The sequence below is a fragment of the Portunus trituberculatus genome, chromosome 38, assembly GCF_017591435.1.
Source record: "Portunus trituberculatus isolate SZX2019 chromosome 38, ASM1759143v1, whole genome shotgun sequence".
NCBI lineage: Eukaryota > Metazoa > Arthropoda > Malacostraca > Decapoda > Portunidae > Portunus > Portunus trituberculatus.
In genome coordinates, this window is record NC_059292.1 from 21,847,486 (window position 1) to 21,904,985 (window position 57,500).

Consider the following 57,500-nt stretch of genomic DNA (forward strand, 5'->3'; position numbering starts at 1 on the left):
AGTAGAAAGCAGAGTGCCACAGGGGTCAGTATTGGTGCCAATACTTTTTCTCATTTATATAAATGACATGCCAGAAGGAGTGAAGAGCTACATAAATCTGTTTGCAGATGATGCGAAACTGTGCAGAGTTATAAAGCAAGAAGAGGATTGTGAAATACTGCAAGAAGACCTAATTAAGATCTGGGAATGGAGTAAAAAGTGGGAGATGGAATTCAATGTGGACAAAAGCCATGTCATGGAAATGGGAAAGAGTGAAAGATGACCAGTGGGAATCTATATGATGGGAGATGGAGTAGAACTGGAAAAAGTTAAAAAGGAAAAGGATTTGGGAGTGACGATGGAAGAAAATAATCAACTGGTAAGCCATATTGATAGAATTTTCAGAGAGACATACAATTTGCTAAGGAATATTGGAATAGCATTTCACTACATGGACAAAGAAATGATGAAGAAACTGATAAGTACTATAATAAGACCCAGATTGGAATATGCAGGAGTAGTGTGGACCCCTCACAAAAAGAAACACATAAGGAAGCTGGAGAGACTACAAAAAATGGCTACAAGAATGGTCCCAGAACTTGAAGGGATTACATATGAGGAGAGACTAAAGGCTTTGGATCTTCCAACATTGGAGCAGAGAAGGGAGAGAGGGGATCTCATACAAGTTTATAAATTGATAAACGGAATGGACCAAGTGGATAATGAGTATCTGATCCTGAGAGAAGAATATGCCAGTCGAAGCACAAGATCGCATAGTAAGAAGCTGAGGAGGGGAAGATGTGTAAGAGATATTAAAAAGAATAGTTTCCCGCAAAGATGTGTTGAGACGTGGAACAGTTTGTATGAAGAAGTAGTGTCTGCAACGAGTGTGCATAGTTTTAAAGTAAGATTGGATAAGCATAGATATGGAGATGGGGCCACACGAGCATAAAGCCCAGGCCCTGTAAAACTACAACTATGTAAATACAACTAGGTAAACACACACACACACACACACAGGCTTACAGTCTGCTCTGGTAGAAATAAATGACTATCTTAGGATAGAGAGGCCTGACGTGATGGGAATAACTGAAACTAAACTTACTGAATTCATTAAAGAGAATAAAATAGGTGAAGGTGAATACAACATATGGGTAAGAAATAAGAAATAGAGCAGAAAAGTAGGGAGGTGGTGTGATGTTATTGGTGAAAAAAGATCTTGTTGCCTATGAACTGAAGAATGACTATGGGTAAGCTGAGGTGGTGTGAGGAGGAGGTGTTAAATGAGACTTTGTTATGGTATATGTGTAATATAAAGTGAATTGTCAATTTATTAAGTTCATGTTAAGTTCATGTATCTCGCTGAGCTCGAGCTTTGCTTCACAGTCCTCTTTAGCAGGTGATAAGTTTGCCTGCCTTGCACTCACTGGTCAGTCGGCCTCCTGCTCTCTCTCCTCGAGCACTGTCAAGATTTAGTCGAATAAAGCCTAAGCTTGAAGGCTCTTCCTTGTCTTCTTACAGACATATAGAACAATTTATTCGACTACATCTTCTACTGGGACGAGCTACGATGGAGAAGTTCCTTCGGCCTGAGAGGCCTGAGCTCACCCCGACACCAGCCCTCTACAGTGGCAGCATTGGTTCAGCACATTCACCAACTTCCTGCAATCCATCGAGCAACTGTCTGATATTACTAAGTTCCGGCTCCTCATCAACTATGTGTCTCCCTCAGTGTACTCCTACATCGCGGATTGCAAGACCTACGACGAAGCTATCAAGACTCTACAAGCTGTATTTGTAAAACCTACTAGTGAAGTGTTTGCTCGTCATCAGTTGGCCACCAGGAAACAACAGGGTAGTGAATCCGTAGACCAGTATGTGCTAGCACTCAAGCTAATGGCCAAAGACTGTGCGTTTAAGGCCGTTACTGCCGAAAAGTATGCTGAAGAGGCAGTGCGTGACTCATTTATCTCTGGTCTCTCCTCTTCTGTCATTCATCTGCGGCTGTTAGAAAAGCTGTCCCTCACCCTTGAAGAAGCCGTTCCACAAGCTCGCAGCTTGGAACTGGCACAACACAACGCTGATAAGTATGCCTCTCTCTCTTCCTCCGACTGTCATTCCACGGCTGTAGCTGTTACCGACCCTCGAGTGTTTAATGATAGTGAGGAAGTTACGGCTTCAGCTAAAACCACTGCTGCTACGAAAAATTGTTTCTATTGTGGGCGCTCCCTACATCTTCGCTACACTTGTTCTGCTCGCAACGCTACTTGCCACAAGTGTGGGAGGAAAGGCCACTATGCTAGTGTTTGCCAGGCTGGAGCGGGGCGGAACAGGCCTGGTACTTCCACGGCGCTTGTGTCGTCCATGACTACGAGTGCTGCTTCGACTTCACCCCTTCGCTGTGCGACGACACCTGCTGACATCAATGAGGTACGAGTTGAAGCACTGGTTGATAGTGGTAGTACTTCGAGCTTCATTAATCCTAAAGTTGCTTCACGCTTAAGCCTCACCACTACCTCTTCCAAGGACACTATTTCCATGGCCTCTTCTCCCCTCGCTGCTGTCACTGAAGGTCATTGTTTTGTGAATATCAAAGTAATGGAAAAAGAATACAAGTTGTTTAAACTCTCTTTGCTTCCTGATCTTTGCGCTGATGTTGTTTTAGGGCAAGATTTCATGAAACTGCACAAGTCTGTGGAATTTACTCTTCTGGGATCACGGCCTAAACTTACGATCTGTGGGATCACAAAAATGAACCTCCGTGCTCCTAGTCTTTTTCCTAATCTAACCTGTGATTGCAGACCCGTCGCCACTCCAACACGTAGCCATTCCAGCACTGACTCTACCTTCAGCCGGAAAGAGGTCGATGCACTTCTACGTGAGGGCACCATTGAGAAAAGCCAGTCTCCTTGGCGAGCACAGGTATTGGTGACCAGCGATGAACGACATAAAAAGCGTATGGTGGTAGATTATTCCAGGACCATTAATCGTTACACCCTTTTGGATGCTTACCCCATACCTAGAATTGATGAACTTGTCCATAAGCTAGCGAAATACCATGTTTTTAGCAAGCTGGATATGAAAAGTGCTTACCACCAAGTTCCCTTGAAGGAAAATGAGAAGCTCTATACTGCTTTTGAAGCTGATGGTCAACTATTCTAATTTACCAGAATACCCTTTGGTCTGACGAATGCCGTGTCTGCTTATCAGCGCACCATCAACATGTTGATATCTGATAATCGGCTGACTGACACCTTTGCTTACATCGACGACCTCATTTTAAGAGGAATGAACCAAGAGGACCATGACGAGAACCTGAGGCGCTTCGAAGTAGTTGCAGAGAAATACAATTTAACCCTCAACAAAGATAAGTGTGAGTACCGCTTGCCAGAAATAAAGTACAGGCAACCCCCGTTTAACGAAGGTTCACACAACGAAATTTCGCTATAACGAAGGTTTCATTTTACTACCATCTGCTCGTTTAACGAACACCAAACTCGCTTTAACGAAGTTTTATCCAGGTAATTTTTTTTCCAAATTTGAAAGCCCCACTGTATTATGCAAGCTGACAGGCTTTTGAATACATCAGGAGCTGCTGATACTAAGGCCTACCTCAGGAGAAATACTGAGACACCTGTAGAATAAAGATCAAGATCAAGCCTCTCAGGCTCTGCCGATACAAAGGCCTGACTCAGAAGAAATTCTGTGTCACCTGTAGCATCAAGATCAAGATTAAGATCACACGCACCACTCACTGCCCAGTCAAAACATAACAGCATCACCAGCAGCTCATCTTCCTTAGTTCAACTTACCACCAAAACACCCTGCAATGTGGCCTAACGTTCCTAAGAAGACCAGGAAATGTCTTACTCTCGAAGTGAAGCTGGGTATTATTCACAGACAAGAGAAAGGCCAGAAAACTAATAACATTGCTTCCCACCATGGCTTGACTCCATCTACTGTCTACTATTTTCAAGTCAAGAGACTCTATAAAGAAGGCTAGTGAGACCTCATCTTCCTTGCAAGCTAAAAGAACCACCAGAACTCGTGACTCTACAATGGATAAAATGGAAAGCCTTGTGGAAATGTGGTACATAAGTTTTGTATGCAGTACCATGATGCGCACTTTGTTTACATTCCACAGGTTGCCGGTTAGTGTATTTCCCGTTTCACTCTCCCTCCCTTCATAAAGTTAAGATCATCAACATTATAAAATTACGTACATACATACATTAGTGTACATTATAATGGCTTAAATTAAACTACCTAAATGTTTAACTTCATAATTTTTACTTTCATTAAACCTTTTACTGTACTATGATGCACTCTCACTTTGCTTACTCTCAATGGAAGTTCAAATCAGGGATTAAACTTGTTATAATCGGTTCGCTTAACAAAGTTTCGCTTAACGAAGTGTTTTTTAGGAACGTAACCCCTTCGTTAAACGGGGGTTGCCTGTACTTAGGATATTTAATATCTAACGATACTCTAAGACCTGACCCAGAACGCTTGCAACCCTTAAGAGATTTACCAGTGCCTACGGATTCCTCCTCTCTTAGAAGAACTCTTGGACTCCTTTCTTACTATTCTCAGTGGATCCCTAACTACTCTAACAGAATTACTCCTCTTCTCATCGTTAAGACTTTTCCTCTCGACAGTGTTGCCTGCCAGTGTTTGCATGACCTCTAGGAAGATGTCTGCTGTGCTTCGGTCGCTGCTCTGGATGAAAACGTCCCTATGGAGATAGAAAGTGATGCCTCGGCCACCTCGTTAGCTGCCACACTATCCCAGCAAGGTAGGCCTGTTGCCTTCTTTTCAAGAAAACTTTCACCTTCTGAACAAAGACAGCCTACTGTGGAAAGGGAAGCAGCGGCCATCATAGAAGCCATCCGGAAGTTTTGACTTTTTTTTTATAGGAAGGGAATTCAAGATAATAACTGACCGGCAAGCTGTTTCTTATATGTTCCACTCTCACCACTCCTTAAAAATAAAGAACGAAAAAAATACTACGGTGGTGTCTAGAGCTTGCTGGCTACAAATATGACATCCAGTATCGCCCTGGTAAAGACAACCTTCCTGCTGATGCCCTGTCTCGCTCGTGTTCTGCTACTGCTGAGTCCCTGTCTGATTTAGAGAAAGTTCATGATGCTCTTTGCCATCCTGGAATCACTCGTCTGTATCATTTTGTAAAATCTAAGAATTTGCCTTATTCCCTGGAAGATGTTAAGAAGGTAACCCTCACGTGTCGCTCTTGTTGTGAATTAAAGCCTCAGTTCTTCAAACCACCTACATCCCGCTTAATTCATGCCTTGCGCCCCTTTGACAGGATATCCGTTGATTTCATTGGGCCTAAGCCTTCTTCCTCTCGTAACAAATATCTTTTGGTCATGATTGACGAGTATTCCAGGTTCCCTTTTGCTTACCCTTGCTCTAACATGTCTGCTCAAACTGTTATTAACTGCCTTCTTGACCTATTTTCAGTGTTCGGTTGTCCATCCTCTATTCATTCTGACCGAGGTCCTCAGTTTATGTCCCGAGAAGTATCGGAATTCTTGTCCAAGCACGGAGTTGTCATGACTCATTCCACCCCTTACCACCATCAAGGGAATGGCCAGTGCGAGAAGGAAAACGGAGTCATCTGGAAGGCGATAAGACTGGCTCTTCATTCTCGTAACCTACCTGAGGGACAGTGGGAATTGGTACTTAATAACGCCCTTCACGCTATTAGGTCTCTCCTCTGCACAGCTACCAACCAAACCCCTCACGAGAGACTCTTCTCCTTCCCAAGGAAATCATATAACGGTTGTTCCTTCCCTTCGTGGCTATCTCGAAAATTTGTTTGTACTTCTAAATCTGACTCTCTTGTTGAACCAGTTAGTCTGATCAATGCTACTCCCCACTACGCCCGGGTACAGTATGAGGACGGCCGAGAAGCAACTGTCTCGACAAAGGACCTCGCGCCTTCCCACGAGGAGCTTCTGACCACGCCAGTCAATAACCAGCACCTGAGCAACTACCAGACACCTCCACAAGACACTTCAACCAGACCACCAATAAGCTCGGGCCAGAGTGACCAACGCTCCCCGAGACAGAAGTCCACCACTTTCAACAAGTGGCTCATAACCACTCGCTGACCTCGCCCCTCCCAACCTCGAGTTCTGGCAACTCTAAGCTAAGCGGCCCTCCTGCTTCACTTCCTTCAGGGACGACATCGAAACAAGAACCGCTGAGGCGCTCTACTCGTATCAAGAAACCTATAGATAGGCTTGGGTATTAAAATTAACATTGCTTAATTATTAAGAATAATTAGAATGTCTGTTTTTTTATTAGCACGGGAGAATGTAATATAAAGTGAATTGTCAATCTATTAAGTTCATGTTAAGTTCATGTATCTCGCTGAGCTCGAGCTTTGCTTCACAGTCCTCTTTAGCAGGTGATAAGTTTGCCTGCCTTGCACTCACTGGTCAGTCGGCCTCCTGCTCTCTCTCCTCGAGCACTGTCAAGATTTAGTCGAATAAAGCCTAAGCTTGAAGGCTCTTCCTTGTCTTCTTACGGACATATAGAACAATATGCTCCCCCCAAAACCAATTCATGGAATAGAGAGGAATACAAAAGGAAGATGGAGGACACAAAAAGGTGGATAGAGTATATGATGGAAAATAAAGAGAAACTGGTAATGATGGGGAGATTTCAACAGCAAAGAGGTGAAATGGGAAGAGTGGACTGTGGATGGTAGCAAAGATTCATGGGGTGGAGAGCTGCTAAGAATGGCAATGGAAAACTCATTGACACAGTGGGTGGAGGAAAATACTAGATACAGAGATGAGGATGAACCGTCACGACTGGACTTGATTTTCACTAAAGAGGCGGAGTTGATAGAAAACATGAAAGGTGGGTGTCCAATAAGGAAGAGTGATCATGTGATGATTGAGTGTGTATTGAGGGAAGGAAGAATGGAGAGAAGAAATGAATATCACAGAACAGGAAGATTCATCTATGGTAAAGCAGATTACATCAAATTAAGGAATTACTTTTAGCAAGCGGACTGGAGTGTTTTTGAGGATGCATGTGGAATTGAGGATAAATGGAGAGAGTTTGTGAACATTTACGAGGAAGGGATCAATAAATATGTGCCAAGGGTGAAGAAGAAACAAAAGAGGATCCAAACATGGTTTAATAAACGCTGTGCGGAATCAAAGAGGAAGAGAGACACAGGTTGGAAAAGGTGGATGAAGAGAAAAGAATCTTTAGTGTGGGATGAGTATAAAAAGGCAAGGAATGAGTACACAAGAATAAGGAGAGAAGATGCCAGAAAGTATGAGAGGGACATTGTGGAAAAATGTAAGGATGAGCCAAGAGTATTCTATAGATTTGTTAATGGAAAATTAAAAAATAAGAAAGAAATAAGCAAGCTGAAAGTTGATGGAGAATTCATTGAAGAGGAAAAACTCATGGCTGAAGAGTTGAATAAGTGTTTCCAAAAAGTTTTTACCAATGAAAGAACCTTTAATGAACCAAAGATCAAACCGACAGAAGAAGAAGGCCTGGATGTAATTGAAGTGTTGGAGGATGAAGTGTGTGAAATGCTGGAAAGATTGGATGTAAGGAAAGCATAAGGGCTTGATGGAGTATCAAATTGGGTGTTGAGGGAATGTAAGGATCAACTGGCAAAAAAGATTTGTGGCCTCATATCGAAATCTCTGCAGCAGGGGCAGGTGCCAAAGGACTGGAAAAAAGTAAATAAAGTACCCATATTTAAGAGTGGAAACAAGTAAAATCCGTCAAACTACAGGCCGATGTCATTAACAAGTGTTGTGGTTAAACTGTGTGAGTCAGTAATAAAGAAAAGATGGAATGATTATGTAGAAAGAAAGAAAATATTGACTAATGGGCAGTTTGGATTTCGGAAAGGCAGATCATGTGCAACAAATTTATTGTGCTTCTACTCTCGGGTCATAGATGTGGTACAAGAAAGGGTGGGATGGGTGGATGGAATTTATCTAGACTTGAAGAAATCATTTGATAAAGTCCCTCATAAGAGATTGATCTGGAAAGTGAGAGAACATGGCGGGCTGAGGGGTAGGCTTTTGGAATGGATCAGTGATTTCCTGACTGGAAGAGATGAGAACAGTAATAAGAGATAGGAAATCAGCTTGGAGGGAAGTGACTAGTGGAGTACCTCAGGGGTCAGTTTTGGCACCGGTACTGTTTGCTGTTTACATAAGTGATATGACGAAAGGAGTGAATAGCTATATGAGTTTATTTGCGGATGATGCCAAATTAATGAGGAAAATAACTAAGAAAGAAGACTGTGAGGCATTGCAGAGGGACTTAGACAAGATCTGGGAGTGGAGCAGAGAGTGGCAAATGGAATTTAATATCAAGAAGTGTGGAGTGATGAATTTTGGTAAGACCAGTATGAGACCAGTGTACAGATATAAGATGGGGGATGAGGAATTGGAAATAAAGACGGAAGAGAGAGATCTGGGAATAACTGTGATGGGGGGGCTCTCGTCAGAGGTTCATGTAAGGAGGAAATCTGGTGAAGTGTACAATTTAGTAAGGAACATAAGAACTGCATTCTGCTACATGGATGAAGAGATGATCAAGAAGTTCATTGTTACAATGATTAGACCCAGGTTGGAGTATGCAGTGGTACTTTGGTCTCCAAAAATGGCAAGGGATAAGAGGAGGCTGGAATGCGTGCAGAGGGCTGCGACGAAGCTGCCCCAAACCTTGGTGAATCTGTCTTATGAGCAGAGACTGGAAAAATTGAGTCTGCCGACTCTAGAAAAAAGAAGGGAGAGAGGAGACCTTATCACTATGTATAGGATTCTGTCTGGCATTGAGAAGTTGGACCGTGATGAGAGATATGAAAAGTGGGAGGAAGCATGGGAGAAAAGTGAAGATGAGTGTGTGTACAAAGGACATAAAGAAATACAGTTTTCCACAAAGAATTGTGGGGATCTGGAATGCGCTGGAGAAAGAAGTGGTTGAAGCAAATACAATTCACGGATTTAAGGAAAAGTTAGATAAGAGTAGATATGGGGACGGGACAGCACGAGTTTGAACTTCTCCTCCCATAAACAACAACTAGGTAAATATAACTAGGTAAATACACACACACACACACACACACACACACACACACACACACACACACACACACACACACACACACACATTTTTCTTTTTTAAAGAAAAATTGGATAAGTGTAGATATGGAGATGGGACCACACGAGCATAAAGCCCAGGCCCTGTAAAACTACAACTAGGTAAACACACACACATTGCATGTGTGTGTGTGTGTGTGTGTGTGTGTGTGTGTGTGTGTGTGTGTGTGTGTGTGTGTGTGTGTGTGTGTGTGTGTGTGTGTGTGTGTGTGTGTGTGTGTGTGTGTGTGTGTGTGTGTGTGCTGCTACTACTACTACTACTACTACTACTACTACTACTACTACTACTCCAAGATAAGAAAGACAAGGAAAATTTTCAGGAAGTGTTTCAAGAACAGTTAAAAGAAAGAGATGAGAATATGGCAAACAAAATTATAGGAGTCCTTAAGAAAAAAGAAAATCTAGTAAGGGAAATTGCAGAAAAAAAAAGTGTAATCATTTTTGGCCTGAAAGAAAAAAATGTAAATTATAGACCAAGAAGGGAAAAAGAGGAAATGAAATCAGTCAAAGACCTATTAAAGAATCTAAATGACGAGGATAGACAGAACTTAGAAGAGGAGGTAGATGAAATCCACAGAATGGGACCATATCAAGAAGGAACAGTGAGACCAATTAAGATACTACTAAAATCACAAGCAGCAACAGAAATACTATATAGAACGACAAAACTCAGAGAAACAGAAGGTTGCAAGGATGTATATATAAAGAAAAATAGAAATGAGGAAGAAAGGAAGAGACACAATGAACTGGTGGCAGAAGCAAGGGAAAAAAATAATTAAAGGTCAGAGAAGGCATTTTTTTGGAGAATTCTAGGAGACAGGGTAAGGAAATAGTATATAAAAGAGAAAGAAGAGAAAACAATGGAGCAAGCTTAACTAAAAATGATAAGAACGAGAGATTTAAATTGATGTATACGAACATAGATGGGGTTTTATCAAGTAAATTAGAATTAAGAGATTACATAAAGAAAGAAGAACCGGATATTGTATGCCTGGTTTGAAACAAAATTAAATGAGGCAATAAAAATAGACATGGATAATAGGTATAATATGTGGAAGAGAGACAGAGTGGGTAAAGGAGGAGGAGGAGTCATGATGATGTTAAGGAAAGAGATGGTGGTAAACCAAGTGGAGTGTGGGGAAGGAAAAGCGGAAGTACTGTATATTAAGATACATATTAATAAAAAAGAGTTAACAATCACTGGAACATATGTGCCACCCAAAACAAATTCATGCACCAATCAAGAATATAAAGACATGATAGATAGCACAATAGGGAGTCTAACGAGAATCATTAAAGAAAGGAGAAAAGTTATATTTGTAGGAGATTTCAACTATAAGGAGGTGGACTGGGAAAATTATGAATGTGGTATGGGGGAAGAAACCTGGAGAGATACATTCCTGAATCTAATGATAGATAATATGATGGACCAAAGAGTAAAGGAAAATACAAGATTCAGAGGAAACAATGAGCTGGTGAGATTGGACCTGGTTTTTACAAGGGGTATACAAATGAATGATGATATAAGTGCCCATTGGGAAAGAGTGACCATGTAATATTAGAAATGGATATAGAAGAGGGAAAGGAAGATAGACGAAATACAAAGGAGACCGATTAAACTACAGAAAGCCTGATATTGAGAACCTCAAGAACTATTTTAAAAACGTTAACTGGGAGGAGATGGAAAACTCAGAGAGGGTGCAAGAGAAATATAACTTATTTTTGGAAATATACAAAACAGGAGTAAGGTAATATGTCCCGAAATATAGACCTAAAGAAGGAAAGAAAGATTGATTTAACGAAAGGTGTGCTAGGGCAAAGGAGAAAAGAGATGGAGCATGGAAAAGGTGGAGGAGAAATAGAAATCCAGAAAATAAGGAAAACTTCAAAGCAACGAGAAATGAATATGCTAAGGTGAGGAAGGAAGAGGAAAGGAACTATGATAAGGACATTGTCGAAAAATGTAAGGAGCAACCAAAATTGTTCTACAGATTCATAAATGAAAAAAAATAAGGCAAAAAGAAACAATAGAAAGGTTAAAAGGAGAGAACGGGATGGTGGAAGACCCAAGAAATATGGCAGAACTGTTAAATAGTAAATTTCAGGAGGTCTTTACTAAGGAATCTAAATTCGAAAGACCACAGGGTAATAGAGAGACCATCTATATGAAAGACATTAAAGTAACCAAGCTTGAAATAAAAGAGTTGATGACAGAATTAGATGAAGAGAAAGCAATGGGAACGGATGAAGTCTCAGGCAGAATATTAAAAGAATGTAGGGAAGAACTAGCAAGTCCTATATACAACATCATAAAATGCTTAATAGAAAATAGAACAGTACCAGTAGAATGGAAAAAAGCCGAGGTGGTTCCCATATATAAGAAAGGAAAGAAGGAAGAACCTTTAAATTACAGACCGGTATCACTAACTAGTGTAATATGCAAGATGTGTGAAAGAGTAATAAAGAAACAATGGATCGAGTTTCTTGAAGACAACAAATTATTATCAAATAGCCAATTTGGTTTTAGAAAAGGTTGGTCGTGTGTAACAAATTTATAGAATAGTTGATAGAGTACAAGAGAGAGAGGGATGGATTGACTGTATTTATTTGGATTTAAAAAAGGCGTTTGATAAAATGCCACGTGAAAGATTACTGTGGAAGTTAGAGGAGAAGGGTGGCTTAAAAGAAAGCACATTGAAATGGATGGAAAATTATTTGAGGGGGAGAAAAATAAGGACAGTAGTTAAAGATATGAAGTCCAAGTGGAGAGCAGTAGAAAGCTGAGTGCCACAGGGGTCAGTATTGGCCCCAATACTTTTTCTCATATATAAACGACATGCCAGAGGGAGTGAACAGCTACATAAATCTGTTTGTGGATGATGCAAAACTGTGCAGAGTTATAAAGCAAAAAGAGGATTGTGAAATACTGCAGGAAGACCTAAATAAGATATGGAAATGGAGTAAAAAGTGGGAGATGGAATTCATTGTGGACAAAAGCCATGTCATGGAAATGGGAGAGTGAAAGACGACCAGTGGGAATCTATAAGATGGGAGATGGAGTAGAACTAGAGAAAGTAAAAAAGGTAAAGGACTTGGGAGTGACAATGGAAGAAAACAATCAACCAGTAAGCCATATTGATAGAATTTTCAGAGAGACATATAATTTGCTAAGGAATATTGGAGTAGCATTTCACTACATGGACAAAGAAATGATTAAGAAATTGATAAGTAGTACAGGTTGAACCTCCTTAATCCGGTATTCTTTCATCCGGCAACACCTGTAATTCGGCAAGATTTTTGTTTGCCGGAATTTTTGAACTGGCCGGTGTAATTTGCCAGATCGCCGCTAGGACACAGTGGCGCTGTACTGTGTTTTGTAGCCCAGGCATTTTAGGTCAAATTTGGATCAGTACCATGCTGCAGCTCATTGCAAGCACCAACCCCCCAGGTGCATAAACATTTTTTTCTATAATATTTGCCCCTAAACATGGCTTCCAAGCAACCAGGAAGTGATAACGTTGTGTGTGAACCAAAGAAAAAGCGCAAACATATGACAATATCAATGCAACAGAAAGTGGACCTATTGAGGAAGCTAGATAGGGGCATTTCAGTGCAGACCCTATGCCAACAGTACAACATTGGCTCATCAACCGTCTATGATATAAAAAAGCAGAAGAATTAACTTCTCAAGTTTTACAGTGAGTGTGAGAGCAAGGAGAACACGGAGGTTCGTAGAACACTTAAGGAGGCTAAAAGCAGTGATTTAGACAGTGCTCTCATACAGTGGCTTAAGCTTTGGCGTGCTGGTAACGTCCCTCTGTCCGGCGAGATGATAATGGCGCAGACAAAAATTTTCCATGCTGAACTTAATTTACATGTTTTTCTATATACTTCTGCATGTATATTTTCATGTACAACTATCATATATCAAAACAATGTTACAGCTACACTTGTATAATGCAGGGTAAGTATATAGAGGGTGTTTTGGGGACCACCTATAGTTCGGAATTTTCCATGGTCCGGCAAGTCTAAGGTCCGGTGGTTGCCGGATTTGGAGGTTCAACCTGAACTATAATAAGACCCAGATTGGAATATGCAGGAGTTGTGTAGACCCCCCCATAAAAAGAAACACATAAGGAAGTTGAAGAGACTACAAAAAATATCTACAAGAATGGTTCCAGAATTTGAAGGGATGACATATGAGGACAGACTAAAGGCTACGGATCTACCAACCCTGGAACAGAGAAGGGAGAGAGGGGATCTGATACAAGTTTATAAATTGATTAACGGAATGGATCAAGTGGATTATGAGAAACTGATCCTGAGAGAAGAATATGACATTCGAAGCACAAGATTGCTTAGTAAAAAACTGAGGAAGGGAAGATGTCTGAGAGATGTTAAAAAATATAGTTTCCCGCAAAGATGTGTTAAGACTTGGAACAGTTTGAGTGAGGAAGTGGTGTCAGCAACGAGTGTGCATAGCTTTAAAGAAAAATTGGATAAGTGTAGATATGGAGACGGGGCCACACAAGCGTATAGCCCAGGCCCTGTAAAACTACAACTAGGTAAATACAACTAGGCAAATACACACACACACACACACACACACACAGTGATAAGAGATACAACATCAAGTTGGAGCACTGTCACCAGTGACAATCCACAGGGTTCTGTGTTGGTACCAATAATGTCCCAAATATATGTCAACGATATACAAGAGGGTCTGAGCAGCTAGATAAATTTGTTTGCAGATGATGCCAAGCTTTTGAGTTATAAAAAAACAAAATGACTGTATGGAATTACAGAAAAATATTGATAAGATCTGGAGATGGAGTCAGAAGTGGAAATTAGAATTTAATACTATGAAATGCCATGTAATGGAAATGGGCAAAAGTAATAGAAGACCTACATGGGAATATAAAATGGGAGAAGAGATCATAATAAAAAGAAGAGAAGAGAAAGACCTGGGAGTGATTATACAAGACACTCTGATTCCAGAAAGACATATAAATGGTTTATTTGCTTCAACATACAAGACACTAATGAACATCAGGGTAGCATTCAATTATATGGATAAAAGCATGATGAAAAAGATATTAACCACTATGATAAGACCTAGACTAGAATATGCAGCAGTGGTATGGTCATCATATAGGTAGAAAGATATCAAGAAACTAGAAAGGATACAAAGGGCTGCTACAAAGATGGTCCCTGAAATAAAAGATTTTTCCTATGAAGAAAGACTGAAAGAGATGGAGCTACCAACTTTGAAGGATAGACAGGAAAGAGGAGACCTAATAACGATGTATAAGTTAGTAAACCGTATGGAAGATAGACAAACAAGAGGACATTCCAAGAAAATCATGAGAAGTCAGAGTCATAGAAATATCAAGAAGTTCAGTTTTCCACATAGGACAGTAGACATTTGAAATAGATTAAGTGAAAAGATTGTGATAGCAGAAAGTGTGCACAAATTTAAGGAGAAGCTAGACAAATGTAGATATGGAGACAGGTCACTATGAGCCCCGCTCAAACCCTGTAACATACAACTAGGTAAATACACACATACATACACACACACACACACACACACACACACACACACACACACACACACACACACATGAGAAACTAATCCTGAGAGAAGAATATGACATTAGAAGCACAAGATTGCATAGTAAGAAACTGAGGAAGGGAAGATGTCTGAGAGATGTTAAAAAATTTAGTTTCCCGCAAAGATGTGTTGAGACTTGGAACAGTTTGAGTGAGGAAATGGTGTCAGCAAAGAGTGTACATAGTTTTAAAGAAAAATTGGATAAGTGTAGATATGGAGACGGGGCCACACGAGCATAAAGCCCAGGCCCTGTGAAACTACAACTAGGTAAATACACACACAAGAATGGTTCCAGAATTTGAAGGGATGACATATGAGGAGAGACTAAAGGCTATGGATCTACCAACCCTGGAACAAAGAAGGGAGAGAGGAGATCTGATACAAGTTTATAAATTGATCAACGGAATGGACCAAGTGGATAATGAGAAACTGATCCTGAGAGAATATAACATCCAAAGCACAAGATTGCATAGTAAAAAGCTGAGAAAAGGAAGATGTCTGAGAGATGTTAAAAAACATAGTTTCCCGCAAAGATGTATTGAGACGTGGAACAGTTTAAATGAAGAAGTAGTGTCTACAATGAGTGTGCATACTTTTAAAGTAAGATTGGATGAGTGTAGATATGGAGATGGGGCCACACGAGCATAAAGCCCAGGCCCTGTAAAACTACAACTAGATAAATACACTGTGCGTAGAAATTGCGCCGACCAGACACATCTGAGCAGCTCACATGAAAAAGCTACAACAGGAGCTGGAGACTGACCTAGACGAATGTAAAGAGGGGAAGGGGGCCATAGGTTCTCCTGTCTCCATATTAAATAAGTTTTGGATCGTATATACGGAAAGAAGGAAGAGAGAGAGATGGAACAGAGCAGTGCTGCCAGATGTATGACGAAATCAAAACATACGCCATCGTGTGAAAACCAACGGTACATTGAAACTGAGGAAACTAACTGACGATATCATGGACAAGGATTTTTCTGGATTCAGGGAAGAACGAGGTAGTATGAGAAGGTTAATCAATGTAGAAAGGGAATTAAGGTATATATGAAGGAAGTGATGTGAGTCTAATGGATAAACAGGACCGACTGACAACAGAAAACACAGAGCTGAAGTTGAGATTTGTAGAATGTGAAAAGATCAGTGCAATCAATCAGGGATTAAAAGATGAGATACAAGAAATAAATAACAAAATGACGTACTAAATGCCATATGCCAAGACTACAAAAGCTCCTTAAGGAGCTTACAGGTTAAAGCGCAGGATAGGATTATGGACAGGGCAGAAGGTGGATTGGGTGAAAACAAGCTGAAGAAACTACAAAATGAATGGAAGAAGGAACAGGAAGAGGAAAAAGTTAAATTTTCAGAGGTTGTAAAGAGACAAATTCAGGAAAACACGGAAGTTGCTGTAATTGAAGTAATTAAAGAAAAAGAAGACCTGGTGCGGGATACAGTGGATGAGAAAAAAAGCTTCGTGATTTTTGGGTTGAAGGAAAAGAAAAATCCAAATAAATTCATGAGAACATGGAGAGAGAATTGGCCAAAACTTTTATCAAACAAATACAAGACAGCACACAAGAACTAGACCAGGAGATGGAGGAAGTGATCAGGCTAGGAAGATACAGTGAAGGGGGTAGACCAATGAAAGTGAGACTGAGATCCCAAGTGGCAGTAGAGGAAATTATGGCTAGGAAAGGGAAGCTGGCCGATAATACTGAACACAAGGATATATGGATAATAAGAGATATGAACCTAAAAGAAAGGGAAAAGGGGAAAGTCCTAATAAGTGAAGCTAAAGAAAAAAAAAACGAGAAAAGGACAGAGATAGAGAAGAAGAATTTTTACTGGAGGATTCTGGATATGAGACTAAAGAAGTGGTACCTGCAGAAGAAAGAGGAGGTCGTGTAGGAGGCAAGAAATTAAGAGTGACTTATACTAATATAGATGGGTTGTTATCAAGCATGTTGGAAGTTAGGGATTATTTGAAAGAGAAAAAGCCGGATCTAATGTGCATCATTGAAACAAAACTAAGAGAGCAGATCCATGTCAACTTTAAAGAGAAGGGATATAATAGCTAGAGGAGAGAGAGGAATGATAAATGGGGAGGAGGAGTGCTAATAATGGTTCATGATAATATATGTGTGGAGGATGTGCAATATGGAGGGGACAAAGTGGAAGTAATGGGAGTAACAATCATAACAAAGGAATTGAAGAAGAGAAAAATTATAGTTACACATGTGCCACCTAAAACTAATACATGGGAACTGAAGAACATAAAGATATGCAAAGAGAGATGATTAAGTGCCTAGATAACATGCTAAGAAGAGATAGAATAATACTTCTAGTTGGAGACTTGAACTGCAAAAAAGTAAACTGGACAGAGATAGAAGTAATGGATAATGCTGGGCAGTGGAGCGAGGAAGTGTTAAAGTTGACTATGGTTAATGCAATGGATCAGTGGGTGGAGGAGTCAACAAGGTACAGGGGGAAGAAGAACCATCGTTGTTTGACCTAGTATTCACAACGAAATCAGAGTCCCCTCCAATCATATAATACCTTAGTCCAATGGGAAGAAGTGATCATGTGACATTAGAGGTGCAAATTCAGGAGGATGATGGGATAAGTTACAGAGATGACTACAAAGGAGAGATTAAATTATGCAAGAGCAGATTTTGAAAAATTAAGGATCTATTTTCCTGATATTTAGTGGAGAAATATTATGTACAGAAAGACAGTACAAGGGAAATATGACATATTCTTACAGAAATATAATGAAGGAGTAAAATTTTTTTTACCTGTTTATAGAGTTAAGAAAAAAATACATGCTTGGTATAATGCTAGATGCATACATGCTAAAAAGGCAAAAGATAAAGCATGGAAGAAACTCATAAAGCAGAGAAATAACTATAACAGACAGCAGTACAAGGATGCCAGAAATAAATATATTAGAGTAAGGAGAGAGGAAGAAAGAAACTTTGAGAAAGATGTGGCAAATAAAAGCAAAAATGAACCCAAACTTTTCTACAAGTCTATAAGTGGCAAAACAAAGAACAAGGAAAATATTGAAAAAAATAATTAAAGAAGGAAAGACATACCAAACAGAGAAGGAAATGTGTGAAATAATGAATGAGAGCTTCAAAATGATATTCACTGCAAAAGAAGATTTCACAGAACCTAATAGGACAATGCATTGCCATGGATTACAGGAGATCACAGTGCACAAAGAGGATATTGGAAGATTATTGGATAAGTTGGATGTCAGAAAAGCAATGGTGTATCAGGCTGGGTGTTAAAAGAATGTAAAGAGCAACTACTGGATCCAATTTGGGAAATAATTACAAATTCAATAAATGAAGGGAATGTTCCACTAGAATGGAAGAGGGCCAATGTAATTCCAATATTTAAAGGGGGAAAGGCAACTGAACCACTAAACTACAGACCAGTGTTACTTACATGAGTCTTGGGGAAGTTGTGTGAAATAATTATCAAAGAACCATGGGTTAAATTTCTAGAAGAGGAGCAAGTCATATCGAACAGACAATTTGGGTTCAGGACAGGGAGGTCATGTACATCAAACTTATTAAGCTTCTACTCGAGTTATTGCAGAACTTGAAAACAGAGATGGATGGGTGGACACAGTATACCTGGATATTAAAAAGGCTTTTGATAAAGTCCTTCATGGACCTTCTCTCAAAATGATATTCACTGCAAAAGAAGATTTCACAGAACCTAATAGGACAATGCATTGCCATGGATTACAGGAGATCACAGTGCACAAAGAGGATATTGGAAGATTATTGGATAAGTTGGATGTCAGAAAAGCAATGGTGTATCAGGCTGGGTGTTAAAAGAATGTAAAGAGCAACTACTGGATCCAATTTGGGAAATAATTACAAATTCAATAAATGAAGGGAATGTTCCACTAGAATGGAAGAGGGCCAATGTAATTCCAATATTTAAAGGGGGAAAGGCAACTGAACCACTAAACTACAGACCAGTGTTACTTACATGAGTCTTGGGGAAGTTGTGTGAAATAATTATCAAAGAACCATGGGTTAAATTTCTAGAAGAGGAGCAAGTCATATCGAACAGACAATTTGGGTTCAGGACAGGGAGGTCATGTACATCAAACTTATTAAGCTTCTACTCGAGTTATTGCAGAACTTGAAAACAGAGATGGATGGGTGGACACAGTATACCTGGATATTAAAAAGGCTTTTGATAAAGTCCTTCATGGACCTTCTCTCTGATTGCCAGTATGGTTTCCGTAAAGGCAGATCTACTGGTGATCTTCTTACTTTCCTAACTGAATCTTGGTCATCCTCTTTTAGGGACTTCGGTGAAACCTTTGCTGTCGGCCTTGACATATCGAAAGCCTTCGATAGAGTCTGGCACAAATCTTTAATTTCTAAACTACCCTCCCTGGATTCTATCCTTCTCTCTGTACCTTCATCTCCAGTTTCCTTTCCGATCGTTCTATTGCTGCTGTAGTAGACGGTCACTGTTCTTCCCTAAAACTATCAACAGTGGTGTTCCACAGGGTTCTGTCCTATCACCCACTCTCTTTCTATTATTCATCAATGATCTCCTAAATCTGACTCAATGCCCTATCCACTCCTATGCTGATGATACCACCCTGCATTATTCAACAGCGTTCAACAGACGCCCAACCCAACAACAATTAAATGACTCAAGGCGAGATGCTATAGGACGCCTAACTTCTGATCTTTCACTTGTTTCTGATTGGGGCAGAGAAAACCTGGTTTTGTTCAATGCCTCAAAAACTCAATTTCTACAACTATCTACTCGACATAACCTTCCAGACAACTATCCTCTCTTCTTCAATAACACTCAACTTCCCTCTCCTCTACATTAAACACACTCGGTCTATCCTTCACTAAAAATCTAAACTGGAAATTTCACATCTCTACTCTTGCTAAATCAGCTTCCAAGAAGTTAGGTGTCCTATGGCGTCTTCGTCCATTTTCTCTCCTCCCAGCTGCTTGCTCTGTACAAGGGCCTTATCCGCCCGTGTATGGAGTATGGCTCTCATGTCTGGGGGATCCACACACAGCTTTACTAAACAAGGTGGAATCTAAAGCTTTTAGTCTTATCAACTCTTCTCCTCTAACTGACTGTCTTGATTCTTTAAGTCACCGCAATGTTGCATCTTTATCTGTCTTCTACCGCTGTTTTCATGCTGTCTGCTCTTCTGAACTTGCTAACTGCATGCCTTCCCCCTCCTGCGGCCTCGCTGCACAAGACTCTCTACTTCTTCTCATCCCTATTCTGTCCATCTTCCTAATGCAAGAGTTAACCAGTATCTTCACTCCTTCATTCCCTACACTGGTAAACTCTGGAACTCTCTACCTGTGTCTGTATTTCCACCTGCCTATGACTTAAACTCTTTCAAAAGAGGAGTGTCAAGACACCTCTTACGTTAACTGGACCCTCCTTTTAGATTTTTTTGTTTTTTCTCTTTCTACTTTCCTCTTAACAGGGCCTGGCAACCAGCGGGATTTTTTTTTTTTCCAACACTTTGTTTGCCCTTGGCCAGTGCCCTTGTAATGTAAAAAAAAAAAAAAAAAAAAAAAAAAAAAAAAACTTTGGAAAGTAGAGAGCATAGGAGGACTGCGAGGAACTTTGCTAGAATGGACAAGGGATTATTTGCAGGATAGGGAGATGAGAACTGTGATCAGAGATACATACTCATCTTAGGGTAAAGTAACTAGCGGAGTGCCACAATGGTCAGTGTTAGCCCCCATTATGTTTCAGATTTATGTAAACAACATTCACTTTGGGTAAACAGTTATATAAATTTATTTGTTGATGATGCAAAACAGCTAAGAGTTATCAAAACTAGAGAGGACTGTCTGCTATTGCAGGAAGATATAAACGAGATCTATGAGTGGAGCAGGAAGTGGAAATTGGAGTTTAATGCCAAGAAATGTCACATAATGGAACTAGGAAAGAGTAAGAGAAGATTGGTATGAAACTATTCGATGGGAGAGGAACAAATAATGAAGACTAAAGAGGCAAAAGATTTAGGAATGATCATACAGGAAAATCTGAGCCCCGAAAACCACATAAGGAAGATATTTGGACTATCATATAAAATAATTACTAGTATTAGAGTGGCAATTCAATACATGGACAAAGATATGATGAAAAAAATCATAACAAGCATGATACGTCCAAGGCTGGAATATGCAGGGTAACAATGGCACAGGTAAAAATGGCACTGGTTGAAAAAAGAAAAGAAAATGACACAAGGAAAGAATATACTGAAAGAATGCAATGCCCACGTTATCTATTTAACAAATCATGTGCAAAATAAATACCAAACCAATGACTCTGTAATCAGATGACAGTTGACTCGTGGTTTAATTGTCATTGGTTCTGTTGTCTGTGGCTCAATTTAAGAATTCCGGTTCAGGTATAAGTGATTTATTTGTTCGGGAACTTTGAACAGAAATAGGTACCAAACCATAAACAAACTAATCAGTAGACAGCTGATTCCTGGATTCTGGTTCAACTGGTTCAGTTGTCTTGGGCCGGTCAAACACACCATCGTTAGTAGTGGCTCTATCACAACAGTATCATGGAAGTAACTACGACCAATAAAGGAAAAGATAAGATTTGCTTCCAAGGGTACATTCATACCAAACAGATTGCAAGATCAACTATTATTAGATGATGTGTGAAGAGAATATCTTTTTGTAAAGAAACCATGACCACCAGCCTTGATATGGCTGATCCTGTTCTCGCTAATGACCACAACCAAGCTCCTGATTGCTCAGCTATTTCATCCACAAAATGCATCAACAACATCAAGAGGAAAAGCAGCAGAAACAGAAAATAAACCTAGCCAGATACACAGCAATAACCTGGATAATGTACCAGCTGAGACAAAGGAGTTACTTCCAAGTGAGGATGTCATAAAAAGAACTTTGCGTAACTAAAGAGCAAAAACTCTATTCACAAGTTCCAGAAAGAATTAAAGACCTGCAACTTATTGGAAAATGGACAACTACTGTTAATTGCTCCCGGGCCCAAACTCTTCGACAATCGACCGAACCGCATTATAGCACTTAGTTCTGATGAAACACTGTGGTTACTTGCTTCTGGTGATACATGGCTGATGAATGAAAACCATACAATGGCTCAACTAAGATTTTTGCAGCTGTATGTAATACGCGCTTAATACAGTACTGTTTTTGCTTACCTGCAGAACAAAACACAATACACATTTGAAACGCTGTTACAAGAAGTTATGGATCGCCACCATGAGATTGACCTATATTCAGACCCAACAACCATATAACTATTGACTTTGAACAGGCGACCATTCAGACCATCAACAATATTTTAGGGCCGGAAATGCGAACACAAGGTTGATTCTACCACGAAGATGTTACAGCAGGAATACAGCTACTGAAGGATAGATTTACTGAAAAGGCAGCTCCCCTGTTAGAGTACTTTGACCAAACATATGTTTCTGGTACATATGTTCAAAGAAGACACCACCACCAGTGGCGTATTCCACCAAGATTTCCTCCTGAACTTTGGAACATACAAGAAGCTACCTTGAATGACTGTCCCAGGACCAACAACCTATGTGAAGGATGGAACAACAAATTTTACCATCTTGTTGGCTACCAGCACCCGTCTATTTGAAAACTTATACGGGTGATCCAATAGGAAGAGGCAGCTGTGAGTGCAGTTATTGCAAAGGACTCAGTTGGTGAACCACCCAAAAAGAAAACAAAAAAGATATATGTTGATCTACAACGTCTCAAAAATCTGTGCAAAGATTACATAAAAGGAAGAAAAAACCTTGATCAAGTGTTGCATGGACTTGGTCACAACATAAGATTCTAAGCTTTTATTTTTTAAGGTTTAACAACATAAGATTTTAAGCTTCATTGTTTAAAGGTTTGACGTAAAAAAAATTGTTCTTTGAACGTTCAATGTTTCTAAATGACCTTGAACGTTCAATGTTTCTAAATGACCTTTACCTCAATAAAACTTTTGTAGCTGTGCCATTTTTTCCTACTTTTTACATTGTGCCATTTTTACCTGTGTTATTTTTACCTGTGCCATTTTTATCGTGCCATTTTTACCTGTGCCATTTTTACCTAAATTCGTACAATACAACTAGGTAAATACACACACACAAACACACACACAGATGGCCCGGTAGCTCAGTGGTTAGAGCGCTGGCTTCACAAGCCAGAGGACCGGGGTTCGATTCCCGGCGGGTGGAGATATTTGGGTGTGTCTCCTTTCACGTGTAGCCCCTGTTCACCTAGCAGTGAGTAGTGCAGGATGTAAATCGAGTGAATTGTGACCTTGTTGTTCCGGTGTGTGTTGTGTGCCTGGTCTCAGACCTATCCCAAGATCGGAAATAATGAGCTCTGAGCTCGTGAGAGAGAGAGAGAGAGAGGCTGTCTCGTCAGAGAGAGAGAGAGAGAGAGAGAGAGAGAGAGAGAGAGAGAGAGAGAGAGAGAGAGAGAGAGAGAGAGAGAGAGAGAGAGAGAGAGAGAGAGAGAGAGAGAGAGAGAGAGAGAGAGAGAGAGAGAGAGAGCACGCCTTCTTCGCCAGTGTGCTGATGAGCTGGCTCACCCACTCTCTACGATATTCAATCAGTGCTTACGGACCAGCAGGTGGCCAAGTATCTGGAAAGTGGCTAGTGTTGTGCCAGTACACAAGAAAAACGAAAGAACAGTGGCAAAAAACTATCGTCCGGTGTCCCTGTTGCCTGTGCTCAGCAAGGTGCTAGAGTCCATAGTGGCCTCAAGAGTCACAGAGCACCTTGAGAAGCACCATCTACTGTGTAGTTGGCAGTTTGGGTTCAGGCCGGGCAGATCGGCTGCTGACCTTCACCTGCTGCTCACCTCGGAATGGAGTGCTGATCTGGACGCAGGCAAGGCCACTGCAGTTGTTGCCCTTGACATCGAAGGGGCTTTTGACAAGGTGTGGCCTGCAGGCCTCTTTGCAAAGCTCCGTGCTGCAGGTGTGGATGGGCCCCTCTTGTTGATGTTTGGAGATTACTTGAGAGAGAGGAATCTCAAAGTAGTCATTGATGGCCAAGAGTCTGAACAGCGTGCAGTAAAAGCAGGTGTTCCTCAGGGAAGCTGTCTCGGCCCCCTGCTCTGGAACATCTACATAAACGACCTCCTGCACTTAATCCCCAGTGTAAGAGCTTATGCTGATGACCTCACGCTGGCTCAGAGCTTCAGCTCAGGGGAGGAGACTGCCACGGCCGACCACATGAACGTTACCCTGAACCGCATTGTGTCGTGGGGCAGCAAGTGGCAAGTAAAATTTGCCCCAAACAAAACACAAATGACAATCATCTCAAGGTCGAGGATGCCCCTTCAGCTCAGCCTTGAGGGGAAAACTATACGGCAAGACGAGATGGATGTACTGGGGGTCACATATGACTTTGCGCTGACCTTCAGGCACCACATAGAGCGTCTAGCCAGGGAGGCCTCGGGTAAGCTGGCGTCACTCAGGAGGATGTCGTGGCTCCTTGACGACAAAGGCCTGGAGATATTGTACAAGGCTCAAGTTCGTTCCTCCCTGGAGTACTCGTGTCTTGCGTGGGGAGGAGCGGCGAGCAGGCATCTTTCCCTGTTGGACAGGGTACAGGCTCGGGCAGTGAGGCTCATAAAGGACAGTGGGGCCAGAAATGAGCCAAAGCTCCACTCCTTCAGCATCGCAGGGACGTAGTGGGCCTAGCTGTGATGTACAAAATACAGCAACAGCGAATCTCGCATCTCCAAGCTCTCCGCCAGCCCCTGCGGCGGGCACAAGTGACCAGGCTGTCACTTTAATGCCTGGTGAATTATTTCAGTGCTGATGCCGTACTTGGCACCATCAACGTCAGTACGTTCACCATTATAGTAAACTGTGGAACACTTTAATTGCTGCACAGATAGACTTCAGTGAAATGAATCTGCAGCAATTCAAGAAGTGTGTCAACATCTGGTTGCCATAAATACCATAGTAGCAATTGTTAAAAACATTTAGAGTTAGGCTTTTAGATAGGGAACACTAAAAATGTTCCCTTTAGCCTGTAAAGTGCTACATCATATGTAAAAATATTTTGTAACATACTTTTCAACTATGTATTGATTTGTGTAAATAAAAAAAAAATAAAAAAAGAGAGAGAGAGAGAGAGAGAGAGAGAGAGAGAGAGAGAGAGAGAGAATTTTGATTAATTTTTCCTCCTCCTTCTTTCTTTTTATTTTTTCTTCTTTTTTTCTTTTTCATCTCCTTCTTCTTAATGGAAAGAAACTAACTATATTGAAGAGTATTACTAAATATTAAGGAATCCCAGCATTCCTTACACTTGCACTTTGAAACACTGAACTGTAATGGATGGTAATGAAGTAAAAATCAATATTCATCAAAATAATAGATTATAGACATTACGAACATAGTAAGAACAAAGTCTGAATTGGAATAAAAGTACTATTGTATTGCCTGCATGTTCTAAAAGGCAGCTTCAAAGAGTCAGAGGACCAGGAAAATTCTTCTTTATTGCCTGCATATTTTTCTTTGTTCTAGAAGGCAACTTAAATAAGGGACAATAGCAGGAATTAGGATTCTCCCTACTAACAAAGTCTCCTATGCACTTTTAAATGGAATGCTAGTCTAGTGGAGATATATAACTTTGGTTTTCTTATATAGTATGTCATACAAGCCGGCAACTTAAAGAGAGTATAAGGACTTTTGTGTTCCTTACCACCAAACTTCTTTGCACCTCTGAATCGAATATCAATCTGGTACACAGACAGATGGAGTTAAGAGTATCAATGGTGTGTCTGGTGTCTGGTGCTTTGTCTGTGCCACCCCATGTGGGATGGCTGGTCTAGTACTGTATCTAGATTGATAGAAAAATACCTATAGATAGAAGAGTCAGGTACTTTAACAACTGAATATAATTTCTATTCACATGAATTTTCTTAACACATCAGCTATCCACTTCTTGAATTCCTGACTCACTTTTGAGTCAATCTTAAGAATCTGCAAAAACAAACAATGATCATCAGTTAACTTTTCTTTAAGTAATTTGCTGACTATGACTACTTTAGCTCTAGTTTAAGAATTTTATTTTCTGCCACTCCTCATCTGTCTTTTTCTATAATTCACTAAACTACTTTAAAGATTTACTTAGCATAAAGGTTCTTCAACATTCAACCTATGAAATTTTTCTTTTTACCACTGGAAAAGCAATCATAGCTTTATTTTCCTATTCTCTGCAACCCAGCAATATATTTAACTTATGGTATTTTTTGTGACGTGACATTAAATGTTTTGCAAAGAGCATAAACAACACAGATATTCCACAGAGTGACTTTTGCTATCCTGTCTGGGCCGTATCTGCCTGTCCTTCTTAATCTCTCATGACACCACAATGTTTCATCTCTTGCTATTTTCAACTGCTAATTTTGTGGTGACTGTGCTTCTTAGCATGCTATATCTGCCCAGTTATGCTATACTAGAGGGCCTTTTCAATGGACTCCTCTTTAGTCTTGCCAATGCAGGATTTAACCATGATCCTTATTTATTTTTTCCTTCTATGCTAATAACTTCCCTGCCAATATTCAACCTAAATATTATATTCTTACTGATTGCTTCTCTGTCTCTGCTTTGTGTACTTATAATAACTCTTTCCAGTAAACAGCACTAACTCAGAGAAGGTGCACTTAGAATTAATACATTAATTATGTCCTCAATAGCTCACCCTCAGTCTCCTTTTGTTATTATGTATATGAAAAAAATATATATCTTAAGATGACTTACATCAGCTATATATCTCACGACAAAAGTTTTACATACGTACCTTTTTCTTTTTCTCATACTGTGATATGATGTTAATGAGCTTCTGCTTGAACTCCCACACTTTCTGTTCAGCAGCAGTACAACGATGGGCCAGTACTGCCTCCAGCCAGGCCAAGGGCAGTGTCTGGAGGTTGCCAGCAGTGCCAAACAGACTGGCTTCCAGTGCCTCACAGATACTCATCCTGAAAGTCACTCAATCTAAGTTTCTCCAGGCATATCTATGAATGCTACAGAAAATTGTCAGTGACCAATGCCTTTAACATACTGCAACTACAATACAGGTGAAGAAAAACCTACATCTGAGTGAGGCATGAAAACTGTGGACTTGTGATGGTAGCAACCTGCTCCTGAGCCACACGAAGGCCAGTCAGCAGGCCATCCACTTGCTTCAGCAGCATCTCCTTGCTTCCTGTTTTAGCCCTGGGCTGGTCCTGTGGTGGCAAGAGGCAGGCCAGAGTGCGGAGGGGAAGAGGCAGCACTCCCGAGGCTTTGTCTTCCACACTCTTATTAAGCAGTGCCTCAAGCTGTACCTGCAGGGAGGAGCAGCAATGGTCATGGATGGAGGCTCACACACCGAACGGATGAAAATGAAAGAGCTTGTAACTGAGGTGAGGGAGAGGAATGACATAAGAACTGAGGAGGAAAAGACTAAATTTTTTTGGAGGATGAGAAATGGGAGGCTGAAGAAGTGGTGGATAAAACAGACGGAATAGACATTACACTGACAGAAACATCGAAGAAAGAGACTAGGAATGGAATTCAAATGACTTACACGAATATAGATGGATTTCTGTCTAAGAGGCTAGAATGTATGGATTACCTAAGAAACAATGAACCGGACATAATGTGTGTGGTGGAAACAAAGTTAAGGCCCGAAATAAAGTTAGATTGGTTTGATGTCAAACACTAGAGTATGGAGAAATGAAAGAAAAATAAAGGAGGTGGTGGTATAATGGTTCTTACTAAGGAAGATCTGATAGTGAAGGAGGTGAACTATAGTAAGGGAAATGAAGGAGTAATAAGTATGCTTATAACAGATGGTAAGAGAGACATTAATATTATAACAGTATACATACCACCCAGAACCAGTGCTTGGGAATATGAACAGTATCAAATGGTGATGAGAAATACTCTAGACAGAATGAAGCAGGAACTCACCAGAAAGGATAGAGTGATGATAGTCGGGGACTTTAATTGTAAGGAAATAGTGTGGGAGGACTACGAAGTGGTGAACGGTGGTGAGTGGGCAGAGGAATTGTTAAAGGTAGCAACAAATAACTTGATGACACAGTGGGTGAGATCACCAACAAGGTGCAGGGGACAAGATGTTGCAGCAAGGTTGGATTTGGTATTTACCAGGGGCATCTCCTTAAAAGAAGAAATCGAGCATGAATGTCCCTTGGGGAAAAGCAACCATGATGTCCTAAGCTTTGAGCTGGATACGGAAATAAGCACGGATAAGATTGTGGAACACAGGGAGGAAAAATTAAATTATACTAGAGCAAATTATAACCATATGAGGGAGTTCTTTAATGAAATTGACTGGACTGTGGTATACCAGGAAGGAGATATGCAATTGAAATACGATAAATTTATGGATTTATATAACTCTGCTGTGAAGAAGGTTTGTGCCATATCACAGAAAGAGGACTTTAAATAATAAACAGTGGTTTAATAGAAATTGTGAAGAAGCAAAAAAGAACAAAGAAAAGGCATGGAAGAAACTTAAGAAAAACAGTGATGTATTATCAAGAGAAGTTTACAAAACAGCAAGGAATAGATATGTTGAAGTAAGGAGAACAGCACAAAAGGAATATGAACAGAGAGTGGTGGAAAACTGTGATAGTGACCCCAAAATGTTTTACAAATTCATAAATGGAAAACTAAATAAAAGGGAGGCAATAGAAAAGGTAAAAAATGGGGAAAAAGTATATGAGGATGCTTGAGATATAGCTGAAATTTTGAATGACAACTTTTGCAAAGTATTTACAAAGGAGGAGTATTTTATAAGAGAAGGGCCAACGGAGATAAAGCGAATGCAGGACATCATGGTTACTAAAGAAGATGTAAGGAAAATTATAAGCAATTTGGATATTAATAAATCAATGGGGCCTGATGGCATATCTGGAAGGTTGCTAAAAGAATGTAAGGATCAATTGTTGAACCCCGTATTTGATATTGTGGAAACCTCCATACAAACAGGAATAGTCCCGAAAGAGTGGAAAAGAGCTGACATTGTGCCTATATATAAAAATGGTAGTAGAATGGAACCGTTCAATTACAGACCAGTATCGTTGACTAGTATATTGTGCAAGGTATGTGAAGAAGTAATTAAAGCTAAGTGGAGTGAGTATCTAGAAAGTGAAAACATTCTGAGTGAAAGGCAGTTTGGTTTCAGAAAAGGAAGATCGTGCGTATCCAATTTATTATGTTTTTATTCAAGAGTGACTGACATACTACAACATAGAGAGGGATGGGTGGATGCTATTTACCTGGACTTGAGAAAGGCCTTTGATAAAGTGCCACACAATAGACTGATGTGGAAACTAAAGAAAATTGGAGGAGTAAGTGATAAACTAGCAAAATGGATGGAAAATTACTTAGTGGGAAGAGAAATGAGAACAGTGGTGAAGGAAGGAAGTCCGAGTGGAAGAAGGTAACCAGTGGAGTTCCACAAGGGTCAGTGCTTGGTCCCATCATGTTTTTGATTTATGTTAATGATATGCCAGTAGGAATTGACAGTTACATGAATATGTTTGCGGACGATACTAAAATTATGAGGAGAGTAAAGAATGTGGAAGATTGTAACAAGTTACAGGAAGATCTTGATAAAATATATGAGTGGAGTAAAGTGTGGCAGATGGAATTTAATATAAACAAGAGCCATGTTATGAAAATGGGAAGAAGTAGATACAGACCAAACAGGGATTACAGGCTGGGTGATGAGAAAATTGAAGAGACCAATGAGGAGAAAGACTTAGGAGTAACCGTGCAAAACACTCTGTCACCGGAGAAACACATTAACAAGATATTTGGGAAAACATATAACATGCTTCAAAATATTGGCCTTGCATTCCACTACCTAGATGAAGGAATGATGAAGAAGATATTATGCACCTTAATAAGACCCCAGTTAGAATATGCAGCTTGTGTCTGGTCACCGCATATGAAGAAAAATGTGAAGAAGGTGGAAAGGGTACAGAGGCTGGCAACAAGGATGGTACCAGGACTCAGGGAGTTAGACTATGAGGAAAGACTGAGGGAGCTGGGGCTCACCACATTAGAAGAGAGAAGAACAAGAGGAGACATGATAACTATGTATAAATTGGTGAACAAGATTGACATACTGGACAGAGAGTTGATAAAGGTGACCACAAGTAATCATCTCCGAGGACATGGAAAAAAACTAATAAAGGACATCTGTCTAAATGACGTGAGAAAGTACAGTTTCCCACATCGTAGTATTGATAAGTGGAATAAACTGAGCAGTGATGTCGTTGATGCGGTGTGTGTCAATCAGATGAAAGAGAGATATGACAGGAGTGGACAAGGAGACAGGACACAGAGAGCTTAGCTCGGGCTCTGTAATACACAAATAGGTAAATACACCAACACATCATCACATAAAACCTACACTGCTTACACAAAAAATTATTCATATGGAAAGCCAAAGCAGACAACGAAAAGGAAAAGGATAAATACCTTTGTCTTTTCTGTATATCCAAGAAGGCATGAAATGAGGTTCTGATTAACTTGTTTATTTAACATTCTCTCTCTCTCTCTCTCTCTCTCTCTCTCTCTCTCTAATACACTAGCTCTGGTAAATACCACTTCAATATTTACACCTTATTAACATGTTAACCATGTATCGGGCCACCCATGTACCAAGCAAATGTTTCACTTGTTGTGTATTGGTACATCTGAGGCCCGAATATCACTTTCTAAAAACTATTACAAACTTGAGTATGTAAACAATTTGTGTATAAATTTGTATTCATTATGACTGCAGATGCATTGCTAAGGTACTGGAAAATAAGATAAAAAATATAAGACAATAATTTCATTTGTTGAAAGAAAAAAATAGGCTTCTGAATAACAAGTAATGTTTGGTGACATATTACTTAAAAAATACAATCAATATAAGAAAATAATGGAATATTAGATCATCATAATGTTGATCACTAATTACACAAGTCATGTTTTTCGTTGAAACATGAAATGCAAAGGAGTGGTTGACCCTCACATTCATTGTAATAGGTGGATACTCTCCTAGACTTGTTTGTGGCCACCTTGTATCCCTCAGACAGTGAGATTTTCTCATAGCATCCTCTGCATCACTTCCTTGTATTTTTCATTGGTCCATTTGCTTCCTGTAAGGTATGTTCTTTTCTTGCACCCAATATATCAGAGGTCCTCTTCCCTGGTTTTGTAATTTCCTCGGGAATGTTTTTAGTAAGAGAGAGAATTACTGATTCTATGAAGGTTTTTAGATTTACTTGTTTTGTATAGAATTTGAGCATTTGTCACTGATATCCAAGCAATCATTTCCAGAGCCAGCTTCTTGTACCACTTCCTTGATTTGTAGAGTGGCAAGTAGTAGGAATTGAGTTGATCAGCAACATCAACACTTTTTTTTGCTTTATTGTACTCAATGACACTTTCAGGTTTTACAATCTCTTCTCCTTTTCTGTTTTTCATTCCACTTGAAACTAAGTTATTACCTTACTCAAGTACTGTTGATAGTGTCAAGAATATATCATCATATGCTACAGCCCATGCCTGGCACACTGGTGTACTAATACGCGATAGAAGGGAAAAAATTACTGGTCCGCGATTCGGTATATATTTGTACCATGGATTTTTACGCTCTATACTAGAGGCCGCGCTCTCATAATGATATATACCTCTTCTCTCTGCAAAAAGTCCAATGGACACTGGCGTGGCCAGGTAATGAAGGTTGCGCAGTGCGGGCGAGTGTGCTGAGTTGCCAGATGCGGTTAACATGTTAACACAACTTTAACACTCTGGCCAGTCTCAGCATAGCTTATATTCATACATTATCTATCATGGAACTGAAAGCAAAATAAAACTTGTGATTTCCGAGCAACATGCACATAGTCCTTACCATCCTCTTCTTGTAGTTGCTGTCCCTCTCGGTGATCCTGGTGTTGACCATCTTGAGCAGGTCCACCATGTTGGTGAGCTTGTGTCCCTCTGTCTGGAGAGCAATGATGACCCAGTTGTAGCGTGCCACCTGTGACACCAGCTGCTCCATTACCTACAAATGAGATAAAAATTGTCTCCAGTTACAGGCTGGTACTATCATAAGTAGAGCCCAGATGTCTAGGCACTTAAAAATCCTAAAATAGGCAGGCAAAAAGGCAAAATAAATAGTCTAAATAGGCATCAAAAAAGGGATTTACTCATGCAATTAGCATAATAAAAAAAGAACTAGAACATAATTAAAAAAATGAACTATAGTATAATGTACCATAATAATTATGCAACTTAATATACAAATTAATCTTTCTGGTTACATGAAATAGCAAGCATTTTTTTGATGAATTCAAATTTGAATCCTTGGCTTTTATCAAACGGAAGATGCTTGAAAAGTGAGAATGATCATTCAACATCTACTGATGTAACAAGAGAATATTTAAAGCATGCCACAGTTTGCAAATCCATTTTCCCCAACATCTCCATTATTCTCTCCTTTAAGAACTCTTCCAATATTCTTTATTTTTTCCAGGTCTTTGTTTGCAGCAACAACTTGTTTGCATTTTTCACTTACAAATCTACCTTTTTGACCAGCAACTGTAGTAAAAACAGCAATGAGTCTCAAAACAGTTCAAAGCATCAATCAGAGGCATGTTTTTTTTTCTTCAGTGCATTGATGGCCTCTGGAAGGTTTGCAGTTTGCCACAATGAATGCAATATCATTGCATAGTGCTTTATCCTGCAGTATTTCCTTCACAATACGGACAGCAGAAGAATCACTATCATCTAAGCTTTCTATGATTTATTCAAACTTGTCCAAATTAGAAGTGTAGTAAAGTGCAGCCAAAATCCACGTTCCATATCTTGTTGAAATTGGATGTGGCGGCATTGTAATTTGAGGTGCAATTTCCTTGAATGCATCACATCATGATGGAGTCTTATGAAAAATCTTCTTGCCATTAGAAACTAATTTATCAACACCGGAATACAATCCATGTACATACTCTGCAATCCGGTGAAGTGAATGTATTAAACAAGACTTTTATCTAGTGTATGAAGTCTTACTTTATTTAAATATAGGAAAAAGATATGCAAGAAAGGCACAATAGATGTGTATTAAGTTAAATAGGCATTATCACTCACAGTTACCCAAAAGAGGGAAAAAGGCAATTTATGACATTTTGCCTAAATATACGACCTCTAATCATAAGTGAACATAACAAGAATGTCTTGTCCAGGTCTAATAGGAATTTTTACTGATACAAAAGCAGGTAAATATATAAAAAAAGCTTTATATTATTTATTATCATATAAAAATACTTCTATGTAAAACTGTTTACTCTACAGTTACCAGCTCATAACACACACAAAGGATGGAAGCTTTCAATTTACAACACTACACACACACACACACACACACACACACACACACACACACACACACACACACACACACACAAAGATTGAAAGAATTGAGAAATGAAGTGAAAGAAAGAAATGAGAAGCGTACAGAGACTAAGAAAAAAAAGTTTTTTTTGAAAGTTTGGAACATGAGACTGAGGAAATGGTACATCAAGGAAAGAGAAGGAAGAGCAGAGGAGGAAAAGAGGAGAACGGTGGAAAATTAAAAGTTGCTTATACAATTATAAATGGACTTGTCTCAGGGATAAATGAACTGAACAACTTTATTAAGGAGATTGAGCCAGACATAATGGGGATCGCAGAAACCAAACTAAGAGATCAACTGCCACCAAACTCTATTGGGAATGGTCTACATAATATCTACATGAAAAATAGAGAAGCAAAACAGGGTGGAGGAATGATGATATTAAGCAAAAAAAAACTTAAAGGTACTGAACGTGAGTTATGGCAAAAACAGTGCAGAAATTATCTCAGTTGCAGTTGAGAAAAATTATATGGAGAAGAGAGAATTTGTAGTCTGCTATGTACCACCTAAGACAAGATCTTGAAGTCTAGGGGAATATGGAGAAGTTCTGAAAGATACTGAACACTCACTAATTGAAATATTAGAAAAGAAAAGGAATACAGTAATAATGGGGAACTTCATCTGTAAGGAAGTGCACTGGGATGATATGACTACAGAGAAAAATGAGGATTCATGGGGATACATGTTACTGGAGTTAACTATGGAATATACAATGACGCAATGGATTCAAGAAAACACCAGATTTAGGAACAGTGAAGAGCCATCGAGACTGGATTTATTATTTACAATGGAACCTGAAATTGTGGATAGGGTAGAGTATAAGACACCTTTGGCAAAAATTGACCATGTACTAATAGTAGTGACCTTCAAGGAAGTGACTGATAAAGAATGGAATGAAAAACATAGAAAAAGAAGATTGATATATAGTAAAACAAATTTTAGAGAACTCAAAGACTTTTTCAAAAAGACTGACGACTAAATTTGACAACCAGGCAGGAGTGGAGGAAAAGTGGATGACATTTAAAGAAATTTATAATGACAGAGTGAATAAATATGTACCGAGACTGAAAATTAAAGATAGATATAAAGAAGAATGGTTTAATAGAAAATGTGAAGAAGCAAGAGATAGAAGAGATAGAACATGGAAGAAATGGAGAAAAGACAAACGCCCAAGGAAGTGACACGACTAAATCAGAAAAAGGAACTACGTATGTTAAAATACAAAGACATGAAAAGAAAAACTATGAGAAAAACATAATAGAAAAATGCAAGGAGCAGCCAAAGATCTTTTATAAATATATAGAAAGTTGAAAAATAAACACGAAATACAGAAACTAGTTTATGAAAATAATGAATACAGAGATGAATTGGAAATGGCAGAAATAATGAACGGACACTTTCAAGAAGTTTTTACAAGAGAAAAAAGAAGAACTAGGAATAAATCTCCTCTGATGAGTGACTGTTATTTCAGAGCAGGAAATAATGATACAATTAAGAAATTTAGATGTAAGAAGAGCACATGGTCCGGATAGAATTGCAAACTGGATATTGAAGGAGTGTAGAGAAGAGCTGGCAAATAAGGTATACAATATAATAAAATGTTCTATTGAAAAGGGAAAAGTACTAGAAGACTGGAAAAAAGCAAATATTGTGACAGTACATAAAGGAGGAAATAAAGAGAACCCAACAAATTACAGGTCAGTGTTTCTAACAAGTACAATAGCTAAAATATGTGAAAGTGTGATCAAAGAAAGATGGACCAAACATTTGGAAGAAAACAATATAATTAATGAAAGACAATTTGGCTTTACAAAAGGAAGATCATGTGTAACAAACCTTACATGCTTTTACTCTAGAGTCATAGACATAACATAGGAAAGAGATGGATGGGTTGACAATGTATTTTTAGATCTTAAAAAAGCATTTGATAAAGTTCCACACAGAAAATCAATAAGAAAACTGGAAGATATAGGGGGAATAAAAGGAAAATTGCTGGAATGGATAAAGGATTTCCTAACTGGAAGAACTATGAGAGTGATAATTAGAGATAAGGAGTCCACCTGGAAGGAAGTTATAATTGGAGTTCCGCAAGGTTCTGTGTTGGCCTCAATTATGTTTGCAATATACATAAATGACATGGATGAAGGAGTAGAAAGCTATATGAGTTTCTTTGCAGATGATGCAAAACTTTTGAAGAAAGTTGGGTCGTATGATGATGGTAGAACATATGAAATGTAGCATAATGGAATTTGGGAAGAGCAGAAATAAGATATCAAGACAATACAAACTTGGAGAAGAGAAGATTAAAAAGGTGGAAAGCAAAAAGGACCTGGGAATTCTCATAATAAAGGAAATGTCCCCCAATAAACATATAAATAAAATTGTTGGTGAGACCTACAACTTACTGAGAAATATTAGAATTGCATTCTCATATATTGATGAAGATATGGTGAAAAAGTTATTGGTATCCTTGATCAGACCATGATTGGAGTATGCAGCAGTACTGTGGTCACTTAACACAAGGAAGAATATCAGGAAAATTGAAAGGATACAAAGAGCGGCCACCAAACTGGCCCCAAACTTGTCAGCTCTTACAAATGAAAAGAGACTAGAGAGACTGGAATTACCAACATTGGAGCAGAGAAGAGAAGGAGGCAACCTGTTGACCATCTACATAATGATGAATAATATGGAGATTCCTGACAGGATCAACCTGCTGAAAAGGGACGGAAGGGACACAAGAGGACATGGATTAAAACTCAGAAAAGACAACTACACAAGAGACTTCAAGAAAAACAGCTTCCCCCGTAGAGTGGTAGATATATGGAACGGACTGGACAGAGAGGTGATGTGTGTAAAGTCTGTAAACGACTTTAATAGAAAATTAGACACTGTAAGGTACAGAGACGGGACAACATGAGCATAGGCTCCCCTCCTGTAAAATACAACTAGGTAAATAGACACACACACACACACACACACACACACACACACACACACACACACACACACACACACACAGATAGAAAGATAGATAGATAGTTTATTGACCACAGTTCCCTTACACATTACAATATTTCTCAAAACATAAAGAACAAAGCTAATTATAAACCAACATATATTGAAATTCAGCTAAACCACAGTCCACATATTAATGAAATTAATTCATAAACACACATTTAAAACAAAACAAAAAATAAATATCAATAGTTTCTCTGTATAAAAGGTGCAAGATTAACTAAAATAGTAAGACAAAATTGAAATCTTGAGGTAAAAACTCAAACATCAAGCATAAAACTTCAAAGCAATCTAAAATAACCAAAAATACAGTAATCTAGTAACTAATATAAAATGTGTAGCATTAGCTAAAAATATCAGAACACAAACATTAAAAAAAAACTCTTAAAAGTTAGCAACACATAGAACTGCAACACAAACTAAAACACTTAAAACACGGTAATCTAAAAATTCTAGGTAGTAAGTAATATATAATGTGCAGCATTACATAACTAAAATGTCAAAATGCAAACTCAGAAAAAAAACGACCAGCATTAAAAAGCATTTAAAGCTAGCTACACAAAACATACAACCTCCAACTAGTAACATATGTATCTCTATACACTGGGAAATATATACTGTGCCTAAGGAAATACACTGCTGGTCAGAGCGGAAGGCGCAAAAGGGACCATGACTTCCACTCTGAACAAATTTCATTCATCCCTTCGTAACTCCTAAACATACAGCAGGATTCGCTGTATGTTGCTATCTGACAACTCTGCAGCTCTAGTAGTCAAAGTAGATGATATGTTTCCTTAGTCAATTTTGCCTGTGGCTCATGTGCTTGGATTTGAATTTTCTTTCATCCCCCCTCACGGCTCCTTTTTGTGGATGAGTGAGCTTACCATTGTGCCCTGTTACTACCTATTATGGGACCTAGAAAACTAATTACAATAATACTCCGCTTAACGAACAGGATATGGGGTGTCAAAGCTGTTCATAGAGCGAAAATTTGTTAAACAGACGTAATTTTCCTATAGAAAATAATGGAAATAGGGGGGGATGCGTTCTGGGCTGGTCCCCAACATACCACATGGGTTTAAAAAAAAATTATATATACACGTTTGGCAGCATATTGGGCCACCGGTGTACCACTACTTTTATGATGTCATATGAGTCATTGGAAGTTAGAGGAGCTACTTACAAGTTCTCTCACATTCTCGCATTTATGTTCACAAAACAACATTTCTATTAGCTTTTTACAAACCTTACCCCAAAGAAAGGATTGTTTTGTAATGCATAAAGTGAAATCTTACATGCAATACCAAAAAATAAAGCAGAGATAAGATCACCCACAGACGAAGCGGCAGACTCACGGCGACTCGGCTGCTTCTTCTTCTTCTTGTGACCCTTTTAACTTGGAATGTTGTCTTTCCCCATGATATTTGTTTCCACTCCTCTATTGCCTGCTATAATGGATATCATATCTTAGTATTCATATACGCTCATGCCATGAGGATAACCTTGACTCCGTGGCACTGAGTGATAGTGAATTATTAATGAAATACCGCGGTATTTCATTAGTAATTAACTATCACTCAGTGCCACAGAGTCAAGGTTATCCTCGTAGCATGAGCGTATATGAACACTAAGATATGATATCCATTATAGCAGGCAATAGAGGAGTGGAAACATAAACATCATGATGAAAGTAACATGCAAGCAAAAGGATCACAAGAAGAAGAAGCAGCCAAGTGGCCGTGAGTCTCCCACTTCATCTGAGGCTGATTTCATCTCTGCTTTATTTTTTGGTATTCCATGTAAGATTTCACTTTATGCATTACAAAACAATCCTTTCTTGGGGGCAAGGTTTTTAAAAAGCTAATAAAAATGTTGTTTTGTGAACATAAATGCATATATAAGACAGTAACACCACCTCGAGGGGTGGTGTTCCCAGCAACCTCAGAGCAACCTTGTCACCGTCCCTCCAAGCATTCATGGATGCCATTTCGCTGCAAGAGGCTGCTCTGACATTGTTAAGGAATCTTGGATCCAGCTCCAGGAGCGCTAGAGACAGAGGCGGGGAGCCAGCCAATCACAGCGAAACTACAGCGTTCGGTCCCTCACACAGCAAATTCAAACCCAGAAAATTCACTAAAACAGATGTGGTTGTACGTTATGGGGACTTTTTGGTCTAACTTTATATAGTACGTTAAACCGGAAATTCGTTAGATGAACGTTCGTTAAGCGGAGTATTACTGTAGTAAGGCCCAAATCTCAGTTATTTGTGCCTTAGTGAGGGAGAATAAGTCAAATCAAGAAATTGCCGCGAACACTGGTATAGCTCTCAGAACTGTTCAACGTTGGACCAAAATTTATAGTGAGGGAGGAAGAGACACTTCGCCACCACCTTACAAGCTTAAAGGGACCGTCCAGTGAGGTATTTGAAACATAAAAAATAAAGAGGTACGTGAGTAATTTTTTTTTTTCGCTGATAGATGTTTATTGCACGATGTTAGTTTAATAGTTACAAGTGAATCGATCCATAAATAATTGCATGAAAAATAAAAAATCTATTTTTTGAAAAAAATATTTTTCCTATAAACTTTGTCACCAGAGGACATATTTCAATTTTGCCAGTACGGATATGAAGTATGTTGTATACCAAAACTTTTCACTTCATAGAATTTTGATTTTTTTATTTTGATGGCTATTATGAAATTTTGATTTTTTTCTATTTTTTTTATATAAAATTATATTGCGGCACTTAAAAAGAAAAATTCCAAATTCTATTAGGTGGAAATGTAGCAGCTTCATTGAGCTTCAAAATGATATCTCAAAATTGAAAATCCATTGAGAAATGTGGGAGAAGATACGATTTGAATGATAAAAAGTGGAAACTGAGAAAAAGACAAAAAAACCCAGAGATGTCATTTTGGTCCTCTACATTTATTTGAGTTGGATATTTTGTGCTCATACACCACCATGTGCATCATATATGCTTTTTAGGCATGTTTAGAATATTCTGCAAGACTCATATGGCACCTGGCCACCCCTACAATGATTGTAGTTATTAGTCGCTCGAAGGTGAGGGTGTCTCCCATCCATACATGGTCAGTACAACTTGTAATTTCCACTTGCACCGTTTATTTAGACATTGTAAGGCAAAAAAGGCAGGTAAAATAGGCTGGATTGTGGCTTGTGAGGTGTAAAATAACAGGCGAGATATTCAATAGATCCTCCCATCGCAGTCACATGGACACTGTGTACGCCATAGTACTGAGTTGCTAGTGCCCACCTTTCCTTACCAAAGAAACCATTTTCCATGGCTTTTTCTGTGCTTATCATCATCATTTATGGTACAGAGAGTGGGGAGGGGGGATGCCCCGGGCTGCAGTGGGCGTGGCAGGGGCCCTTTAAAGTTTAAATACCCCATGTATTTTAGCGTATTTCCCCAAAATACTCCATCACTATGTTGCCATATGTTTGGGGATGCTTTGGTGGTGTTTTGGGGATTTTTGATATTTTTCAGATTTTTCGATACCCCTTAAAGGGCATAAACGCAGTGTGACCCAGAGAACTCTGAACATTATTCGGAGACAGCTTGAGGCCAACCCTCGCATACACAGCAAGGAACTTAATGCCAGGAATTCTGCACTGCTGGCTGGAGTGAGTGAAAGGAGTGTACGAAGATATGTGAAACGCGATTTGAGTTACCGCAGTTGCTATGCAGTTTCAAAACCTCACCTCACTCCTGGTCACCTAAACAGTAGGCTAGCATTTGTGTCTCAGCACAAAGATTGGGACTTAGATAAGTGGCGTAGGGTACTTTGGTCAGATGAGGCAAGCTTTCAGGTTACAAACAACCAGAGAAACCGTGTGTACCGCAGACCCGGTAGTAACCGTTACGATCCACGCTATACAACACACACAGTAAAACATCCACATTCTTTGATGGTGTGGAGTGGTTTTTCTTACTATGATTGTGGAAAATTAGTGTTTTTGCCCAAGAATGTTCGTATGAACCAAAATAACTACTTTGAGCTAATTCTGGATGTATTAGATGAGTGTATGAAGTAGTGCAATGCTGATACCTTCATGCAAGATGGTGCACCGTGCCATATGGCAAAGTTTATTGTTAACTGGTTTGATTTCTGCAATGTCAGCCTTTTAAAACCTTGGCCAGCAAATTCACCAGACCTTAACTTTATAGAAAATCTCTGGGCGTTTATAAAACTGAAGCTAAAGGGGAGAGATACCTCCTCCCTCCCACGCCTCCAAGCCATTCAGGACATATAGGACAATATTGATGCTCAGTATCTCCACCACCTGGGTGATTCACTTCCCAGGAGACTTGAAAAGGTCAAGAAGGCACGAGGGCACCCTGTCAATTCCTAGTTTAGGTGAGTACCCTCATTGAAACATATTTTCTGTGTCATTAATTTCCTTCACAGGATGTCACAGGTAATGTGCCTTCCGCTCTGACCAGCAGTGTACAAGTATGTACAAAAAAAAAAAAAAAAAAAAAAAAAAAAAAAAACATGCCTACACCTAAAGAATTACATCAGGAAACACCTTCATAACTTACAGCAGCTCAATTATACAAGTTCAGAATTTTGTGACATATTATACAGGATTGCTCAATGTTATATTTGCCATTACAGAGGTCTTCTAGGCTTTGTAAGTTATAACTTCGCCTAACATTATCTGAGATAGGACAGACCTCTACCACATGACACTGTTTAAATAGCACCACACAGTCACACACACAGATGTTCTTCTAATGGCAAACAACCTTGCCCCTGCCTGTTCCACCACCCACTCTCTACGGTCACGTTATGCCCACACACACGAAAGTGCGTGAAGGACATCCTAAAACGGTCATTGACTGTGTGGCGGCCACTATACACGCCATGGATTGCGAAAGTGGGGTTGATAGTACAGTACACGATGCACCTTGATCTGGTAGACGCTGCAATGTGCCCGTGTACTCTGTGTATGAGGTCCTGCATACTGGGCACGTTGGTGGCACAAAAGTCCCTTATCATAGTGTTAGCTTGGGTAACTACAGTAATACTTCGCTTAATCAGCAGGATAGGGGGTGTCGAAGCTGTTCGTATAGCAAAAATTTGTTAAGCAGATGTAATTTTCCCATAGGAAATAATAGAAATAGGGGAGGGATCCGTTCTGGGCTGGTCCCCAACATACCACATGGGTTAAAAAAAAAATTATATATACGTTTGGCAGCATATTGGGCCACCGATGTACCACTGCTTTTATGATGTCATATGAATCATTGGATGTTAGAGGAGCTACGTACAAATTCTCTCACATTCTCGCATTTATGTTCACAAAACAACATTTCTATTAGCTTTTTACAAACCTTGCCCCAAAGAAAGGATTATTTTGTAATGCATAAAGTGAAATCTTAATGGAATACAGAAAAATTAAGCATAGATGAGATGAGGCACAGACGAAGCGGCAGACTCGCGGCGACTCGGCCACTTCTTCTTCTTGTGACCCTTTTAGCCTGCGTGTTGTCTTTCCCCATGATATTTGTTTCCACTCCTCTATTGCCTGCTATAATTGATATCATATCTTAGTATTCATATACACTCATGCCATGAGGATAACCTTGACTCCGTGGCACTGAATGATAGTGAATTATTAATGAAATACCGCAGTATTTCATTAGTAATTCACTATCACTCAGTGCCACGGAGTCAAGGTTATCCTCGTGGCATGACCGTATATGAATACTAAGATAGGATATCCATTATAGCAGGCAATAGAGGAGTGAAAACATAAACATCATGGTGAAAGTAACACGCAAGCAAAAGGGTCACAAGAAGAAGAAGCGGCCGAGTGGCTGCCAGTCTCTCGCTTCGTCTGTGGCTCATATCATCTCTGCTTATTTTTTGGTATTCCATGTAAGATTTCACTTTATGCATTACAAAACAATCCTTTCTTGGGGGCAAGGTTTGTAAAAAGCTAATGGAAATGTTGTTTTGTGAACATAAATGCATATATAAGACAGTAACACCACCTCGAGAGGTGGTGTTCCCAGCAACCTCAGAGCAACCTTGTCACCGTCCTTCCAAGCGTTCATGGATGCCATTTCGCTGCAAGAGGCTGCTCTGACATTGTTAAGGAATCTTGGATCCAGCTCCAGGAGCGCTAGAGACAGAGGCGGGGAGCCAGCCAATCACAGCGAAGCTGCCGCATTCGGTCCCTCACCCGGCAAATTCAAACCCAGAAAATTCGCTAAAACGGATGTGGTTGTACGTTATGGGGACTTTTTTATCTAACTTTATATAGTACGTTAAACCGGAAATTTGTTAAACAAACATTCGTTAAGTGGAGTATTACTGTACTTGTATGGCATACATCAGAGGGTCATCAGCTCCCAGCCACGACTCACAGCCGTAAAGTAGCGTGAACATGAACGTCACATCGAACACTCTCCGCTTTACCGCGAACGGCACATCACTATTCTTCTTAACAAAGGACACAAATTTTAACATATGACTTAGTTTTGTTTTAGCGTGCACCTTAAGGGCGGAGGGCCATCACTGGTGAAAGGCAATCCAAGGTATATGTACAATGAGCATGGAGCAATAGTTAGACTGTCCACACATAACGGCTCCACATCTTTTTCTGCCCCACTGATTACCAAAAACTTGGTAATCAGTGACCATACCATGCTCGCTGCAAAATGACTGCAACAACTTTATCTCTTCAATTATTCTTTCTCTGGTCGTGGACAAAAGCACAGTATTGCCCATCAACACCAAGGTATGGAGCCAGCCAAGAAATCCATCAGGCAAGCATCTGTTTGACTAGTCTGATAAATTCATTCACAAAGATTATAAAAAGCAAGCGCAATGTGGGTAAGCCTTGTCTTACCCCGAGAATAGCCTTTATAATGGTACCCCCCACCACTGATTTGGTAATGCCATACATCACCACCAGCGCTGCTAACATAGCCATGCCACAACCTAGGTGCTGCAAAATACTAAACAATTTATTCTGAGGTACCAGATCATACGCGTTGCTAAAATCAACAAAAGTAACAAACAATTTGAACTTTTTTAAGCGCGTTGTGTTTATAAGGAGGCATAATGTGACTATGTGCTCCATGCAGCCGCGCTGGCTCTGAGCCCCAGCCTGCTCATGGAATGGCCAGAACCACAAACCCAGTATGGGGCACAAAACCATGTCATATAATTTCATGATAGAATTTATGATGCTAATTCCTCTGTAATTATTCGGATCCGACCTGTTGCCTCTTTTAAAAACCATAAACAATTTGGCTCTCATCCACGACGTAGGGTATGCCCAGTAGCTCAGTGGTTAGAGCGCTGGCTTCACAAACCAGGGTTCGATTCCCCGGCCGGGTGGAGATATTTGGGTGTGTCTCCTTTCACATGTAGCCCCTGTTCACCTAGCAGTGAGTAGGTACAGGATATAAATCGAGGAGTTATGACCTTGTTGTCCCGGTGTGTGGTGTGTGCCTGGTCTCAGGCCTATCTGAAGATCGGAAATAATGAGCTCTGAGCTCGTTCCGTAGGGTAACGTCTGGTTGTCTCGTCAGAGACTGCAGCAGATCAAACAGTGAAACACCAGATGTAAATACCATAATAAACAAAGTTGTTAAAGTTAAAAAGCCACGCGGGGGGCAGCATGGCAAGGACGCCAGGGGAGAATCCATCTAGTCCACAGGCCTTATCTGCTTTCACCTTTCTGATTTGACAATCAGGCAAGATGGGGGTATCTAGGATTGGAATAGTCACGTCAGCAGTTGTATGCAGGGGCAGTGGTACGGGATCGGGATTCAGCATGTGCTTAAAGTATAACTTATATTCACCATCGCTGGGTCGGTTCTCATTATCTGGCGCAGATGTCTCAAGATCACCTTTCCAGCTGATGGCCCTCCATACTCTCACGTCATCAGCATCGCCCAACAACCTCTCCCATGGTCCCATCTCACCAGACATGCATCATTCTCGCCCTCCTCTCGTCAGAATTACACCCTTACTGCTCTGTACACATTCATAAAGACACTCTGAAATATATGAAGCAGCTACATTGAGATCATCATCTATAGAAGGGATACATAAGCCTGATATATTTTCTAAAACTCTTATGTTTATCAATGTCTGAAAACTTGATGGATTTTCTGGTAAGGCAAATCTGTGCAGCATTGCCATACAGTGCAGAGTGGTTCCCTAGCACACACACACACACACACACATATATATCCCAAGATCATAAAAAATCGTCTGAGGAACATCAAGAATTTTAGTTTTCTACATAGGACGATGGAAATCTAGAATGGATTGATTGAAGAGATTGTAGCAGTAGAAAGTGTGCATGAATTTAAGGAAAAAGTTGGATAAAAGTAGATATGGAGATAGGTCACTATGGGGTCCACTCAAATCCTGTAATATACACCCACCCACCCACCCACACCCACACACACACACACACACACAAAAGGTGAGGAAATTTTCAACATACCATCATTTGTTTGGTGAGAAAGTAGCCCTGACGCTGCAGCTTCAGTTCATAATCTCCTGAGATTGTCTTGGTGCTTTCCAGCTCTGCCACCTCAGACAGGACAGCCTGCATTGTCTGCTGCTGGTGCCAGAACTCCTTCTCCACCACGGTGAGTGACTCCTCTACTTCCTGGGTTTGTTGTCTGTCAGCAGCACAAAAAGGCAGCTATGATCTGTTTATAGCTATCAGTTCATTAGGTACACTTATCATTATGTACAGTATCTATTCAGCCTTTTTTGTCTATCTCCTCTTCGTTCTTATTATCTTTGTACTTTGTACTCAAGAATCAACAATAACTGGTTCATTGATATATCACTATGTACTACAGTATCTACACAGCTTTTCTTGGTATATCTTCCATACCTTCTTGTTACCTTTGCTTTGAAGTATGGATCAATTTGTCTGGGTTGGAGCAAAGGCACTATACTCTGCATGACTGTATAAGGCACCTCAGACTTCTTGGTCACTTACTTTAGTACAATGAGGTCTGAGGGCAAGTGTCCCTGGTGCAGTGCTGCTAACAACTTCTCTGCCTCCATTACTTCAGCCTTCCTGCGCTCCTGCTGTATCAGCCCACACAGCCTCCATTCCTCTGTCTGTGGCAGCCTAAGAATGCAACATCTCTTACAATCTTGAATATCCTTCATACGTACTTATTAAAGAGATGCAAATGGATAAGTAGAAATATGTATTTGGCTACTCACATTTGCTTGCAGAAAAGAAAAATATCACAAGACATGAAAACCAGGGCTAGAAGAAAACATGAGAAACAGTAACTCAATATTGAAATGGGATAAAAAGTTGAGTACAAAGAAAATTTATTAGAGAGAGAGAGAGAGAGAGAGAGAGAGAGAGAGAGAGAGAGAGAGAGAGAGAGAGAGAGAGAGAGAGAGAGAGAGAGAGAGAGAGAGAGAGAGAGAGAGAGAGAGAGAGAGAGAGAGAATCTTTCATATTTTCATATTCCCTACTGAAGGTGAGAACAAAGATGCAGGTGTAGATACTGAAAGATCTAAGAAAGGAGACAACATATTAACAAACTACAACAAAGTGTCACCACATGCACCAAGAGGCACTCACAATGCATTGAGTCTTCTGAGCTCAGCAACATTCCTGCGGTACTGGTCCTCGCCAGCACCCCGCACCAGTGACAGCTCAAGGTTGTTCACATCCAATAGCACATACTGGGAGCAGTCCTCGGTGCCTGCCACCACACCCACACCCTACACCAGAAACACACACATACCACTCTCAGTAGACTGTTGTTGATGTATGTGCATTAATCTACAGGTAGTATTCAGGACCTGAGCTGCACTGTACATAAGATATAAGATATCAAGAGAAGCTGCAAGAAGCTGTCTACATGTGGCAGTCTTTACAAGAAACATAGCTACCTATTTCTGTCTATCATCCTCTAGTGTAATCATGTCTGTAAATATTTGTCTTTTTTTTTCTAGTTAATGTGTATTCCTTGGCTCTATCACCTCTTATTAATAGTATTTATTTAGTTACACTATGTGCCTTTGTAATACTTATCTTTACATTTTCAAGTTTATCTATTACCATTAAATTCCTCTATTTGTGCTATTTTCATCACCATTATTATAGTGGTGGAAAGGAAAGTGAATATGGTGAGGTTTCTATGAATATACTACACTCTATCATGTGCCCATTTGAAGTATCATGGAAATACTAAGGAATACACCTAAAAGCTATGGGATGAACTGTCTATGAGAAGTAATCACTAAGTACTGAAGGAAACATGAACCTGACATGTTACTAATCAGAAGACTAATCAAGAAGACTTGAGTTATTTAATTCTGGCCTCACTGTCCTGCCACTACACTGGAAGCACACAATCTCCTACAAACCTCTCTGAACTGTTTCTGTATGTAAGTTGTCAGAAGGTTGGTAAACTTGTCTTCCTCCTTTTGCCACTCCTCAAGGTCCACCTGGGACAAAAACATAGCCTCCTCCTCTTCCTGTTGGAATAAAATTATTCACTTGGAAATATTTTTTATATAACTATATAACTAAGAGAAAACATTACAAAAGCTAAATGTTGACAACTATTGAAAGTAATTTACAGTCCTAAACATGAGATATTCATTAACATAAGTCAGTCTTAATTACAGTGGAAAAAAGATTGGTCTTGTCTATTGTTTTTTCTTGCAGGCTGTGAAAAAATCACTATACTGTATAAGACAAGGCATAGCATTAAGAATCTTACCACTTTGATCTTTTTGCTTTCTGGTCTTCAACTCTACCCTTCCAATATATTTAGTGTGCCAGTACTAATACACATAGGTAGTCAGACATAAGCACACACTACTGCACAAATATCTGCTTCTACAAAATTTACCACCACCACCAGATACATACAGCCTGGTCAAAGTTGTGGAAGGTGTTGAGATGAGCATCCACCACACTAGCCAGGTTCTGTTGAGCCTTGGTGAAGTGGAAACTGGTGGTTGATGTAGCTTCCACTTGCCTCCGTAGTTCACTTTGGGTTTTCTGCATACGTTTGCTTAGCTGCTGTGTCTCATTCAGCAACTCCATTTTGTGGGCACTGGAAGGCAAATAGACACAGTGAGAGAACTTTATATATACAACATAGGCAACAAGAATAACAGAGCTTTATAAACACAATAAACAACAAGAATTAGGAAGCTTTACATACACAAGAAACAGAGAGAACTTTACATATGGCTATAAAATAAACAAAAAGAAAAGAAAGAGTGACAACCACTAATAGGAATATTTCACAACAGTAACTAACAATAATTATGTGATTTTTTGCTGATCGAGACCAGAATAATATCACTTCCTACTGTAGTATGGCATATGGAGGAAGGCAAGAGAATGCTTAACATGAAAAGAAATAATCCCTGAATACACAATAAGGGCACACTCATAAACTGTCCAAATTCATATGAAGGAATGATGATGTATATGAAATAATAATGTTGACTGTGCATTACTTGATCATGTTCTTTCTCTGTGTCAAAATTTCAAGTTCATCCTCAAGGGCCTTGAGTTCCTCTGGTGAAGGCAGTGGTTCCCCTAGGCACTGCTCTGAAGCCCCAGGGAAGGAAGGGATGCTGGACAGTGCTCCCTCCATCTCCTGCAGCTGTGTGGGACTTAGCACCTCCCCTGCAGCCTTCAGTGCCTCAAAACTGATCACAGTTAGACCATGTATTAGAATAGTTTCCAGGTTATTGATGGATATTATCAACACACACACACAACAATATATGTTAGTGTATAAACCAAAAGGAAAACAACATTAACTGCTATGGTGCAAAAAAGAAGGGAATGTCTTGACAGGGAGATATGGAGGCTCTTCTGCTATGGCTACTCACTAAGAGGCATCCAAAAGGATAGACTGACAGACAGATATAAACTAGCTCATTGCATCCAAACACTTACTCTGTCAACTCTTCCTCAGTCAAGACATTGTTAGGTGTAATATTCTTCATGAACCACTGCAAGAAGGTGACAAGCGGGTCATCCTTGCCCTTTACAAATAGCCAGTCATAAGCCTCCCCGACCAGATGCTCAGTCCCTGGTGCCCCAAGTGCCTGGAGATGCTTCACCAGCTGCTCTCCATTCATCTTGCTGGCAGTTGAAACCTTTTATAATTGCTTGCTACAAATCATGTCCCAGTGATGCTGTCTGGTAATTGCAGTTCCTCATGGTGAAATCATGGCTTTTCCTGGCGTTCAGTCAAGACCTTGTTCTGGCTTTTGCATGAATCTATCCTTAACCTACAAATGGAAAAAATTATGCAAAACTTAGATTTCTACATACAAGTTGGAATAATTATGGAAGAAAAAAAGTAAAGGTTAGAGGCATACACCCAATTTATTTTACCAGCACTCTGTGATATGTCTCTTCTCAATATCTTGGTCACCTGATTTCTCTTTTTTATTGACAAAAACTTATGTATTGTACTTTTTGTTTCTTTAGTATATATCTACCAACCATAGTCAATCTAAGATATACGTAGACGGCTAACTTCTGGCCAAGAATTAGCAATTTCTGGTATATCTTGTACATGAGTTGACCACCTTAATGAAAGACAGCAACCAACTTCTGAGAGAGAGAGAGAGAGAGAGAGAGAGAGAGAGAGAGAGAGAGAGAGAGAGAGAGAGAGAGAGAGAGAGAGAGAAAAGGCAGGAGGGGGGGAAGGAAGCAATTAAGTGGGGATGGTAGGAAAAACCACTTGCTTGCGCCTTCTGGTGGTACTTCCCGCAGAAGAACGACACCAACACATGTAAAAAGTGTAAGGTGAACAGGCTTACATGTGACAGCAGGCAGGCAGGAGCAGTGACGAATCAGGCGGTCACTTGCTTTGTTATCCTAACGTTAGCACCTCTCACACCCTCACTTTCCCACCCTCTTACAAGCACACTCATTACACATACCCAGCATCTACTATTATGTAAAAATCGAACCAGTTGCCAGTTCGTTTGCTTACGAATCATCCAATGTGCATAGTTATTTTATGCGCCGCTCATTACCACGGCAGCCATTAATATTCTCTATGACACCTAATGAGTCAGCACACCTGCCAGCACACACCTTACACACCTCCCAGTTGTTAGGAGGTTAATAAATGCGATAACTATTTTGGTCAAAGGTCACGTCGCACACCACTCCTTCCTTCTGTCCCTTGTGTTGACATTTGACTTGAATCACGCGGCCAACGAGCCTAAAATAAACAAATGATAATAATTTGACTTGAGTTGTTTGAAACTCATAGGAAGGTTTGAATTCGTTTATCGGTTGATTTTTTTTTTTATTTCAGACGAGGCCTCACTAGAAATAATAGATAAATAAACAGGCAAATATATAATGTACTTAAAAGATAATGTCGGTGATTTGGATGCATAAATTGATTATCCTTTTCTTAAATAATAGCAAGCTTTACCACAGTAAAATCACAAATTATCGCAGAGCCTTAACATGCAGCAAGTGCTTAAGAAAAAATGCCCTCCAAAGTGACACAATGATCCCTGGCACTGTGTACGCTATGGGCCATGTTGAGAGTAGCATTAAGGACTTTGTACATAGTATCATTACTGACCAGTTGGAGTTTGTTGCCATAGAGGCAGTGGCACTAATATAGTCTTCACTATGGACGTGTCTACCAGAGCAGTGCTTACACCTATGGGAAACACACTGCTTCACGAGTTCTCACGACAGGATGGCAATTAGGCTCAGATTAGGCTATAAATACTTTTGGGAAGTCAGTGCTTTTGGTGTGTGCTGTGTGCTGCATCAAAGGGACACACTGCGCCATTATATCATGGAATATCCTCTCATTGCTAAATTTAGGCCACAAGGTCATGACTTGTATAGCCTCATTGACCAACTCCTAGACTCAACCACTCTCAGGGATATACTCAAGGAATATCCTCAGTTTGCTCCCAGACTGTAGGATGTTTATGCAAGAAGGTGTGCAATATCTGTATTTGTTTATATAAATACTTGTATTCTTGTTATGTATACTGTCTTTTTATAAAGTTCTGATACTTTAACCTTACGTCTTTGCCCAGGGGATGGGTGGCAAGGTCCAGCCTCCTCCTTTGTTGTACTTCATTATTAATGCAACAATAAATATATCAATCAATCAAGAAGGAAGAAAGGAAAGAAAATAATGCGTAAATAAAAAAAAAAAGACAAATAAACAAGAAAATGCTAAATATAGTCTACATAGTTCTAGAGACCTTTCTTATAGAATAATACCTGAATGCATGTAATTTAATCTCATCATATCTGCATTATCAGCATCTAGTACGTATGTTCAATGTTAGGTATATGCTAATCAGCCAAGTATGACATTTACTATATTTGCTTTAAATATCAAACCTACTCTCTCTCTCTTTAGATAGGGGACCGTCACGGGAAATAAAAATTACAATATATAAAGCCTGAAATCTCCCTCTTGTAAGAGTTTGAGTTATAGGAAGGTGGAAATACAGAAGCAGATAGTGAATATCCCAGGCATCCTGATAAGAAGAAAACCACCACCTCCCTTGAACATGCCTATCATGGACCGGTAAAACTGGTTCTATAGATTGGCTGTGACATAAAAGTTTGCTCTCATACACGACAAAACAGAATACATACTTTTCTATATTTAGCCTACTTGTCTTAAATCCACCACCACCATCATCCTCATCACCAACACCACCAATTACTTACAAAGCATGTGCTAAAATTAAACATCCTTACTCATCTTCACCCTAGCACAGACCAAGAACCTCTCTTCACACACTGGAGTCCTATCTGAGAAGTGGCTGCTGTACAAGTGTGTTCCAGGTAATTTTATTAAAGTTACATCAGTAAGTTCTTGCTAGCATTATGAAAGTACTATTGATGTTTTGTGCTATTAAACCTTGTAAACTACTCCTGTTGTCAAATAGGGTACTGTCCACGTCATACAACAAACTCTCTGTCATTAATACAGGATGCAACACCTGTGTATGACAGCTGTACCCTTAAACAAGTACACAATAAAATAGGTTTACAAATAAAGCACATTCAATTCATTGTAATATGTACAAAATATATTCATAATGTAACTTTTCAATGCTAACAACACATATATGCATACACAAATACATATGTCCAGTTTATGTGATGAACTATGATTTTTCTTTCAGATTAAACAGCTTATGAAGAAAATAATGCATGATTCTTTAAGTTTCTATATGTTATCTTCAAACTGAACAATTTCTGAAGAAAATAATATGATTCAATTTTTTTTTACAAGGTATCTTTTCATAATGAAGTTACAAATAATCATCTGCATTCATGCAATAAACAAGACAACAGAAAGATACTTCACTAAAGAAAGAAATATCATTGCTCCTTCCCTCAGTTTTGATTTTGTATTCACCCTTATATACACTGCTAGTCTTCGTCCCCAACACTGTACACTTAGCAAAACTTAACTTCAATTCAGCTGTGATTCAGCATATTTAAAAACACACTAGTACAAATCTAAGAGTCTATTTTTCATATTTACTAACTGAAATCCCTCAATGAGATGACTAAAGCAGGAAAGACTTCATTCTCTTATTGAAACACCTCATTAGAACATAACACAAATGCAAGCCAGCAGATCTGCACATGACAGTCATTTTATAGAATATGTCTATCTCATATGATTCTATTACTCCCTCCCAAAATTTGTCAAATTTTTTTTAAACTCCCAATTGATTCTGCACTAAGTCTGATTACTGAGTGCATTCCAGTCAATCTGAAAACTGACTCCTTCCTGACTTGTAAACTCAACTAGTCCATTTCAAACATATATTACTTGATTAATATGTATATCAGTGACAAAGATCTCATTATATTATATAAAAAGAAGAGCTCAAAAGATACAGACACCTTTCAGCACAAGATTCGTCACAACTGACCATTCAACCAATTCGTACCAACTACACAAAAATTGAGATCCCTAAACATAATAATTATTAATCAGTGTCTCATGTAGTAGTCAATTGCAAACGAAAAAACTGCGAAGCCAAATGCTCCAACTACGCCAGCCTTGACACCAGCTGAAAATAAAAGAAATAAACTATAAGTGTGTAATTAATTTTACTTAATTTGTTATTTTCTAATGCTCAAGGGACTGGACAAGGGCTACAAAAGGCATATAAAAAGGCTCACTGAAGGTGTGTTGCAAAAAGAATTGAACTAAAAGATTAATTCACCTTAAAAGTATGATAAGGCCTGAGAATATTGGATACAATGATGTAAAACAAAAAGATGATAACAATAACATCCTTTGAACTGTTTACAAGATCATTAGCTTTTCCTCTAATGACTGACAAAAGAAGTGGCACACTCAGGAAGGGAATAAAGGGGGGAAAGGAACAAATTATCAACATTAATGATACCAAACACTCTCACCTCTAAGTCCTAGGATTCCACCTGTGATGCCTCCAGCGTAGGTGCCATTCTTCCAGTCAGTCTTCCCTCGGTACTAGAAGTATCAATAGATTTGTACATTAGCGTTGTTTGGCTATTCTTACTAATGGTACCCAATATTTGCCTCTGAAGTGGTATGTTTATACTCCCCATAACACACAAATAATGTCATAATTCATGATGATAGAAATTTTCAATCACCTCATCTATACAGTTTGTCAGTGAGGGGTACAAAGGAGAACAAGTGTTTTGAGTTGAACACCCACAAGAATAAACTCTACCAGGCTAATGTCACACAAAGAAACTCACAGATTCAATGGCACACTCCACACCAGAAAACATGAAGCCAATTGCAGCAAAATTCTTTCCATAGGACAGGGTAGAAACTTTCAACTCTCGAAGAACCTGCAAGAATAAAAAGAGAATTACGAGATTTACAATGTCACTTTGATACAAACAGAGGAGATTGGTTAACAGCTGTAGTAATATATATCACTCTTCATACTGCCACTGAAATGATATAAAGAAATTGGCAGATCAATTGCTTAGCATTCCAATATATTTATTTGATATTTTGTTACTCTTTCACCACACTCAACATGGCTTTTCTTACTCTTCTCATCATTCTGAGCAATTAGAACTCCATATATACCCATCACAAACTGTTTATAACATTTAAAGCAATTCCTAAAGATTTACCAGCTTTTTGTGGGAACAAGCTAGTGCACTGCCAAGGCAACGCTAGGATGTGATGTACTCATGTATGTGATGGACAGGCAGGAACCGAGAAATGCCAGTTAGGTGTGTTTGTTTGTGTATGCATATTGTCACATTTACACATGCACAAATTAATCACAGTGAATGGTTCTTTTATTTCAGCATGCAGCCACAAACCAACAACAAAAAATAGAATAAATCTAGCCAATCAGAGCACTTTTGTGGAAAGAAAAGCAATTCCATTTGAATTAGTATGAAGATGTCTGTCTGTGCAGGGTATCATCTTTATTATTTCCATTACATCGCCAGATTTTACAAAGAGAAATAAGGTAAAAACTTCATACTAATTTCTTAGAATTGCCAGTCAGGTTTGCCTTGGTAAGATCAGATTAATTTGGGTTAGATTAAGTTAATTTATTTTGAGAAAGATGTCTCAGTGGTGCTTGTTGCTTCAACTAGAATACATTAGGATCAGTTAAATTAGTTAAGTTTTATTAGGTTGGCTTATACCAGCAATGGCAGCGAGTTCTCTCCACAGTAGTAACAGTACAAATTTTTTAAGTTACTTGTGTGGTACTTTGTGATGTCAAAACCATTTTATTCTGCTACATTTTGGTCTGCCCTGTATCAATTTTTTTTTATCACAAAAAGTACTTTCTGAGAGGAAACATCACATTTTTTGAGGGAAAGGGGAGGAGGAATAGAAAAAAAAAAGTGATTTGCGACAGAAAGGAAATGTAGATTCATTAAAAACAGGTTGAAAAACTACCAGAAAAAATTGTTTTTGGTACTATTATGCTCTTCAACCAACAGCAACATGGCTTTTATTACCCTTCTCATCTATAGAGCTTCTTATTCTTGTAATTTGAGCCCATACATACTCATTCCAAATTGTTTATAATGTTGATATAATTTTTTTTCAATATACCACTTTCTGTAGAGAGCGAGTGACGCCCTCCAACGTGAAGGACTGCCAAGCACTGAGGAATGCTGTTAGGTGTGTTCGTACGTGTGTGCTTATTGTCACATTATTTGCACAAGCATGAAATGAATGATGGTGATTGATTCTTTTGTTTGAGCATGTAGCCACTGACCAATAAAAATAATACATAATAAATATAGCCCATCAGAGCAGTTTATGGAGAGAGATGACTCAATCCGAATCAGTCTGCGGAAGAATTCTGAACAGGCAGGGTGTCGCCTTGATCATTTCCATTGCATCACCAGATTTTATGAAGAGAAATAAGGTACAGGCAAAACCCCGCTTAACGAAGGGGTTACGTTCCTAAAAAAAAAACTTTCATTAAGCAAAACTTCGTTAAGCGAACCGATTATAACAAGTTTAACCCCTGACTTGAACTTCCATTGAGAGTAAACAAAGCGAGAGTGCATCATAGTACAGTGAAAGGTTTAATGAAAGTAAAAATTATGAAGTTAAACATTTAGGCAGTTTAATTTAAGTCATTATAATGTACACTAATGTATGTATGTACGTAACCTTATAATGTTAATGATCTTAAATTTATGAAAGGAGGGAGACTGAAACGGGAAAGACACTAACTGGCAAGCCGTGGAATGTAAACAACGGGCGCATCATTGTATCACATACAAAACTTATGTACTACATTTCCACAAGGCTTTCCATTTTATCCATTGTAGAGTCACGAGTTCAGATGGTTCTTTAAGCTTGCAAGGAAGATATGGTCTCACCAGCCTTCTTAATAGAGTCTGCTGACTTGAAAATAGTAGAGACAGTAGATGGAGTCAAGATGGTGGCCAGCAATGCTATTAGTTTTCTCGCCTCTCTCGTGTCTGTGAATAATATCCAGCTTCACTTCGAGAGTAAGAGACTTCCTGGTCTTCTTAGCAACGCTAGGCGACATTGCATGGTGTTTTGGTGGCAAATTGAGCGAGGGGAGACGAGCTGCTGCTGATGCTGTTATTGTTTTGAACAGGGGCAGTGAGTGGTGCACGTTTTGTCCACAAGAGGCGCTGCTGTATTCAAAAGCCTGTCGGCTTGCGTGATACGGCGGGGCTATCAAACCTGGAAAAAATTACCTGGATAAAACTTCATTAAAGTGAGTTTGGTGTTCGTTAAACGAGCAGATGGCAGTAAAATGAAACCTTCGTTGTAGCAAAATTTTGTTGTGTGAACCTTCGTTAAGCTGGGGTTGCCTGTACTGACTTTATATTAATTTCACAGCGTTGCAATTCAGATTAAGCAAGTTTGCTTTCGTTAGATAAGTTTAATTTTGTTAGATAAAGTTGAATTTGTTCTGAAGAAGACATATCAGTGATACATGTCACCTCAATCAAATTATTTTAGGTTAGTTTTTGGTTAAACAGATAAGTTAAAATAAGGTGGCATAGCCAGCGGTGAGCAGCAGTGGTGGTGATTCATAAGGGAAGGAGGGGAGGGGGATAATAATAATAATAATAATAATAATAATAAGTACCGATTTGCGATGGAAAAGCAGTGCAGACTCATCCAAATCAGATCAAAATCTACCAGAAAAAAATAGTTTGGTAAATGTTTACAATCATTGTACAGTGTAAATTCCTAAAATAGTAGATAGTATATGACTCGTACTTACTTTCTATCGAGGTTTTAGTGGGTGCTCTACAGAACATTGCTTGTTTTAGCGTCACAAAGTTTAACACCACTTCCAATTTCTAAGTCCAGTGTTTGTGTGCTGTCTACACCAGCTTGTGTCGACTGAGCCTCTTAACACACTTACACCGCGCCCGCAAGAACACGATGTAGTTCCTTTTGAAGTGGCGAGTGTGCACGTGTCCACATTTAGTCGAACGTGGAACACAGAAAGAACAACACTTCAGATGGTAGGAAATATTGTTTTTTCTTCAGTCAGTTATGAAAATATAGGAAATACGCTAACTAGGGGAAATGACGTCAAATATATATACGCACGTGGAAATTTACAGAAGCTTCGTGGCTGAATTCCTTTCCATCGGGGAATTTTTAGCTTTTTAGGCAGGTTCAAAGAGGGATACGCGAAGAACAACACTTCAGATAAGAGGAAACAATATTCTTCCTTCAGTCACCTATAAAAATCATTCAAATATGCTAACTACGGGAAATGACGTCAGGGATTACGCCAACGGAAGATTCCAGAACCTTGGTTCTGAATTTGGATCATTCGGAAAAATCTCGCACTTTCTCGCCGTTTAAAGCAAGTTGAAAGAGGAACACGGGAAGAACAACGTTTCAGATAAGTATAAATATTCTTATTCCTCCATTAAGTGAACTAAATAAAGCAAATACGCTATAAATTACGGGAAATGACGTCACTAATGTATTCCTCCACCACTAAGTGAACTGGAAGGTGGACTCGCCGCCCTCCACCCTAACACAGTAGTCGTTTGTCAGTCATGATGGATTCCACTGCTTCTCTTCCTCGGTGCTCTGATTGTGACCTCGGCCTCCTCGACTTTTTCCATAAGTACACAGGGAAGGCACGAGACCTGTTTGATGTGTGTGTACGACACAGACTAAGGAATTCTCGACGCCAAGAATTGCGAGCGTTGCGAAAAACCTGCCAACCTCAACTTTAACCAGAAATTGTGGCGCTGTAATAAAATGCGAATTTGATTACTGGGAAATCATCGCTCCTGCGATGGAAGTCGGTGTACAATCGAGAAGAGAACCAGCCAGGACCTTCATCATTTCGTTAAGGTATTGTGAGGATGGGTATTGGTAGAGGTAGGGGGGAGGGAAGCTGCCCCAAAGCAAGGATACGTTAGGTTAGGTTTATGTTAGGGTTAGGTTAGTGTTGTAGGGGGGGTCCAGAGGGAGCAGACCCCCGGTTAGGTTAGGTTACGTTAGGTTAGGTTTATGTTAGGGTTAGGTTAGTGTTGTAAAGAGGGGTCCGGGGGCCCCAGCCCTCCGCTTAGGTTAAGTTACGTTAGGTTAGGTTTATGTTAGGGTTAGGTTAGTGTTGTAAAGGGGGTTCCGGGGGGCGCAGCCCCCCGGTTAGATTAG

General features: G+C 39.4%; 2 protein-coding genes across 4 annotated transcripts in view; both read right to left on the reverse strand.

Moving 5' to 3' along the window:
* Positions 1-25,176: 25,176 nt before the first annotated feature.
* On the reverse strand, positions 25,177-49,556 carry LOC123514686 (HAUS augmin-like complex subunit 3). Of its 3 annotated transcripts, none has more exons than XM_045272738.1 (12): positions 49,421-49,556; positions 48,266-48,603; positions 47,818-48,012; positions 47,219-47,405; positions 46,708-46,818; positions 45,917-46,059; positions 45,311-45,445; positions 44,801-44,981; positions 31,745-31,897; positions 26,917-27,149; positions 26,621-26,801; positions 25,177-25,800 (listed from the first exon to the last, which is right to left on the reverse strand). In XM_045272738.1, the coding sequence occupies exons 2-12, from the start codon at positions 48,448-48,450 to the stop codon at positions 25,726-25,728; spliced, it is 1,779 nt and encodes a 592-aa protein (XP_045128673.1). In that variant the 5' UTR covers positions 48,451-48,603; positions 49,421-49,556; the 3' UTR covers positions 25,177-25,725. The 3 variants fall into 3 exon arrangements, with proteins under 3 accessions (XP_045128673.1, XP_045128675.1, XP_045128674.1); XM_045272740.1 differs by having other exon boundaries at positions 49,430-49,548; XM_045272739.1 differs by lacking the exon at positions 49,421-49,556 and adding an exon at positions 49,141-49,406.
* A 1,833-nt stretch (positions 49,557-51,389) lies between these two features.
* LOC123514687 (mitochondrial import inner membrane translocase subunit Tim22-like) overlaps positions 51,390-57,500 on the reverse strand; it is a 7,080-nt gene continuing 969 nt past the window's right edge. The window contains exons 3-5 of the mRNA XM_045272741.1: positions 53,093-53,188; positions 52,766-52,838; positions 51,390-52,410 (exon numbers count right to left, since the gene is read on the reverse strand). Coding sequence (XP_045128676.1) covers positions 52,331-52,410; positions 52,766-52,838; positions 53,093-53,188 — 249 coding nt within the window. The 3' untranslated portion in view covers positions 51,390-52,330. The remainder of the gene's footprint in view (positions 52,411-52,765; positions 52,839-53,092; positions 53,189-57,500) is intronic.

Bases quoted from the DNA above. Each gene is read 5' to 3' on its own strand.
- LOC123514686 (XM_045272738.1), bottom strand. From the start codon at position 48,450: ATGAATGGAGAGCAGCTGGTGAAGCATCTCCAGGCACTTGGGGCACCA. The intron at 27,150-31,744 runs GTAAGGACTATG...TCCTCCCTGCAG, and splicing joins GCAACTACAAGAAGAGGATG to GTACAGCTTGAGGCACTGCT. The intron at 26,802-26,916 runs GTAGGTTTTTCT...AGTGACTTTCAG, and splicing joins TTTTCATGCCTCACTCAGAT to GATGAGTATCTGTGAGGCAC.